Here is a 72089-nt window from a genome sequence, read left to right as displayed (position 1 = left end):
TGACCTGATTACAAAGGTGCTTACGTGGTTCTTATACTTTGCGTGATCAGTTCTTTCCTCCGCGCAGGTGTTCAAGACCGCATAACCTGCTTTCAGTGCGGCTACTCCCTCTACAATTGGAGCGATGAGGACGACCCATTATCTGAACACGCCAGGTGGTACAGAGACTGTCCTTACGTCATTCTGCAGCTTGGTGATGAGGCTATCGAGAATATTAGACGCGAACACAGCAATACACTGGCAGAGGTAAGTTACCCTCCGCCGGCGATAAAGCTGCCCAACCTAGAGGAATCTAGTGAAGCAAGCGCTTGTACAACCGCAGCGTGTAGCGTGCTAATAGCATGAGGCGCAAATTGTACGTAGTAGCTGATTTAGGACAAGTGGCTTTGGGGTGTTTGTTCACATCCCTCTGTTCCAGTATTTGGTGGACATTTCCCCCTGCAAGCGCTCCCCCTTTACTGTGTATACTGAACATACTAAGTTATTTTGTTCTAAATTTGCTGAATATTTTTCGATTTTTTTTTTACTTTGTTATACACTGCACCTTCCCGTTGCTGTTTTGTCGTACGCATTTACTGCACGCTTTCCTGCTGTGCATAGTGTCCGTTCCTCGTGGTTTTGTTATAAAGATCTCGCTGAGTGCTTTGCTGTTGAATTTCGTCGGCGAAGTTGTTACATGCCCAGAACTGCACATAGTCTGATTCGTACTGGATGTCCCTGTTGTCGCTCTTGTTTGTATGGTAAAAGAACATCATGTTAAATTTGCCTCTAACAATGATAAGTCCGGCTACGTGTGACGCACATGTACAGGTACAGGGAGGACAGTAGTAACGAGTAAGACAAAGAGAAGTTGGTATATGGAATTGAGGAGGAACCGTGTGGGGCATCGATCTGCGGAATCTGAGCTCATATTCTCAATTATCATGTGTCAATAGGCACAAACACCATTCTAGTAGACGTCCTCCTTTGGAAAACCCTTAATGCTACCCGTGTATCAAGGGTGTAAATGGGTTCTAACAATGTCACCATTCTGCCTTCCAGAGAAGTCATGCAGAAAGGAACAGGTCTGACAAAGCAACGGAGTTCTTGCTACAAAACCTAAAACCGTCCTATCTTGTCCGCCGCCTGATTTTACAAGACATAAACCCGGACATCGTGGAGTTAGCGATACGAGCAAGGCTTAACAGCACTGGGTTGGTAGATGTGCTCGACGAGCAAGACCTACGCAGGGCGGTAGGTGAAGTCCTAGCTTCACCACAAAACGTCAGAACAAGGGAAGTTCCAAGTGAGTACTGCGTCTATTTGCAATACATAAAATACAGCATGATAACTTGCGAATGCGACTCTGCTGCACAAAACGTGCAGACACATAAGAAGAAGGAAAGAAGGAAGTCACTGAAAAAGGTTAGCCAGCTGCAGGACTCGAATCCACATGTTCTGGATTGCCTGTCCAATGATCTACCAATTGTGCTAATCCTACACACCTCCCCAACGACACTCAACAGTGCGTCACCCGAAGAGACAACAACATCCATTCACTCATACATTCCACTTTCATTCTTACTTACGCACACTTTCGTACGACGGGGCGACGCAACCGGCATCTGTTGAACACGGTGGAAATTGGTGTTCTGAGTGTTGTGTTGTCCTTTTTTCTCTGTTCCAGCCTCGGAATATGAATTTCCGTCGTGTGCATAGGAGGGATATGACTGTCGATATCTTCAGCATGTAAGTTCGCGAGGCGGACTTACATGATGACACTATTTTACTACTACATTACTTCCTGCTGGACACAATGAAGCATGACAGTGTTTTAGCAACCGCCGGCTGGTGCCATGCAGATTATGTACCCGCTAGGTGGCTAGCATGACGTCGGTGGTACATGAGGGACAAACTCATGAACCGCTTCAAGTGACTTCATTTGGCACTGAATTAAGCGTTGTAAAGTTGTCAAGGTTGTCTCAGTTTAACTAATCATTAGTTACCGGTAACTGGAGAACTAGCATGTTAAACGGTGGTAGCACTAACTATCACGCGCGATAAACAAAGAAAAACGATTCAATATTCTTTATAGATTGATGAAGTGTTTCATTTGCATGCGAATCCAACATATCTAATGAATTCATTTCATCAATTCGTATGTTTGACATATATTTGTCACATTTCTGAAACGGTGTTTACGTACGATAGATTGGATTACAGGTCGGATTTCTCTTGAAACATGAAAGCTTTTCCGGAAGTATCGGTGAATTATTCTTCCATATCCCTCAGTGCAGAAAAAATCTGCGAGTCACACAATTGAGCCTGTGCATGCAATAAGATGATAAGTTAACATATATCTTGTTGATAATTTTTGTTGCATACCAGTGTGTACCTGCCAAAAGAAATTTAGCACCGTATTACAATTATTTAACACGCTACAGGAGAACAAGGAACGGAAAATGCACGTGGGTCAATGGGATGAACAGTTGGACACGGTCGGTTTGCTACACATACATGTAAATGGTGTACCTTAAATTTTGCTACGATGCGGAAATGACCTTTGACTTCCACTCCGAACAACACGGTCATCCTACCCCACGTCTCTCCCAAGCAGCACAATGTACTGAAAGTCGAGTGCAATAGGGGTGGACGGTATGTGTCTTTATCAATGTTCTTTAGTTTCATCAGTCTGTTCAAGGCCTTCCACCTACCCGTCCACCCCTATTGCACTCGACTTTCAGTACATTTTGCTGCTTGGGCTGTGTCAGCAGTGCTACCGAGCGTTGTAATCGAGCAATAAAAAACAAAGAAGAAAAAAACGTGTGCAGTACAGGTGACTCCATGTGTCTTCACGTCCGACTCGTGAATTGTTTTTCAGCGCGATAACTATGTGCACGCGGTGTTACATTTGATAAAGAGGGCGCAATTTTTTCGTACAAAAAAAAAGTAAAGGAAAGATAAAGCCATGCAGCACGCCGGCTTGTTGTTCCGACTCGAAAAACGGGGTACTCATCACATGCTCCTGGGTTTGTTTAAATTTCTGCCAAGTCACACACCCAAAAAACGATGCTACGTGGACATTCATGTAGAGTAGGCACATGCCAATATATTTCATTTGCGTTATTCGAGCGAACCTAGCTGCAATTACTTTACCAAAGACAGAGTCGAAGTTTTCTCGGTTCGTGATTTTTCGACTTATCCTCTTATTGCATAGAGAGGCTCAGTTATGGCAGGTGGACGCTACCAGCTTGTTTGTCTAGTGCGCTAACACTGTGGGCTACCTTGCTTACCTCTCCTGGTCGCCAAGTTCCCCGATGAATTTGTTATCGAGCAGAGGTGACCTTCGTCAAGACTACAAGCTTCCTCAGTATGTCTTGTATTTGCTTTCTTGGCATTATTCTAGTATAAAGTTCGCATGTCGTCTTATTTTCTACTTCTTACGGCACAATAGCATCACATTAATACTGATTGGTAGAAGGCATTGGGGCAGCGTTGGGTGACGTGAGGAAGAAATAACATTACGTTGAAATGTATCATTTCAAGTTAGTGAAGGTTGTGGTAGGGACGGCAGATTCCGCATTGTCGAGACAAATCAGCGTTTATGTTCCCATGGAGTGGCTGGTCGCGCGATCTATTGTTCCTTACCCGACGCTCACTCCCAAGCGGAGTACAATGCCAGCACGTAGGGTCCCTCTTCCACACCTCTACCGCCTGATTGGATGAAGATTGATGGGAGAAGCATCATTACTTTCTGTGCCATGAAACTTCCGGTATAGACCAAGGAGTACGGCCTCAGACGGTATCTCAGCGTTGCTCGCTCGAGTGGAAGGAATATCTCATGTTGCCGACGCTCGAGGCAGTTGCCACTTTTATTGTAAATAAATTATGTTGCCACAACTTAATGTCTGGGCTTGTACCGGTGCTCCGGACACGAAGACGTGCACCGTAGGTTTCAATTTGTATTTGCCCCGTAACCGCTCTACGCAACGCTTGTTGGACATTCGTCTCTAATGTCATTGCACTGATCACACCACACTGATACACGCACTCAAGAGGCCACATTTTAAATAAAAATAATTGTATCTTCCCAAACAATCGTTGCATATCTGCTGTGAAGGTATCATTTTCATTTAAATCAAAGACAAAACGTGACGGTGCACCAAGCAACGTGTCGTGCTTGAGCAATCGTCCCGTCTTCGTGACTTTGTAACGACGACTTCGTGGTGTTGATGGTTTGCGGTTTGCAGGAAAGACTGCAAGGGAGGAGCCAACGCGGTATCCTGACGACCACAAAGTTTCAGAAAGTGCTCTCCTCTCTCTCCGAGTCGCACTCCTTCTGAAATCACTGACAGTTTGAAAAATACCCTTTCATTTGAAATGTAGATGAGTAGTATGTTCGTACAATATTCTGCGGGCTGAATGAGGATTCTCAACCGCGGTTAGTAGTGTCGTCGTAGGCTCAGAGCCGTACAGTTTAACTTTTAATATTCGAACTTCTCTTACAGAAGCTGATAGAGGTGACTTGAGCAAGTGTATCATCTGCAAGACTGGAGACAGACGCATCATCTTCCTTCCATGCAATCATCTTGTCTCCTGTACTGGATGCGCCGCATTCAGCACCGTCTGTCCCTCATGCGAGCGCAAGATCGCAACCACGAGGGAGGTTTTCTTGGCCTGAAAACATGGGAAAGTGATGGATACGCAACAGACCAGCACTGGCTGTCACATGGCATTACACCACTGAACAACACGACGCACGCCGGGGATGTCCCGAAATTGCAGGAACACATCGAGAAAGCTGACAGAGCTATAAGACAGATTTAAACTCCGACGTGCGATTGTCAACGCGAACAGTGGATGAAGAACGTTATCCGTTGTACTGCCACTAAATATCAGAAAAAAAGGTGCGACTACTACGTCAGGGCGCACCCACCCATGCTGTCTTTGGTTTATTCCGTACTGAGATAGGGTTTAACAATCTTTTTCAATTGTTGATTTACTTGGAAGAACAGGATTAACTATGTCTTAGGATTTGCCTTAAAAAGTGTGTCCTTTGGCCCACAGACGCGTTCAGACTGTTTATTTAAACAAAATAACCTTGCTCCAGTGAGTCGGAAATATTACTGGACCGAAAATTTTAAGACTGTACGGATTCTTTCAATAGAAACCAGACTCCCTGAAATATACATAGTCCATAGAATGTTCACTTCTTATGGAAAATGGCAACGCTCTCACTATGTTCCCTCCGTTTTTAACTCCCTGCCAGCTGATGCTTTGAATTTATCATCGATTGCCTCCCTAAAAACATTGTTTCGTTCTTTATTCTGTAGTTGAATGCGCTTAACGCGTTATTTTATTGTGAATCTATAGTAACTTTTTCTGTTTCATTGTAACTTGTTCGTTGATGCTGTATTTCGAGTTTTTACGTACAGTTTTTAAGCGCGGTTTCCACTGTCAGGCAGGACTGCTCACAATCTCTTGTTGAGTCCTCGCATTGTAATCATTTGAATGAATTGAGTAAAATACTAATAATAATATTACTTGTTATTATTACTATTATTATTCAATAGCACGTTTTCCGGACAACCTATACATGAGGTGCTACTGTCAGGGTACAGCAGCTCTCGCAGTTCACTGGAAAAATCCTGCTAGAAAGGAGCATATCGGGACTCGCATTGTCTGTTTGAGCTACCGACGGCTGATATCGACCATTTTCAAATCACACCTTAAAATAATACTTAAAAAAGCTTACTCCCAGCAGAGTGCACCGTCAGATTGACATCATGTGCATCTTTCAAAAGTGATACTGCAGGTACATTAAAGAACCTTCATAACATCAAAGTACATGACTAATATAACGATACATTTCTGAAGTACTGGTTCCCTGCAATAAAACTAAATAATGTGTTAATACAGCAGAAAATGTAGTAACTGAAGTGGTGGTTTTCCCTCCCACCTCCACCACCACCGCCACCACCGCCACCACCAATTTGTATGTGAAAATCACACACAAATAATTGGTCCCGGGGGTAAGACATGCGACCACGCATCGTGCAAACACATCTTACATAAGATGAGCAATACCGCAGAGAGTGACAGTAGTGACATACTGCGCTCAAGCGGAACCCACTTATACACAACCCTATGCCGGGGCCATGATGGGCCTTCTCGCACCCCGAAAGATTTGCAGTTAGAGGCTCCTATCATGCACACCAAAAGCATAATGATAAGTACTTTCGGGGTCATTATGCTGGTACCAAAACGGTTGTGTGGCGATCGCAAGATACCACAAAAGCGTCGTTCTTTATCATCGTCTATGGTGAAACGACAGTTCACTAAATCACGGAACGCTGGCGCCTCGTTAATTTTTCAATTTTTTTTCTCGATTCGCACGATATGTTTCTCTCACTAGAGGCGCTCTTTGCCCTACAGAGGTTATTGTCTGCAATTGAGCTCATTGTAGTGATATGACATGTAGAGGGAGCCAAAGTAACCTCTGTCTAATCAGAACATGAGTAACTAAACTAATGCACTGATTGATTGATTGATTGATTGGGGCTTTTGGCGAAAAAGTGACAAAAGCCATAGAGCGCCAAAAACAGTGGGCATATCGAGAAATCAATATGAGAGTAAAATTTAATTTAATGCTATGAATTTTGAGGTCACGCAAACATTATCGACTCAACATCACAAAATCCCTCTCCCTCTCCAGAAGTCCTTTAAACGGTACCACACGACTTAAAAAAAAAACCCGGGCCTGGCGGGCCTGGTGTTAACCCGATCCATATCGACTAATGCCAGGTTCGCGTTCGGTGGGCGAACTTAACCTTACTATAGCTTGTACTAGCCTGATCAAAACCTAGGTGTTCTGGGATCCAGGAAATTCCGGTTTTGTTCAGGCAGGATAATGGCTGATCCATCCCGGAACCTACTGGAAGAGGCCGACCTCGTATTTGTCTTGATCAGGCCTGATTAAAACCAGATCCGGGCTGATCAAGTTTGGTCATACGGGAAAGTAAAAGTAACATAATGACATTAAGAACAAAACATTGTGAATCCTGTAAAATGAAATACTAAGAAGTACAAATTTTACAACTTACCAGTGAAGCCAATGTCCTGGAGGAAGTTAAAAACAGTCTCGAACTGAACGACTGGCTCATCACCCAGCAAGAGGGCTTGGTGAGGGGGTATGAAGTACTTCTAAATCCTGCTAAAATAACACTGTCGTTGGCTTTAAAAAAGAGGACATGAGATGAGGACATGGACAACAGAGGGCTGCTCACCACAGTGTGTGCACTTAAGAGGCTCACCTCCTCCGAGTAAAAACCTGTAGGGCAGACCTGGCATAGGTCTGCCCTATTCTCAGTCTGCATCGCAGGATCTCCTGCATTCCGTTTTTTTTAAGAGGATATCCGTGCCATTCAATGTTCCTTTCGAAAAGGTGGAGCTTATTATTTTCCTGTGTATTGCAAAACTCCTGCCGCTCGGAGTTTATACAGTTTGGCAGGAGCCGAATCAGTTCCTGGGCAGGAATATAAAACGGTGTGATGTCGTTGTCCATTGCTTTGGCTGCTGCGCTGTCAGCGCACTTGTTTCCCGGTATCCCGTCGTGGCTGGTTATCCAGCAGAATATCAACCTGTATTTTTGTTGGTGATTTGTGATGCAAATCACTATTCAAATGCAAATCATTAGTGTGAGCAAGGGAGTTTTGTGTTTTATGTGGCCTGCATATTGCTGCATAGCCCAAAAGAGTCTGTGTAGATGACTGATGAGACGATGTTGTGCTGCAAAATGTAATTCAGTGTGACAATAATTTCGTACATGTACCAGTTCAAACGGATTGCCCTGGTGCATCTCAAAGTCACAATGGCACTCGATACACCTGTGTTGGTTTTGGATCCATCTGCATAGAAGCCTGTGTACTCTCCCAAACTTTATCTCAGATGTTTGTACTGCTGTTGCAATACGGCTATGTTGGTATCATTTTTCTCGTATCTTGCTAAGGAACTGTTAGACCTTGGGGGTGGTGTCCATGGAGGTAAAAGTCTAGTGGATTCTGATACCTGACAGTTGAAACCACAAAAATGGTACTCTTGAACCTGTTGTGAGATACGCATAGAAAGAGGAGGAACAACTGAAGTATTGTTCAGTAGTATATAGTCAGCTCAACTGGCCCACAACTCACACAGTGGCCTGGACGCCATTATTGAGCAATTAGAGCAATTTGGGACCCCCCTCAGTAATTACGATCATTCAGTGAGTCATTACACTAATTGGGGAGCACCTAAGACGTGTCCAGACCACTGTGTGAGTTGTGGGCTAGTTGAGCTAATAAAAACTAAAAAATAGGTAGTAAATAAAATAAAAAGATGAAGACAGATGTCGCCATCTTGAAGAAAGTGGTCCCGAGCGGCCGCTGACCATCGCGGGGCAACGGAGCACAGAGGCAGGCTGCAAAGCATCACAGCTGTGGCCACCAGTTCCGGACATCCTGTGACGTCAGCTGTGACGTCATCATAGCATGTCTGGGCAGGTTAGGACAGCTCTGGACATGCAAAGAGAAAAACACTCATAATACGAAGGCAGTGAAAGCAAGAGTAAATATGCTAACCATCAATAGCTATCAACAAAAAGAATCAGGCACAGAAGCAAAGCAGCCCACTACAACAGCAGCCACGAGGAGCGCAGACCAATGCGACTGCTCCATCCAACAGCCAGGCACAGAACTGAATCGTAATGCTTTTTTCTCACCCATAAAGTCACGCATCAGCAGCACCCCTAGCGGTTACTTTCTCAACTAATTTCATGGCAAAATTATTCAGAATCATGCCAGCGCTACTCTCGTTCCCAAGGCATAAGAAGGTAGAAAATAGTGGGGATTCCCGGACAACAGCAACTAGCGCTCAACGTGCACAGGCATGAAACTCATAAAAAAGGAGGGACAACGTTATAACGTGTGAAAGAGTTAGTTACACAACAAATCAACCCACCACAACAGGAGCGCAGACCGATGCGACTGCTCCATCCGAGAGGCAGGCAGAAACTGAGCGGACGCGGGGACTGCGCAGCAACCGAGCGCATGTCTGCTCTCCGCGACAGCCAGCGAGCAACTGACTGGGGCGCCGCGGCCGCTACGCATGCGCGCGCTCTTAGCGCCCTCTGCGGCGACCACCTGCGAGAGGCTAAGAGAGAAGAGCATTCCTGCGCCCACTTCTTGCGTTGCTCATTGGTCATGACGTCATCCCATTGTCCCAAGGCTACACCGCTTTCTTTTTCACATGGTTGACACAACTGGTCAATGTCCACCTGAAACAGTAGTGTCGCGGTATGACGTCATCATGCAGCTGCGTGGCTCAAGGACGCGTACGCTGTAGGCAGGAGACCTATTATTTATTGAATCACTATCCCAAGATTATTTCTTTTATTCTTCTATAATGATTGCATAGGAAACTATTGCAGATAAGCACCATGCATGAAAGCTGATCGTGGGAATTCCAAAGTCTTACAAAATGAGGCTTGCAAAAGAACAAAATATCCTAACACGTAACTCCATCAATGACTAATACGAAGACTAGGTACTCAACAAATCAACACAGAGTATGGGTAACAAGGAGCGCAGAACGATGTGTCTACTCCATCCGACAGCCAGGCACGGAACTGAATCGTAGTGCTTTTTTCACCTCTATAAAGGCATGCATCCGTCCCTGTTGCGGTTACTTTCTGAACTAATTTAATCGCAAAATTACTAAGAATCGTTCTGCCATTATTCCAGTCAGGGCAGCACTAGCGTCATCGTCAAGACAAGAATGTTCCTTGTCAAAAAAGAAAAAAAATACAAAGGGTCAACAAAGAAAGCATGCATGTCGGGGCATGTCAGGACAAATCGCACGGCTGCTGGGCAACAGAGAAAAACAAACACTTGAACAGAGTGAAAAGACACTCATTTGAACATGCCATTTATATCATTTGAACATGCCACCGATGTCATTTCGATATGCTACCGACATGCTACCGATTTGTGACTGATGTTGCGCCAACATAATTTTGTATTTGCATTCGCGTGTTCGCGATCGTAACTACAAAAACAACTTTAGACTGGTTATTTGCGAGGACACAACGTTTTATTTCTGCCATTGTTTCTTACTTGTTTCATTTTCTGATGGTTTCCTTTGTTCCTCGTATTTCCCATGGCGGGCAATGCGTGAGCGCGGCGTTACAAAAAGCAAGACGAAAAGAAGTTTAAATGCTCCTAGGACCACGAAGTGCAAAAAGCTTTCAAAAGGTACCGGCATTCCTTTCGAAGCGAAAACAGATACTATATATTTAATGTCTTACGAGCTTCCGCAAATTCGAGAGCCCTGCTCGTCTCGGAATGAAAATGGTGGAGGTGACGTGTCTCAGTTTAATTCCCTCAAGCATACAAACCCAGGCAGCACCTGACATCGGGCCAATATCGGCAGCAAGTTGGGCACATCTGCCAGACAAAGGCCCGACCCTGCCAACTTTTACCCGATATCGCCAGATAAGTTGGCATTATCGGTGGCATGTCGGCAAATATAATTTTGCAAAAAATACCTGCTTTTCATCACTACATCTTTCTTGATCATTGCTATGTCCATTTGTCAGCACAAAACACTGTGGAAGCCCAAGCAAGCTAAATGGAAGCACATATTAGTTTGTCGGCTCATCGTCTCGTTCAAGTTGGCATTCCGACATAATACATTGCCAACATCTGACCGACATACACCCAGTGTCCCATTATTTTTCGAGGTCTAATGCTTTTTGATGCCTACATATTTATAATTCTAGCTGAACATCTGTTGCATGTTTTCTTCGATGTTAAAATGAACATTTTACACTCCTAGCAGAGGCCATGCGATGTAATGTGCCACTGAACACAGGAAATATATGTAGCAACAGCAGCAGTCAGCTTGTTTCTCATGACCGAGACAGTGCAACTCACAAAGAAGCAGACAGAAGTTCTCACAGTACGCCATTTTTCTGAGATTTGCTGCTTTGCAGCATGAGACGTAATTATAATTATAGCCTGAGGAGCATTGCAGGCTACCTTGGATGCAAAATGAACATTTTACACTCTCCTAGCAGTGGCCATGATGTAATCTGGCTCTAAACACAGGAAATGTACGTAGCAACAACAGCAGTCAGCTTATTTGTCATGACCAAGACAGTGCATCTCAGAAAGACACAGACACAAGTTGTCACAGTACGCAGTCTCTCTGAGATTTGTTGCTTTGCATCATGAGACGTAATCCTAATCCTATCCTAATCCTAATCCTAATTATAGCCTGAGGTGTATTGCAGGCTTACTTGGATGCAAAATGAACATTTTACACTCTCCTAGCAGTGGCCGTGATGTAATCTGGCTCTAAACACAGGAAATATACGTAGCAACAACAGCAGTCAGCTTATTTGTCATGACCGAGACAGTGCAACTCAGAAAGACACAGACACAAGTTGTCACAGTACGCAGTCTCTCTGAGATTTGTTGCTTTGCATCATGAGACGTAATCCTAATTATAGCCTGAGGTGTATTGCAGGCTTCCTTGGATGCAAAATGAACATTTTACAGTCTCCTAGCAGTGGCCGTGATGTAATCTGGCTCTAAACACAGGAAATATAAGTAGCAGCAACAGCAGTCAGCTTATTTGTCATGACCGAGACAGTGCAACTCAGAAAGACACAGACACAAGTTGTCACAGTACGCAGTCTTTCTGAGATTTGCCGCTTTGTATCATGAGACGTAATCCTAATTATAGCCTGAGGTGTATTGCAGGCTTCCTTGGATGCAAAATTAACATTTTGCGCTCTCCTAGCAGAGGCCGTGATGTAATCTGGCTCTAAACACAGGAAATATAAGTAGCTACAAGAGCAGTCAGCTTATTTGTCATGACCGAGACAGTGCAACTCAGAAAGACACAGACACAAGTTGTCACAGGACGCAGTCTTTCTGAGATTTGCCGCTTTGTATCATGAGACGTAATCCTAATTATAGCCTGAGGTGTATTGCAGGCTTCCTTGGATGCAAAATTAACATTTTGCGCTCTCCTAGCAGAGGCCGTGATGTAATCTGGCTCTAAACACAGGAAATATAAGTAGCTACAAGAGCAGTCAGCTTATTTGTCATGACCGAGACAGTGCAACTCAGAAAGACACAGACACAAGTTGTCACAGTACGCAGTCTTTCTGAGATTTGCCGCTTTGTATCATGAGACGTAATCCTAATTATAGCCTGAGGTGTATTGCAGGCTTCCTTGGATGCAAAATTAACATTTTGCGCTCTCCTAGCAGAGGCCGTGATGTAATCTGGCTCTAAACACAGGAAATATAAGTAGCTACAAGAGCAGTCAGCTTATTTGTCATGACCGAGACAGTGCAACTCAGAAAGACACAGACACAAGTTGTCACAGGACGCAGTCTTTCTGAGATTTGCCGCTTTGTATCATGAGACGTAATCCTAATTATAGCCTGAGGTGTATTGCAGGCTTCCTTGGATGCAAAATTAACATTTTGCGCTCTCCTAGCAGAGGCCGTGATGTAATCTGGCTCTAAACACAGGAAATATAAGTAGCTACAAGAGCAGTCAGCTTATTTGTCATGACCGAGACAGTGCAACTCAGAAAGACACAGACACAAGTTGTCACAGGACGCAGTCTTTCTGAGATTTGCCGCTTTGCATCATGAGACGTAATCCTAATTATAGCCTGAGGTGTATTGCAGGCTTCCTTGGATGCAAAATTAACATTTTGCGCTCTCCTAGCAGAGGCCGTGATGTAATCTGGCTCTAAACACAGGAAATATAAGTAGCTACAAGAGCAGTCAGCTTATTTGTCATGACCGAGGCCGTGATGTAATCTGGAACACAGGAAATAGAAGTAGCTACAAGAGCAGTCAGCTTATTTGTCATGACCAAGGCTGTGATGTAATCTTGACGTGACGTGATTTCTTTCCAAACGCAGCAACTAGCAAAATCATCGGCTACGACACAATTTAAATTGTTCCGTGGGTGAATTTAATATCCACACAAACGACAAAGTTTCCGCAGCCAACCCCGAGAACATGCAGGAATTTTAGCCATCAGCTTGTTCTGTACGCCGTTATTGCTCTCAGGATTTGCCTTCCATTGGGCATGCCAACCACCTAGCATTTTCATACGTGTTACAATGGTGGCCACAACGATGCAGCTTTTGATGCAAATCACGTCTGAATGTAGCAAAATGCTCCCTTACAACACAATCTAAACTGCACAAACTGCAATAACCGCAGTACGTTAACCACTGTTTCTTATGTGGCAGGAAATACGTGCTCATCACGAACAATCATGTCAAATAAGAATAAGGTAGTCTTTCCTGGCATGTACACATATAAACACACATTTATTCCTTCAATGGTTACTTTGCACACGCTAGCCCTGCAAGAATAATCTAGCATTGTTGGGAGAGGGCACATCGTTTCGAATGGTCACGTATGGTGAAGTAGAGGCATCGCGACATACTGATGTTTGTATGGCAGCAGAAGGCATTGTCTGTCCTCAGTAAGTGTCGCTAATGGAAGTGTCTTCTGAGAGCAGTTGGTATCCACACGGGAAATTCCAAGCAGTGATGACTGTAAAGGCATGACATAAAAGTCCCTTGCATTTGAGAAGGTGGACACTCGAACATGAGAAGCATGCACCTCATTTACACGTGCAAAAGTTCCATTCTCGAGATTGTAACAAAATCCAGGTTTCACGTTGTGCTCTGCATTTCCTTGACGAGCGGTCGGTGCGGCTTGTCTCAGTTCTGACATTCTTCGACTTACTTGCGCGAGAGGTCGATTTATTGTTCGGAGTACTCGTTTTAGCGTCCCCAGGTACGACTCGAAAGGAAATGCGCTGAATGAGTCAAGTGGGCCATGCTGCAAACAGTCTGTTGCTAGATGCACAAGCGAATGCACATTGTAGATCAGCTGAGCTGTTCCATACAGTTCTCCCATTTCTTGAACAAAGTACCTGAGGAGTTTGTCTGCATAACCGTTCTGTGTCCGGTAGGTGCTCTGTGCAGCAAGTATTCTAATAGCTACGTGCAACACTAGAAAGTGGTCGTAGAGTTTGTCTGGCAACAACTGCTTCAGTGCTACGAGCCCAGTATAAACCAAGAAAGTACGAAGCTCTGTGGCCTTCCATCTTTCTACTTCGTCAATCCCTCTCGGTTTCCTTTGGAACGCAGAGGGAAAGTTTTTTCGGTAGGAATTCAGTCTGTCACTGAGGGTACGTTGCTGTTCTGGTGTCAGTTTACCCCTACCATATTTCCCTCCTAACAATAGACTAAGAAGTCTTCGCATTACTCCTAGGCAGACCAAGTGCATGTAGTCAAGGGGGAAAAGGTAAATCACATCCACATTCAGACACAAAAAAGGTGATGATCCAGTATGGTGGCCTGCACAAATCTGCAGGCGGAAGCCATCATTGGTGTGAAGTGTAGCATCCATGTCTGGGAAGGTCATTCTGTTATCTTGGTGCACACCTTTCTGTGTACATCTTTCACATCCATAATAACCACTGTGGCCTTTGATAGATTTCAAGAAGCTACGTGCTACTGCATCACATATTACAGCTTGAAGCTTTACAGTCAAGTGCCTTCCTTTGATTTCAATGCCATTGGTTGCCAAATTCTGCATTTCGTCCAGAAATGGCCTCAAGAAGGTTTCCAAACTCGGTGGCTTGCCGGCACCACAGTAGATGCTCACGAGAAAGGGCTGACCAGTGCCATAGTTTGTCACTGCGCATACTATTGGCCAAAAGCAGGTGGAGGAGCTCTTATAAAGTGGGAGGCCATCAATGTTTACTTGGAGCTTGATGCCAGTTGAAGCCACACAAGTTTTCATGGCTTCCATGATGCCGGTCCTCAAACCAAAATGTACAAAAGTTCCACCCTGTTCCAAAGGAGCCCTCCGTTGCGTGCCCAGAATGGTTCGGGCGTCCTTTGGAATCTGATGGCCAAACGATATCAGCAGTGAAGCAATGTCGTTGAGGCAAGCATGGGACATGTTATGTTTCATAGAAATCTTGGCTAATCTGGTCACTAAACTATCGTCCGCATGTTCAGCGGTCGATTCAACTTCTTCATCCAGAGAATCACCATGGTAGCTGTGAAGAAGCTGCTCATCTCCTTCTAGGTCGTCGCATAACTCGTCCCAGGATATTTCAGAGTCTGTATCCCCTTCGATAGAGTCCGACGTGTTGTCGTCTCCAGTAACGAAATGCTCAGAAGCTTCGTCTTCGGACTGACGGCTTGGCTGCAGTGGAGGTGGTGGAGATGATGCTTCACTGTTCTGAATTTCATTAACAGCGTCTTGGAATGCCTTCCGTAGCGCGCGATAGCGAGTCGACCTTGACATCACAGGAAGACGGGCACTTCCTGGGTGAAAATGGATGAATGAAGTGCTATGCGCTCCACGATAGGGAGCGGGAGTCGGTCATTGTACACACAATGAGTACGAAGTACGAACACGTTATCTGAACGAATAAATAAATATCCAAGAATGCAGAGATGGATGGAGAGCGGGCGAAAGCACGGAGTACACTAGCTCGCCATATTGAAAGGTTGTGTCAAAAGCAGAGCTGTCCACCTTCGGATTTAAAATTAAGCCCCACCAGAAAAGAAAACAAAAAAACACGTAGAAACGAAACCTTCGTTACTTCACATTTTATTGTGTTTTAGTTCCGTGCTATTTCAATCCGTTTCCGAGCTATCGCTCGCATTCTCCGTTTCCGTTTTTTTCCGTTTCTGCTCTTCCCACCACCACTTTCAGCGCCGTGTTTGATTGCTTGTGGCCGGTGTTGTGTAGTCCCACGTGTATTTCACCGCGTTGGGAGTTGTCTCTTTACATTTCGTGTTGTTCTGCCAGCTGTCCGTGGTCCCGTGTCCGTGCCGTGCTTATTCTCGCAGTATAACTGCTTGTTGGTGCTTATTTGTCAACCGAGTCGCCGCTGTCATGGCCCCTGCGGCGCGGAATGGGAAAGCCGAACGAAAAATCAGGTTTGTACAAATGATTATTTCACAAGAATTGCTTGGTGTGGAACATTAGATGTCCCTGATCACTTTTATCTATTCGCAAGCACTGTACAGAGTGCAAATCACGTGTCTGACTTCTTCACTTTATGTGCAGCAAGCTGTACGGCATCATCAAGTTCGGAAATGATACCGTAGAGCTGGTGCCGACGAACTGGATAATTGATGGAAGGGTCTGCCTTTGGCCCCCGAACCGGACAAACTCGCAGATTATGACCATGGTCAAGGCGCGGACAGAACCGGAGGAAGATTGGGTGCCGTACACCTGTGTTGTCATGGCAACTTTTAGTGAGTGTATAATCTCAGCGTATTTATTCATGTGCCGTTTCAGTACCAACTGTTCGGCACAAAGAAAGCCAATTAGATAGTATTGCATTAGCCTTTGTATTAAGTAAATGAGATGTACTTGGTTCTTTACTGGCCATATAAGTAAACGGCCGAGATGTTATTTGGTACTGACGTATGTTTCTCGTGTGCAACAGACAGCTACAGAAAAGCAAAAAAAAACCTTCGTGACGCGGAGTACACCTCCCACTTGGACACAGAGACAAGTGAGGATGAGGAGGAAGAAGGTACCCACGGAAACTTGCATTGGTACGGTGCTACACAAAATTTTCTTCTTCCAGCTGAAGTGTACCAGCCAGCAAAAAAGAGAATGCAGCTGCCACCGCCACGTGAGCCTCACATTTATTAACACCAAGTTCTTACTCACAACGTTGTCTGTTTGGTTTCGATCTTTTCAGCAAAAAGTGTCATTGAAGTTCCAACACCTCCTTCAGGTGAGGGCTTGAGGAATTACTGCTCAGAGTTGCGAATTTTGGGGCAAATTTGGTACCGTTTTCTTTTCTTTTTTGCTAAGACCGTGAACTGAGATTCCGATGTAATGACTTGTTGCACATCCTGACATGGTCATGTTTCAAGGAGACTTGCGTGATGAAATCCAAATAATTCCCGGAAAGCACTGGATCTGCTAGGCCTGATACTGGAATCCTAACTGTGCAGGTTTATGTTCATTAATATTAGTCGCATCACATTGGCAGCTGGGCTTTCAGTGCAGGCACACTTAGCTTTTCAGTAATTCATAACATTTTTTTGTCTCTTGTGTTTCACCTGAACATTTGTAGTCCACTCCAGTCATTCCTTACAGACAGTGGCGTCACTAGGGCCAGCTGCACACGGTGCGGCGGCCCGGTCCGTCACCCCCCCCCCCTCTTTCTGCTGCCATCCTCCTCCTTTCGCGGCACAATCCCTCAGGCCCACGCCGTGCCCCGTGTAACCATGTGCCACTTGTGCAGTTCAGATGGTGATGGCAAAAGAAATCAATAAAATAAAATAACCAGAATACATGCAGCCGCATTTTACTTAGAACGATATTATATACATGACGTCGTGCTCTTCCACCATTTTACTCGTTTGATCATAAACAGGTGCAACATGTGGCGTATCCTTATGCCACCAGTAGCACTGCCACGATAAAATGCATTTTTTCGGACGCTATGACGTGGCCTCGACCATTATGGGTATTTAGGTAAACGATGCGGTATTTGGTGACAAAGCCTTTGCGAGCTAACGGAGACGCCACTTGTTGCCCTTCGCACTCACGAAATCCGCTAATGAGAATCGGCGAGAAGTCACCATGAAGAAGACTTCATGGTGGACTGAACTTGCAAAGTGTGACATCATTTTTATTTCTGACAGCAGAAGGATCTCAAGGTTCCTCATGCAGTAGCCAGGATACACCATCTCCAGTGCACCGTATGTTTTTTGTTTCTACTATTTCTGCTCCATAGGAAAGAAAGCAGTTTCATATGGTTGCTTGTGGGAACACGCATGAGGAATTTTTCATTGATGTGAGTTTATGACCTGCAAGGTTATTTTGTTTCTGTCCTGATAAGGATCCCAAGGTCGCTCATGCAGCAGTAAGGATGTGCCATCCATAGATCACTGTAAGTTCCCTGGTTTAAAAAATACATGGAAAATCTGTTCGCGCAGCTCGTGGCATGTACAAACATGATTGATGGATTTTATTGCCCAAAATTATAAATTGTACTTCCATTTCCAACAGTGCAAAGCCCTCGCGCCCGGTCACCATACACGAGTCATGGAAGCAGCCAGGAAGCTCAGTCTCCAGTGCAATGTAAGTTTTCCCAGTACTTGTGCACGAATGTACTTGTACCTGTGTGTGTTCCATCAACAACTAATGTTTTGTAACACATGCATGTGTCCCCCTCTAAGATGGGCTGCCAAGGGCAACCATTGCCAACAGTCAAGTGGGAGAAGGCGCAGACGTAGACCTGAGTGGTGAGTCAGTCTAGATTTTCAGTGCACTCTTCCACGTTTACATTGCATTCCACCATAGGAAAATCATCCTTGGCATCCAACGAAATAACGTGTTTATGCCCAGTTAACTAGCAAAGCAAATGGCATTCCCCTGCAATAATTTCCTTGTCTTGGGTGTAGGGGCTAGTGGGACCCCTCATTTGTGGCACCCCTAGTGCTGAGAAAAAATGCCTTACTGCCTTCCGATCACCGGGCTGGATGAACTATCTTATATTTTTCTGATGGCATGGTCAAGCAGTGTTCTGGGTAGTGGGGAAGAGGAAGAGGCATTAATTGAGAAATGGATTTTACTAGCACCCGTTAGGTTGTCACATCTTGTATCTGTTCTTATGTGCTACACACATAAGCTGTGCATCTATATCCTTCCTCTCTCTCACAGCGTTTATGAAAAAGTCGCTCAGGCTGCTGCTTGAAATCAAGGGAGACATAAGGGACCTCACCCGGAGGGTGGCTGCGTTGGAGCAAGGCAGCGCCCCACCGTCATCAGGAGACTCGACAGCGGACGTCGATGACGTTCTGGAGGAGCCACTATCCACTGTTGAACAGTGGGACATCCTCGAGGACAAGCTACAGGACAGCGTTTTGCGAAAGAACCTGGTACGTTATTGGAATAATAGACATCGATCAGACAAATGTCCCTCGGATGTAGCCATGATGTCTGGCAGACAACATTCTAGTTCTGTGCAGCTAGTGCCGGTCTACCACACTTGCATCGCTGTTGTAGCATTTGACATCATTTGCTTACAAACAAGTAGAAGTCTATTGGACAAAACTGGAGCACACATTTTAAGAATTGGAACTGTCACACTTAGTGAGCACTTTCATTTGTTCCAGGTGGATCGCCTTGCTGTACATGGGGGCAGCACACTGAATGATGTCGTGCGCATCATCATGGAGGCGTGCACAAGGAAGTCGCTTCAGCAGCTAATGACTGTTGAGGGCCGTAACGGAAAAAAGGCGTTTAAAGGCTCGCGCCTTTTTACTTGTGTCATGAGTAAGTAGCCTAGTCAAGTGACAGATACTTCAGCTGCAAAAGAGGCTTTGGTAATGGAGACCAGATATTCAGGTAGTCAAAATGCTGTTTTAGCACCTAAAATAAGCACTAAGAAGCCTGAAATAGGCACATATTGGCACCATAAAACCTCCTACTCCAGGGAATCAGGTTCGGATAAATTTTCCCTAGGTCCTATAAGTGGCGACATTGCTAACAATGACTAATTGCAATCACGATATCTTGGTACTTCCTAATTTTAACTAATATGCTCATGCTAGCTTTATCACTGTACCGGGAACACGTCGATTTCAATTTACCTATGTAGGTGTCCACGGAATCATTACCGATGTTACACGTCATCCGGGGAACTCACGTTAATGCTGTGCACCCCGTACCCTGTTGTGAATAAATCTAGTCACCAGATTTGCGTCACAAAATGTACCATTAGATTCCTGTGACTGATACGAACCAGGCAAGGGTTATGGCAAACAATGCCACACACAAAAGCCCAGAAATTGACGCTACAAGACACGGAGGAATGCTTAACAAAAAAAGGGTACAGGTGCGAAAATCAAAATTCTCAGTCACAACTTAACACAAGGAGTGACAGCATTCCCTCGCCCACATGCAGCATGACACCCAATGCTCCTTTACCATTTAGCTAAAGATGTCCATTGTTTGTTCAACAGTGTCCTGTTTGCAGATAGTGGCAGTGGTAGGCTTATACATTGGAGATTATGCTAATAATACACAGAAATACCTGTAAAAAGCATATGCTACTATTAGGCAAAAGTACACGCAAAAAAGGCATTTGTACTCAAAAAGCCCAATATAGGCACTAACATACAGGCAATACGCATTTTGTCTGAAGATCTGGTCTCTAGTAATAATGCGTTTTTGTACCCTTCCAATTTGTATACTGCTTGGGACACGCTTGTCTGTAATCTAGGTTTTGCAGCGTTCTGTGGCCTACGTGGAGGACTGTTGCAGGTAATGAGTAATAAACAGGTACTGTAGATCTCTCTGAACCTGTCTATTACTACCTGCAACAATCCTTCACAGAGGCCGCAGAAAATTGCAAAACCGAAAAATCCAGATTTCAGGCAAGCATATCCGAAGCAGTACATAATTGTGACCTGTTGACGATTCAGATAAATGTTAATCTGCCCAGTTACGTGAATTATGTGACATGTATACTTAACACCATGTCTACCAACTTCGAAATCTGGGGAATTTTAACGTCTAGGGGAATTATCTGTATAAGGGAAGATTGTCTATTTGAAGTTGCCATGGTGGCCCGGACTGTGGGCCGTTGTCGGATTCTCTTTTCCCATTGGTATTTCCTGCCGTCTCCGGTGTAAAACAATGTTACATTATGGCGTGAAAGTCAGGAAACTTCATTGAAACCGCCGGAGAACCTGAAGAGTTTGGGGAATTCTAACAGTAAAGTTTGGTATGCACCCGAGATGGATGATTAAAAAAATTGTTTTGTTTTGTTTTGTTTGTAGGCGCTATCCACAAGAGGATGGATACCCTGAAGCAGCCTGTGACTGATAAGGAGATCACCTCCAAGATTGGACGCTATCTCACGTGTGCTGGCGATCGTGAGGGAGGTCGGAAAGAAAGATTAAACAAGTAGAGAAATATAAGTGTTTTCTGAACATCTTTGTCGTTGTGTTATTCTTGTGGCTTGTGCAACAGTAATTAAGCAAGTTGTATTGGAAAAATTCATCGGGTGCAAGTCTGAGAGGCCAGTTGGCATGACATCGGGAACAAATCAAGTTCGATCGGCCCAATGTCAGGGCCCGACATCGGCCCAACGTCTCTGCCCGACATCGGCCCAACTCCGGGCAATGTGTCACTGCGGACATTGGCCCGACATTGGGAATGTTGGCAAGAAGACATCGGGCCGATGTTGGGCCAAGATCGGTGTGCTGCTTGGGGTGTCGCCAACGACCACGCCGAGCCAGTGGAAGATGTTCCTATAGTGATATAACTTCGCAGGGCCTTGAGCAAGAGGAAGCGTCAGGGATCGAACGTGCATCAAAAGAAGTCGCCTCTGCGACCTCTGAAAGAAGGAAGGAAGGAAGAGATTGGCCATTGCCCAAGGAAGAGGAAGCCATTGGCAGCGATGCCTCTTCTGAAGCACTAGGGAACTCCCAACGGTGGCTCTGGGAGACCAGGTCGGTAATGACAGTGATGACTTTCACACTTGTCTGGCAATTGATGATGACGGAATAGTTGACGAGGTGCCAGATATGTCGGCGGCGTCTGATGAAGACGATGTTGTCCTAACCAAACGCGCCTACTCGTCGAGTGGGTCACAGGAGTCAGCTGCGCTTTCGCAGAAAAATGGATGGAAAACCGTCGTCTCCAAGAAGTCCCATCACAAACGGAAGCTCAGACAGGTCACCAAGCGTCCTGAAGAACCCCGCCTCCCCTTGACTCTTGGTCACAAAAATAGTGACGTTTAATGTAAGAGGCTTGCACCAACACAGGAAGCAGTACTGGTTCTACTTCAAGAAACGCATTTTAGCAGCCGCCCAGAGGCTGGAGATTTTTGAGAATAGGATTGCCGTCACGTCAATTTTGTTTTCACCGCGGTTTCGACGATTTGTTCGCGGGCACTCTTTGGACTATGAGGGAAGAATTGTCTCAGTGGATGTGTGTGTGCGGGGACGGGATCAACGTATATCGTATCAGTGTATGCACCGACGGACTACCGTGAGAGGAATGATTTCTTTTTTTCAGATGCGCTGACCCCTACATTTGAAGAAAAATGTTTGTTCTACTGACCGATCTTTTTTGTTTGTTTATTTATTTTTTGTGCGGTGCCAGATGCGAGATAAAGTTTGTGACTGTAGCGCCAGTGCTTTACCGCAGCAAAAGAGGGCGCTTTCACATATTACATACAAACATTCCACCACTTCGGTTTTCGTTTTCAGCGGACGACCACGAGAGTACAATACAGCAAAATATCAGGTAAATATTAAATGTGTTTATTACTTGTCTTGCGTTTTCACCTGCTTTCCTGAAAGGTTTTTCACCTGAAACGGTTATCTCACACCTTTCTCTTACAACCGTGTACAGTGAGCGCAAGCTCGCTTTAATGTAGCAAAATTACTGCCCATGAACCGGTTAAACCGGGACCGAAAAAAGTAACGGCTCCAATCCCTGTAAATGTTCCAACCGCTGACCGATTCTTTCTGTCTGTGTGTGTGCGGGGTGGAGGGTGTTCCCCCTTAGACGAACCCGAACCGAACCGATATGCCTGAACCGGTACAAGCTGATAATTTCGGTACAGCGGAGCTAAACCCGAGCCAAACCACTATGCCTGAACCCGAACCGGACCGAAAAAAATACCGGTTCCGATCCCTGATTCCTGCACGACCAGATGACATTCTGAAACAGCAATTAGAAGTTCGTTCCGTTATTTCGAGTACTTGAGAGTGCATTTGGGATTACGGAATGCCGCTCAGACATTCCAATGCTTCGTAGACTAAGTCGCACAGGATGTTCCATATTGCTTCTAATACATCGATCAACTGCTGATGGCCAATTTGGATGAGGAGCAACACACACAAACAAACGCTTCCCCCACTACGGTATCGTTGTCAAGCATGCGTTAGATCACGCGTTCAACACCTGATCACCAGACGGTGCTGCTGGCCAAGCATGAAATCTGACTCTCGTCCCAGGCAGCAGACAATATTGGGCACATAATCACTGGGTGTTGGCAGTACCCGCTTTCCCACGAGTTTCACCGTATTGGTTCAAACCTGGCAACATGGGACCCACATTACCAAGTTTAAACCAGCAATGAGGAAAATGCCGCCAGTATGGGCCCCATGTTGCCGAGTTTGAACCAATATGGGAAAATGCCCCCATATTGCCCATGTGCACCCCATATGGAATAAAAATTCAGAAAATGGGATGTACCTCTATTGGTACTTGTACCAAATGCGCAGGCAGCACGGCAAGATCGGAAGTTCAAGCGTGTGAAATGCTCAAGTCAATTCGTTGTTACATCCATGAAGTTCCCGCAGATGATACACATTGTTCCAGTCAACATACCTGGCAATCCCACTGTAACATGCACTGTACCTTAACTGGCACACTTGCAATCCCAATGAATGTTTCTGACGGATGCTTGCCATTGGTGGTTCCTCGGACTGCCTGGATCATCGAGCAAGACGGCCACGGCACCTATTCTTTGTTTTTAGGACGAGGCAGTCTTTTTTAAAGCGATGCAAGGTGGATCACTCAAAATATCTGCAGAAAAAGAAAAGAAAAGATGAGAAAAATTTTATTACAGTTAGTGGTGGATATTACATCGGATAATGCGTTCTTATTACTACTCATCTTTGGCATTATCACGGAAAACTCACGCAATATCGGCTTGGCCAATGTAGGCAGCCAATATTGGTCCAATAGGGGGCCTGGTTGCACTTTTCATGTTGCACCAATATTGGCAGCTCATATGGGACCGGTATTGGCCAACCTGGCAGACCACATTGGTCCAATATTAGGCCAATATTGGAGTGCTGCCTGAGGTCTGTCCTTGGTGCTCTGACGTCATTGAACAGCTTCAGTCATATCTTCTTCTCTACGCATGTCTGAAAGAGGGCAGTTCTTTCGGCGGGTTGAATCTCCTTGTGCTCATATCGGATGTGACTTTTTTCCAAGTTCAAAAAGATTGTTCCCAACACATTCTTCAAACTTCGAGTGGCATGATTCGCGAACTCCCCCTCGGAAGCCCCCCCCCTTTTTTGTGCCTGGAATCGGCCACACAAAGAATCATCCAATCAAAAATAAATAATACGATATTGTTGGATAAAGACTCCTGGACAGCAAAAAGAAAAGAATGCACTGACTGGTAATCCAGAAAATGTGTGTTCTAATCCTACAGCTTGCCATCTTTTTCAGTGACTTCCTTCTTTCGCCATGAATTTCTTAGGCACTTGAGGCATTGTGTGTATTTGCCCCTTCTATGTGTTCAGAACATCAATTGCCATCATACACAGTCCAACTGAAGATGGCTTGGGATGACAAAATTTGACAAAAATTGAATATTAGATATGATTTCGCATCGAAAAATGGCACGGCCCGACCCGGGCCCGGACCTTCATATTTTTATGCGGCCCGACCCGGCCCGGCCCGGCCCGGTGACCCAGTGACTAGAGCCCGGCCCGACCCAGAATCTAAGCAAATAGAGCCGGCAAGCAGATCGCGGCATAGTATTTCCAGCCGCGACGTACGCGCTTCTGGCGATTATCAAACAAATTTATCCGTAAATTTATAAGGAGAGAAGACAAACATGCAAGTGATGGCGGTTTAACACCATAACCGCACCAGACGAAATTAAATCCAGAACGTACGCGGGCATGTGCATTATCGTTACATTGTCAAGATTTTGCGTAGGTAGAGGATTGTGTCGACAAACTCCTTCTCCCAGTCCATACCCCTCTCACCAAGCTTTGCCAAGTGATTGTGAAATACGTGAGGAGTGAGGAGCAATGTAAAGTGGCTTTCAGAACGTTCTAGAGGGGCGAATCATATGCCTAATGCAGTATCCCTTGCTTGTCTTTGCAAAATATGCACAGGAATGACGCAAGCGCATGATGATATGAACAAATGCATCTCCATTGTGTGGAATTAGCTGCGTGGCCCGGCCGCGCCTCAGTCTCGGAAACATATTTGTCGGCCCGGGCCCGGCCCGGCCCGCGGTGATGGCGTATTTTGTCGGCCCGGAGCACACCGCCAATAACAAGGCCGGGTCGGGCCCGAGCCGGGTCGGGGGCCCGGGCCCGTGCAGGGCTCTACTCACCCCTCTGAAATCGTCTCCGTCTCTGCCATCACTCCTCCTTTAGAGCCAGTCCTTGCTTGCAATAACTTTGCCTTTAACAACCAACACTTCATCCAGGTTCATGGCACAGCCATGGGTTCTCGCGTTTCCCCTAACTACGCCAATTTGTTTATGGGCCAATTTGAAACTTTAGCGATGGATTCATTCCCCTTTAAACCGCTGCTTTTCCTCCGATTCATTGATGACATCTTTATTCTCTGGTCTGGTGGTGAATCAACTTTGCAATCGGTTTTTGATCATTTCAATTCTATCCGTGACACGATCAAATTCACATGAATTATTCTGCAACATCCATCAACTTTCTTGATGCGACAGTCTCTTTCAAGTCTGGTCAGACTACCACTAACCTCTACAAGAAACCTACTGATAAGCGGCAATATCTTCACTATGACAGCTACCATCCCAACAACCAAAAAAGAAATATAGCTTATGGCCAGTTTCTACGCCTTAAGCGAATCTGTTCAGAAAATGATGATTTTATTAAACACGCTCAAGAAATGTCCTCCGACTTTCTAAAAAAGAAGTGATCCTGCTCAATTCGTCCATGACTCAGAACAAGCCTGGTTGTTATCCATGCGGTCTCAGACGCTCTCAGACATATGTCGGCACAGTTCCCTTGGAAGTCGGCCCAGGACGCACATTCCCCCAGGGCGTCAGTCGTGACGTTGCCCACATACGTGAGGCCGACAACGGCAAGCCCTTTCACCATCACCACCACCACCTTATCCATGCGGTGGCACGCGCTGCCAAACTTGTAAATTTATCCTACGATGTGCTATAGCACGAAGCGCGTGTTTCCGATTTTATTTCAAAGTACACCAATCCCTCCATTGTAATTCATCCAGTGAATGTTATTTAATATTCTGCCACAAATACAATGTCCAATACGTTGGGGAGACCTCTAAATCCATGAGAGAGAGATTCTACGGCCGTAAATTCGATATTCGTAACAACCGCCAATCTCCACTATCCATCCATTTCAACCTTCCTGACCACAACTTTGAAAATGACCCAAAAATTAATATTTTAGAATCTCGATTTAGCACCGATATTAAACGTACAAATAAGGAATCCTATCTAATATACAAATTCAGATCCCTTCAACCCCATGATCTAAATCTGAGCCCTGGATCCTTGTATCAATTATTTTAATTATTGATGCGTACATACACATTCATAACATTCATATTGATACATTCATTCAACACATTCATAACATAACATATACATACAATACAGACATGGAGATATACAGTACATAGTACTAAAAAGGGGAAAAACTGTACAACTTCATGTGTCAGTGAGTGAATGCAAGAGGAAAGTTTTAAAAACGTTTGAATGGGAGGTAAAGATATCAACAGAGGGGTGAATTACGTTTGTCAGTTGTTAAATACGTACGATCGGATTTGCAGGCATATGGTGGGATAAGTACAATATATTCGGGTTACATTGACAGGTACGGCGATATGAAGCTGATGTAATAGAGATGGTGTATCGAGAAAACTGTGTAAGATCTTATAACAGAGCATAATATCATGAAAACGACGTCGCGTTGAGAGTGGTTGGAGGTTAAGAAATGACATTATCTCAGTATACACATACATTCTAAAGTGAGGGCTTTTTCTTAAGAATACGCTATGTACAATGTGTAGAAATTTCTTCTGGACAGATTCAATCCGTGACGATTCAGTGCAGGAAAGAGAGTTCCACACTGGAGACGCGTATTCCAGTCGCGGTAAAATTAAGGAACGATACAGGTGAAGAAATACAGAGTGTGTGGAGAAGATTTTGCATGTATATGTGAGCAAGCCAAGAATTTTGAGAGCTGAAGACCGAACGTAAGAGACATGATCATGAAAACGCAGCTGGGAGTCGAAAATGACCCCCAAATCCTTCAGTACATCGACACGCTTGATGGCATCGGAACACATGTATGTATTGCATATTATGTTAGTTTTTCTTGAGTAAGTCACATGTTTCGTATCAATGGATTAATAGTCATCCCACTTTTAGAGCACCATTCAATTACAGAAGAAACGTCAGTTTGTAGCTTATGAACGTCATTTGGGTCGTGGATAACTTTAAATATCTCCACGTCATCGGCGTACTGAAGAACATGAGAATGACGAATATGCCCAGCTAAGTCATTAATAAAGGCATTGAAAAGGAGCGTCACCAGAATTGAGCCTTGAGGAACACCTGAAGGGGGAAAGTAAGGAGAAGAAAAGGCACCGTGCACCTTTACGACACAGCATCTGTTACTCAGAGACCAAAAGAAGAAAGCAATGAGGGCGTTTCCGAGACCAGTCATATGAAGTTTGTGAAGTGAAATAGTATGGTCCATCATGTCAAATGCCTTTGAAATGTCGAAATAAATTTAATCTACTTGTCCTCGTTCTGAGACACAAGGAGCCACGACGGACATAAACGATACAAGATTGGTGACAGTGGATCTGCCTGGCATAAAACCATGTTGTTGTTCACATATCTGCGACTTGAGAAAAGAAAACGTGCGATCATAGATTGCTTGCCCAAATACCTTTGAAAACGCGCACAGTAGACTGACAGGACGATAGTTTGACACATTTAAAGGATCGCCAGACTTGTGGACTGGTACGACAACCGAAGTTTTCCAGCAGGTAGGGAACACACAGCCTCGTAGAGACAGGTTGAATACATGAAGGAGGACGGGTGCAAGGAGGTCACCGTAGGCTTTAACGAATACTGCAGGAATTTTGTCGGCCCCTGGGGTCAAAGTAGGTTTTAGCTTCCGAATAGCTGCGATGACCTCCTCGTGGGACACTGCTATACAAGGAAGCTCGGAGCTCGAATTCGCAATTGGCTGTGCGTTACCGCGTTTATATATTAAAGAAAAATGTGTAGCGAAGAGCTGAGGCATCAGGGTTAGGTTAGAAGATACCCCACCGTTACTGTTCAAAGCGCATAGACTGTTTTCGTTTTTAGAGAGACGCACTTGTTTCCAAAATTGTTTAGGATTACTCTTGAGATCCATTTCAATGGATTTGATGCGATTGGCATAGTCACGTGATTGTGCCTGCTTAAAGAGTGTCCGGTAGTGATCAAATAGTATGTAGTGTGTTGTGGAGTTATGCTTTTTGAATTGCCGGTGGTGGAATTTTTTCTTCTTTAGGTGAGATCTGGTCTCCTTCGAGAACCAAGTAGGGTATCTATGAACATTCTGTATGGTCCGAGTGGGGACAAAGGAACTTATACCTGAATGAACAATATCTGTAAATAAAACAGCAGCACTGTTAGCATCAGTGGCATTGAATACGGGTTCAAAATTAGCTGCTGCGAGATGATGATATAGACCAACGTAATCACCTCGACGAAGATCGAAAATATCAGATGCTACATGATGATTACGGAAAGAAGTAGGCACGGACACTGCAAAAGGGGGGTGATATTTGTCTGGTGGAATCAACGGGGAAGCAGGCCTAACAGACGTAAAATTGGCCGAGCGGACGAAACAAAGATCAAGGAATTGTCCCCTATGGTGGGGGCAGTGTTAACTTGGGAGAGTGACAAGAAATCGGCAAAGTCACGAAGACAGTTTACACCGTTTAAACCGTAAGACGGTTGAGGAAAGTTGTTGAGCTTCGAAATGAGGTAGATTGAAATCACCTAACATCAAGATGTCACAGTGTCTATCAAGTGATGGCTCCAGGGACACAAGGTACTGGGAGAGTTCTGACGGATTAAACAATGGTGGGAAGTAGTGGATACCCACAAGTAAGTTGGGGTCATTGGGGCGATGAATTTCTGTCCATACCGACTCAGGGTATTGCTTCAAGTCGCGGCGACGTATAACTTTCAAGGCATTGGGCACTGCAATTAGGCACCCACCGCCACGTGCAGTAGCTTTCCCAGGAACAACGCGATCTAAACGGTACAGACTATAGCAATCGGGAAAATAGGCGCTGTTCGGGATAGAGTCATTTAGCCAGGTTTCAGAAAGACAGATGATGTCGTATTCGCACTCACACACAGCTGAGAAAAAGCTCGAACTCTTCGTACGCAAACCACGCACGTTTTCGTAGTACAGACTTGTCCACTCATTCTTGACTGCCATCCGTGGGAGCATGTTGGTCGGAACTGTAGATCATGCTGCTGTGGTGCCGACCCCTGAACTGCTTGACTAAGCAGCCAGAGGGCCACACCGCAGGATCGTGAAGGAGGTCAAAGGCAGCGTCGTCAGTTGAGATGTGGAACGAGGCATAGGTTTCGTAACGTGATTTTAACTTTGTGCACTTGATAGACGAGGAGTCAGTTTTCTTTCCGACGAATGCAGTGATGTCATCTACAGTTGTCGCAGGAAGGAGCTTGGTGACGAATAGTGCCTTGTTGGCGCGGCGCGGTTCCACGGCACTTAGGCCTTCGGAAATCGACGTGCCGAAGAAAGCTCTGGGCTGAGATGCACGTACGTTGGGCATTTCAATCGGCGGCATCTCACCGTTAGAAAGACTTGGTGAAGATGTGTTACCTACAGGTAGTTTAGCGGCCTGTGCCGCGAACGTGACTCCCGGTATTCGAGTCAAATCCTTAGATGGGGCCGAAGTAGGGAGGGAGGCCGGTTGCGACGACACCACATTTGCACGAAAATTCGGAGTGACGGCTGCACCCCTACGAAGAGAAGCTTTACGCAGTTCAGCTCGCAGAGAGTTGATCTGGATCACCATACCGAAGAAGATTCGTGAAACTCATTTTTGAGTTGGGCGTTATCACGGCGGAGCGCGGCAACCTCGTCGGTCAGGAAGGAAATCCCCTGAAGGGCAGCTTGGAGTAGGGAAACGAGGTCAAGGCCATCCGGTTGGGGCAGGGAGAATCCCCGTGGGGAAGCCGGAGACGATGGCAGGTTGGTCTCGCTAGGCTTAGTGGTCCCCGGAGGCGATGGCACAGAGTCACAGAGCGGGCATAAAAAACGACTTACGACGTCCGGAATTTTGGCATCCTCGGAGGTAAGGTTCATGCATTCAACATGCACCCGTTTGTCGCACTTTGTACACTTCAGAGTAGATTGTTTACCGTAAAACGGCAGAGCGCAGATGACACACGTGTCGGCACTGGGCGCCATCTTGAATAATAATAATAATAATAATAATAATAATAATAATAATAATAATAATAATAATAATAATAATAATAATATTTAATTGGTGCCCAAGAACGAAATATCCCAACCAATTTGTCTGCCAGGAGGTAACTCGTGTTTAAAAAGTACGCGTAAAAGTGATGTCCTAGTAAAAGGGTTGAAAGTTGCTGCTGTCTGCGGTGTGTTCTTTGTTTCCGTCGCCTTCATTACGAGATTCCTGTCATAATTCCTGCCGTTATTGAGGCCCTATACCACCACAGCTAAAACGTCTACTGACTTTCCAAAGAAGACGTCCATGAAGATATCTTGTGGATGCGGCATGAAAACATCAAGACATTCCCTACGACAACACGTGGATCATAATGGACGTCCAAAGGATGCCATCAATGTCCCAGCAACGATGTCTTTAAAACACCCTGAAGAGATCTATGGTTTACGTGGTTGTAGCTCCCGAACCTCACTCAGAATGCACTGACAACGCGGTACGGTGCCATATGTACGAAATACCAAAAGTAATTATGTTCGCAATATGTGTTATTACAGTTCCCAATATTTTTTTACAAAGATTGTTAGTATGTTCTGATTTGGTAGTACGTATACAGCTTTCGCCTGAATATTGCGTGCAATGTGTATCTTCTGGGAACCGCGGCCCACAAACCCTGGGTGGTTCCGTATTCAACACGCCGTAACACCGAAGAACACGAACAGAGCAATTGAACAGAAGATGAGTTGTTTATTTCCTTACATTTTCCAAAGCAGTGCAGCAACGTTCCGCCTCTCGACCCAGAGAAGGAAAAAAGGCCCGCAACTGCCTTATGCCGTTGCTTAAGTAACGTATCGGAAATAGGAGCGTCTCCTCCTATCACACAAACCTTATCAATCCCTCCAGGAAACATGCACATGCGCCCGCTAATCGGAGACGGATGGCCACAACCTAAACAGGTAGCGTAACTCCCATGGGCCCCTGCGTCTCCAGTATGATGCTTCGATAGAGACCGTCAGCGCCATCCATCTGTTGCGCGGACTACTAGGATTGTAGATAAATGACGTCAGAGGTAAGGTCCCTCATCTTTGGTGGGGGACTTCCATAACGGAATATTTGGCTGTCTTAGATGTTATCATTTCGTCGGCATTTGTGAGGGTCTGGTATTCCAAGAAAAGAGGAAATAAGGGGGCGAAATCATTCCCGTGCTCGTTATTTGCACAGAACACCACCCCCACATTAGTTCGAGCATTAGTCGATCAGGAAGGATCTTGCAAGACAATGTAAATCATAGTTCTTTGTATTTCAGCATCATTGCATATGTCCCCTCCAGTACGTCGTCCTTGAGAGGATCTTCAAATTCAGAATTTATTCCTCTCACGCTCTCGAGGCTAACGCGTAGACGCATCAACAGGCCTTTGAGGGTCGTCCGGTCACACGAGCGCTGCGCAGTGGGGTCCCAGCGTCTCCTGCTTGCTTGCGATGCTTGTATCTCGTTCACAGAGTTGTTCATTGTTCACGCTTACAGGGTGCCCACCGCAAGTTCTGTATGTCCAGTCATAAGTATATCACTGTATGCAAAGAATCCTTCAATCTATTACCTTTCCCGCCCTGCCTTTGCAGCAGCGATGTGTATTTTCGGTAACAATGATCGCTAGACATTGCATATCCCCCTCCCCTCGAAAAAAGAATGAGAAGTTCCCAACACCCCATGAGTGAGAGGGAAGACATTGCCGCATACCATCTGTTGTAGAATGAGACACAACATTTATTGCTTGTCGCTGTGCCTCGATGTTGAATATGACGATACCATCTTTATTGTGATCAAGAGTGCTCAACGAGTTAAAATATCAAGAAAGTACAACTGACAATGATCATTTATAATGGTAAGTTAACCCTGCAGATACCATAACCGGCCGTAAAAGCCGCTTGTTCCCACCGACATCACAAAGATGAATGTTGACAAAGTCCGTATGGGATGTATGGGATGTCCAGTGCTCTTGCTCTTGTAGAAATCACAGTGCCCCATCGACGTTCCACACATTACCACTATCAGCTTCTTCCTCTGTGCAATGAAAGACGCAGCAATCTCATCACTGCATCCTTTCCTTTTTAGCACTTCGGGAACACAGTGCTTGCTGTATTCCATGGAACTGGAAAAGATGACATTCAAATGCATGCAAACTCTGACATAGCCTTTGATCCGGTGTAACGGGAAAATCAGCGTCAGTTGTGCGTTGGCGAAAAGAGGCCGGATTAAGGTGTGTAGAAATATGTGGGACCACGTTGCATTTGCCACATTGGCCCAATATTTGCAAGATTGGTTTCCGATATTGGAACAATATCGGTCCACTTTTGGTGTGATGTTTGAGAGCATAGATTGAGAAGTTACGCGTAAAAAAAAAAAGAAAACAAACTCGTTGCAAGTTAAGTTACCGTGTGAAAAATGTAATTATGTTAATAATGAGGTTCTTCAGCCGGAAACGTAACTCGCAGCTACTGAGCTACGTAAAAAGTTAATTCCAAGTTACTTCGCATTACGCACGTGCAGCGCGCATGAGCAGCTGAGTTAGACCTCGAGTTGCTTGCGGAGGAGCGCAAAGCGTGGAACCCAGCCCTCTCCTTCCGATTGGTTTCGGTTCCAGTCTGTCCACCAATGTCATGATGACGTTTCTCAGGACGTTTTGCATCTTACTCCCTGTAACCGCAGAATGGTTCAGCTTCATTTCAATGGCAGCGGTTATTACTTCCTGAACAGAATACCGTCATTGATTGAATGTCACGTTTCATGGCGAACAATGCCATGAAGTAACCTGGGAGGAAGCAACAAAAAAGTATCTGGACGTGAGTGAAAAGCAAGTTAAAAGTAACTTGGAACTTAACTTAGCCTGCTGTGGCAAGGTTACCTGAAAAAGGAACGAGTTCCTCTGAAAGGAACTTAGTACCAGTAAATGTATGCCAAGATGCCATTAGATGCATTCCATGCCTCAAACCAAACGAGTTACTTGTAACTCGTTACCTCGAACTCTGTTTGAGAGTACTGGTCCACTTCCTTTATCACGACTGCGGGACCGCACAAGTAGAAAACCACATACCAGCACTGTTGCTTGCGCATCTCGTTGCTCTTGTCTGCATTGTCTGGTTGTTCATTGGGTTTTAGAGTACTAACGCCGTGCTCCTGCGTGTATTTTGTGCCGCACTCAGTGTCGGCGTCGGTCACTGTTTCCTTGTTGCACTTCGGTGCAGTCCCACCTGAAACAGAACATACGAATATATGTATAATTCAGATATCAGTAAATTAATAAGACATAAGCAGCTGATTACAGGAAATCTAACCAAGACTAGGTAGTGGAGAATTTAGCATGAAAACGACAAGATGCTATGGGGCATTAACGACATGTGTGCTAAGTGTCTCATACGATGTTGTGCTTTTCGTGTTAAATTCTGATCAGGGGTGGCAGCACTAATCGCGGCGCCCATTCCTTAAATCGCGTTTTTGTGAATATATGGTGGGAATGTGGGGAAGGAAGTGTGTCCAGCTGCAGTACCAGTCAAAGCTGCGATCGTTGAACGATTTCAAAGAAAGTTTCAGACACGAAGGGCGCACTTTGTTTGCTTTGTTTTCCAGCGACGAATATGAGAAGAGCCGCGTCATGTTGCACTACTTTGTGAGCAGCCCGAAACCTGCTTATCGCCTCACGTGAGCCAGTGGCACTCTTTGTGACACAGATACGTACATACGATAAGATAAAAAGGGCTATAAGACACGATCGCATTCTCGTTATAAATTATCATGAGTGTATTGCTTTATCCTTTGTTTGCACCTTTGTTTCATGCTTTAAACCAACAGAACACAATGAATAGCTGTCGAAGAGGAGCATCCCTCGAATTTTCCGTTACGAATGAGAGCACTTTTATCGTTTGACGTCACAGTCAATGGGAAGTGGCTCGTGAGAGGATCGCGCTAAGCCTCCGCCACGGAAGCGATTCTATAAATTGAATTCTGCTGTAACAATATATTGTTCGGTATGAATATTTTACGAGAATGATTTTTACATGTGTGCTTGACAAACTAAAACCAACTTTTTTCATATAGTGAAATTTCTTTTCCATGCTCCTTTAACACTGGTGTTACCAACGGGGCTGTGGCCAATGAAGCAATGAAGTGCGCATTATGCCACGATATTCTTCTCGCTGTTGTACTTACAGTTCCACTTGGAAGTTCCACATTCATCGCGTACTTGCTCGAGGAACATCTCAATAAAATCTGGATCAGTGCAACCGTAATGTTTCAGAAATCGTGGAACACAATCCTTGCTGTATTCCATTAGACTGGAAAAAAGGTTGAAAATGAGGTGGGAAACGAAAATAGACTGGCAAATAGGAGGTAAATTAGAAATGCTTGACATACTGAGGTTTATTAAATTGTCACGTGGTCGTTGATGGGTTCTCTTAGAACAGGGCCCGTGACAATTCAGGGAGAGTGTGCGTGTCGTGGCAGTATTCTACTCGAGGGATTTCAGTGGAATAATGTTCCGTGTGTATGACACTGGAATGGGCATCTCTCAACGATTATGGTGCCGGAAAGGAGTCGAAGGGCGGTGTCTAGCTGGTGCATGATTGCGAGAGGGCAATACCCGAGACAGGTAGTGGACATAGTCTTTTCGTAAGCACAGCAAAGTGTAATAGACGGCGAACTCATATCTATTCAAATACCTCCGAAGCGGCTGAAGATGAATAAGAGAAGGATTGCATTACCGCGTGAACAGTTTACATGAGGGGGTCCCAGCAAGCCGCCCTTTCTTTGCACGAAATAAGAGTTCACGAATATGTGCGTATAATGCCTCACTATCTGTGTTCATTGCTTTGGTTCACGTCAGTCACATAATAATGGATGTGATGTCGTAAACACCGTCGCAAAGCTGCCCGTTAATCTCGGTCTAAACCCAAGAACACACTCTCATCCCAAGGATGTTCTAAGAGAACCATGTATGAACAGGGGTGGCACCCGCAAGAAAGTCAAATCTGATCCGCAATTCATGCGTCCTCATCGTCACTGTGGGGCACTATATGGTGCACTCAGGATGTCCTCAGAACTCGATTAATGACAACTTTAGGACAGTGTGATGATACATTAGAGACGTAATCTAGTTTCGTTTAATTGTACTTTATTTGCTTCTTCCTTTTCTTTACCAAAAATGGTAAATGATACGAAACGAATTGTCCCGATGTGTTCTATTTTACTGATTCCACTCACTTTGGTAAACAGCCGCAATTTACCTGTACCGTTCCTGTACATCCTATGACGGGCAACGAGCTCGGCGGTTTCGAAAGAAAGCATAGAGAAATATCAGTTATCAAATACGGAGAAAAATCATGAGGAGCACTAAGTTCGAGAACCCCACTTCCGAAGGTATATTAGAATTCCGTTCTGAAGATAAAGCACATATACTCTACAGGTACTGTTACTCAATAGTTTGTGCTTGTTAGCCTTCCGTAAATTCGAGAGTCCTGCTCGCCTCCGACACAAAGCGAAGTGTGCGCTGTCGAAGTCAATTACGCAAACGATCGAACAATACACAAGCGAGGAATTGCTTGAAGCATTAACTACCCTTCGATGAAAAGTCTGTTTCTTAATGACACTGGCTTGATACAGTCGGGTAAGACATTTGAAAGTCAGCAGAACAGTCAGCAGTGTGACAGTATCGTTTCTCTCATGTTTCTATATTTTTCCATGATAAATTCCCAATGTCTCATAGAACGTTTTTAGGCAGATAAATTCTACAGAGGACACTCGCCCCCAGGATTGCCCTAGAAAACGAAATAAATGAGGTGTGAGAACAGCTTTGATCCCCATATTCATTATCACAACGCGGCTGCGCAACCTTAACGTCCGCTTGCACGTAGAACAGCGCTTACCAGCATCGTAGTCTGTGCACCTCAGCGGGGCTCATATCCCTAGGTTGTAGGTCTGCACGATGTTTTGGAGCTATGGTTCCGTGCTCATCCGCATATTTGTAATCGCAAATTTTCCTCGCGTTGGATAATTGCTCGTCATCGCACTGTGGTGCAGGGACGCCTGAAAACGAAATATGTGGTATAAGCAGAGTCCCCAAACAAACACGCGTCACGAATGTAAGAACAGACTGTTCTTCCTAGACCGTTTTCTGTCCCAAACATCAGTGGCCCTCTTCCTCGCAGTATTTTCTAAAATTCTTTGTGGACCTTACGTCAACTGGGGGCTGGTCAAAGGGAAGCTTCCGTAGATCTGGGACCAATAGGAGGATATATCGTCCCCCCGTTCACTTCCCTGTTCTCTCGAGTATATTGGCATTCGTTCTCAACCTTGGAACGTCAGGCGTCGATTGGAATTGGCGAAGAGCGTGTATCTTATGCTAGTGGGGCATCGCCATGTAAGAGTGCTAACACCGAAGATAACAATACAAGCAGCAGAGACAGCTAGCGAACCTAACAACTTTTTTTTTTACACGGGAGCGACACGCTAACAAGACCTCGGAAACTACATCCCTCTGTTCCAAACTCCAAAGGCCGAAACGCGTGGGCCTTTTCTTCCCGCACCAAAACGCCGCACAGTCGTGGGCCCTTGACGACGTCATGGTGATGACTGTGGCGTTTGCGACCGCCCGAAACGCACGGGACGTCTATAGAGCAAGAGATCCGGCGTGCAACGGGTACCAGTTCTTTTTTTTAACACTGTCTACGTTTAAAATTTTTATAATACGTGCTCCAGCAACAACGGATGTCGCCTAGACAACTCGAGAATTAATATTTCTTTGCCTCCAGCGGCCGTCGTGAGCAATCACTGGTCGGAATGGGGCAAAAGTCTCGCGTGTGTGTGCCTGGTCCAGCAGCCTAAGATGCCTTCTGTGACCTAACTGTCCTACATTCGCTTGTCCTGGTTCCTTCCTGTCTTAGGGTGGTCCGTTTAATTCCTTTTCCTCCTCTTTTTCCTACCAGTCACCCTGTTAGGCACGTGAGTTGTCTCGTGGAAATTAAACTTCTGCTGGTTTGAGTCGTTCGTCCCCCTAGTTGTGTTCAGTTTCGCACTTTTTTATATTACGCACAGAAGATGTTCTGTGATCTCTTTGCGGACTCCTGACTGGTTGCTGCAGAACAAGAGATGCAAAATTTTCGGACATTTTGAAGCACTCGAAGAAAAAAGAAAGGATTTTGATTTTTCTGTTTTTTTTTTTCAAAATACTTTTTAAATATGGAAAGAAACGCGGCTACTGCTGAGTCGAAGCATTGCCGTCCAAAGCACATCATACAATGAGCTACTGCTCATCCTCTTGGCATAAATGCTGAGCAGATCATCCCATGGGACAGCGATAGGTAATTAGAACATCGTGTGCACTCCGACTAGAACTCTGACATTATGCGATCGCGATGGCGATCGCTTGAAGCGGCCAGACGGAGCACTCAGTTGGTGGTTGTTGGCGGATTAGAGGTGCCTAAGGCATTGTTGGCGGGCAGGAACCCATCAGAGGGACGAACATTCACATTTTTCAATTTTGTCGCCGGGCAATTCTGGGCTATTTTTCCCAAGACCAGGAAAATACAAAAAAAAACGGTTTATTCCTCAAAATTTTCGTTTTCCCCGGGGCTTCGCATCTCTATCCAGAACGTCACTTTCAATAACACCCACCTGTACAGTCCCACTTGGATGTTCCACACTCAGTTCGTATTTGCTCGAAGAACACCTCAAGAAAATCTGGATCACTACATACGAACTCTTCTTGGAGTATTTTCGGAACACAATCCTTGTTGTATTGCATTAGACTGGAAAGAGTTGCATGCAAAGACGAGATAAATTGCAGATATTCGTAACGTAGTGAGGGCTAAGAAATTGTCACATGGCCATTGATTGGGCCTCTTAGAATAAGCAAGAAGGCGCGCTGCGCGGAAGATGTGAAAAAAAATCGTCTCTCTCTTTCTCTCTCTCTGCATTGACTACGTTAAACGTAAAATGTGATAATTCACGGTAATGTCTGTGTGTGGTGCCAGGTTTCCACCCCGACTCATGGGATTTTCGGTTAGCGATATTACGTTAGTACCACATAAGAGTGGCTTTCTTATAAATTATTGCCCCGGAAAGAAGTAGAAGGGCGGTGACTATCTGGTGCACGACAGTGACAGGACTCTGAGATATAGAGTAGACATAGACACACAGTTTTCTCTCACACAGCAAAAAGGTTAATTGACGACGAAACCCGTATATATTGAAAAACCTCCGAAGTGGGGGAAGACGAATAAGAGGGGTACTGCTTGCGCAATTGTCACGTGTTTTTTTTTTTTCTTTTGGGGGGTCCCCTCGAGCGGCCCTGTGTTTGCACAAAAGATATGTTCATGAATATCTGTCCATAACGCATCAGTATCCTCGTGTTGTATTACGTTGGTTGTAGTCTGTCAAACCAGTGTATGAGAAGTGTGCTCAGCCCCCTGCTCTTCAATGTCATCATGGCCTCTCTTCCTGCCCTGCTGCCCCACCACACGCGCCTCACGCTATATGCCGACGACATCTGCTTATGGACATCTGCCGCTCGCCGCGACACCATTCAGCATCGACTGCAGGGAGGCTTAAATATTATCGTCGCGTTTCTCGCCGACCGCGGTCTCTCCGTTTCACCCAGCAAGACTGTGGCCATGGTGTTCACTCGTCGATCATTCACGAGGTTCCCGCTCGACATTGAAGGTTCACCACTGCCATTTGTCCCGTACTGCAAGTACCTGGGCGTGGTACTCGACCGTGACCTTTCCTGGTCTCGCCACATTAAGGCTCTTACCACCAAGATCAACAGTTACGTGGCGGTTCTTCGTTGCCTCGCTGGTTTGCGATGGGGCCCATCCTTCTCTGACCTCCGCCGTGTCCACCAATCCCTCGTGCTGGGTTCTCTCCGGTATAGCCTTCCCATCCTGCACGGTATCAGCCGAAGCAGAAATCGAGATCTGCTCTTTAGCCAAGCCAGGAGCCTCCGCGTCTGCTTGGGAGTCCCTTCGACCACCGAGACATACTCTGTCCTAGCCGAGGCACGTGAACCGTCGATCGATGTTCTGCGGGACGGGGCAACCCTCAGTGTTCTCGCACGGTACCTTACGCGGCACCCTCTCCACTACCTTCGCCACGTCGACGAAGACTGCCCAGCCTCTGACTTCGGTCGTGCTCTCGGTCGCCTCAAAGGGTCCGTCCCTGCACAGTTCTCCCTGCCCTTGCACGCCCCTGCGATGTGGACGCTTGCAAGACCCGAGACCTGTGCCACTATTCCCGGCCTCCAGAGGAAGAACGATGTGCCTGTGACAGTAGCCCGCCAGCTCGCGCTCGAGCATCTCAGTTCGGCCTATCCTCTGAGCCGCGCCATCTATACTGATGGATCGGTAGCGAATGCGTCATCTGCAGCGGCCTACTACGTCTCGCAGGAAAACCGTGACCTCGCCCTCCGACTTCCCTACACAGTGTCCTCCACGGATGCGGAGCTGCTCGGACTGCTGGCCGCTCTGCGGTATATCGCTGAATCTGTGCCTGATGCGTGGGTCGTCCTCACAGACAGCAAGGCGTCTTTGGCGCTCCTGTCCACATACCACCCGAGTGTCGTGAGCGATCTGCGTACCATGGTACTTCAGGAGTACGCCCAACTCTCCTCGGTCGGCCACCGTATCTGCCTTCAGTGGGCACCCGGGCATACAGGGCTACACGGCAACACATGTGCTGACGCGGCTGCGAGACGCGCCGCGCTTGATGCGGCCACGCCGGTGCCCCTACTACCGCTCCCGGTGTCTGCGTGCCGCCTGCTGAAACGGCGTCTCTGCGGCGACGGCACCCGCCAGTTTCTTGTAGACGCTATCCGACCTAATGCGTTCCTGCAGTCCATCGACCCCTCACTGGAGTTTGTCATCGGCTGCCGCTGTACCCGCGAGGAGGAGACCCTTCTACATCGTCTCCGGCTGAACGTTGCCCTCACCCGTTCATTCCTGTTCAAAATGGGCCGCGTCTCATCTCCCACTTGCCCCTGCTGCGGTGTAGAAGACGATATTTCTCATCAGCTCCTCCACTGTCAGCGTCACCACCATCATCGGGCCGTGCTCTGGCAACATCTCTCAGAGCTTGGGTGCACGGACGGACGGACAGACGTTTCCCTCGCAACACTCCTTGGCCCTGTGCAGCGAGCTAACCAGTGGAGAGTCACAAAAGCGGTGCTCCGCTTTCTGCGTAACACGGGTCTCCTGGGCTCCCTGTGAGCCCTGTGTTTCTCTCTCGGCCCAGTGGGCAGTCACCACAGCGCTCCTCCTTCGAACCTTGTTAACGCCTTGTGATTGTGTGACTGTGTGTGTGACTTTTCAGTTTTAGTTTTGTGTTTTAGTTTGGTTTTTCTTTTCCTTTTCTTTTCTTCTTTTTCTTTCTTCTTTTCCTTTTCTTTTCTTCTTTTTCTTTCTTCTTTTCATTTCTTCTCCTTTCCTTTTCCCTTTGCTTTCTTTTCTTACTTTTCCTTTCTTCCCCTTTTCTCCTTCTTTCTTCCCCTTTTCTTTTCTTATTTTTCCTTTCGTCCCCTTTTCTTTCCTTCCCCTTCCCTTGCCTTTTTGTTTGGAATAGCAAGCCGACCTTCGTCTGGCTGACCTTTCCTTTCTTTTTCTTAATAAACATATTCCCCCCCCCCCAGTGTATGAGCTTTTGTTTCAGTACGCTAGAGCGAGGATCTTACGATCTAAATATGGGGACGTCACAGTGGAGGTAATCCCCCCTCGTCCCACGCTGGCCCATTGACCTCGCACGTAGAAGACTGAATGGATATTTTCTTCCCCCGTGCCCTCAATTCGCATGAACCTTTAACGCGTCAACCATAACCCTTTGAATATCATGCCAATGATCAGTACGGTTCCCAGAAAAACAGTCTCTGAACTCTTCCTGAGGAACTTTCTTTACTTCCTTGCCGGTAGATTGAATTTTCAGTCATTCTATATTTGGACTTCAAGATTGTGTTCTCGAGTGTTTTTTAAAGTTGAGCAAACTGTTTCCTTCAGTTTTACATGTCTTTACTGTAAATTAGCGCAAACCGCTTGTCTTATGTAACCATTTTCGTTGATTATGGTATCCCGTTTGTGCGTGGTTTGTGTTATTTAGGCTAGAAGGGACGGTGTCCGAATGACCATCTCCGTAAACACCAGCACTGAAAGAAGCCATGTTCCCACCGAGCTTGTCCTGCATGAAAGGTGAAAGATGAAAGTCACTGAAAGGGTTAGACAGCTGTAGGACTCGAACCCACACCTTCTGCATCTCTGTGACTGAAACAACCGTAGATCCCTTTTCTGTGAAACCCGTATTTTGTGCAAACAAAGGGCGCTTGTCGACCAATCTTCAAGAAAACTATTGAAACAACCATACGTCGTAAACGCGCAGAACACCTCGATTATTCCCCCGCTTCAGAAGTTTATGAATATACAGGGTGTTTCTTTTTAGCTCCAACGCATTTTCTTAACAGGGGGAGTTGGCTTAGGAAGCATTTAGTTTTTTCATTGGACTACTCGGCAGGGGTGCTACTAGGAAACCGTATTTTTTCCCAAATTAGGGGAATAATTAACATTGGCTCGAACATTGACAGTAACTTTGAGTACATTGCAATTGCTATATTAAAGCCTGATATCCTCGTGATCCGCAAGCACAAAAGCATCGTGAAGCACAAAAGTAATTTCAGCGTGTGCCACAGACCTAACTATTTCAGCTCTGCCGTCTGCTGAGGGCTTCGCTCTGTTTGAGAAAACTTTTGTTGCTGCGTGTTTATGTCTTCTCCGTTTCTCCGGTGTCGTATGTCTTGTTACAGTGCCTCCGGAAACGCTGAGGCCGGAAACTCTCACAGACATGCCCCCTCCCCCCCTCATTGCCGCTCGTGCTTCTCAGTTACTCGTTCATTCAAACATCAGCTATAGCGCAACGCACAGGAAATACTTTAGGAAGACGTACTCTAGCAGTGAGTGGAACGGGATGAGAGCAGCTTTCATCCACATATTCAATGTCATAATGCGGCAGCGCAACTTCAACGGGAAAGCGCTTACCAGCAACGTTTTTTGTGCAGCTTGTCTCGGCCCTGATCTCTCGGTTGCAGGTCTGCACGACGCTTTGGAGCTATGGTTCCATGTTCCTTTTTATATCTGTACTCGCAAATGAATTTGGCGTCGGGTAAGCTTTGCTTGCACTGTCGTGGAGGGACGCCTGAAAACGAAGTATGTGGTATAAGCAGAGTGCCCCAACAAACATTCGTCAGGAATTTAAGAAGGGACTTCTCCCTGGACTGTTCTCTGCCCCAAATACCAGTGGCCCTCTTAGACTTCCAATTGCTTCGGTTTCTAAATTTGTTTGAGGATTCTACAAAATTGGCTTAGTAGTATATAGAACGAAGTACTCAGAACAGGTGGGAGCTGGTGAATCAGGGGCCAACGCGAGGATATTTCGTGTCTGAAAATACCACTGCGTGGAGTCGCTCGTCCAGTGCCTCCCTGCCCATATAGTCCCTTTCTGGTCCCTGATCTCTCAAGCACATGCACATTCCTTCTCAGTCTTGGTACGTCAGACGTCAAGTATATTGGTCCGCGACGAGTATATATATCATCTCTTGGTGGTACATCGCAAACCAAAAGTGCTAAAACAGAAGACAATACAAACAGCATAGACAAGACGCGAGTGCTGCACACGAATGACACGCTTAGAATACCTGAAAAACTACATCTGTCTGCTCCAAGGCCCAAAGGGCGAAACTCGTGGGAACTTTTCTTCCCGCATGAAAACGCTACGTGCACATGGCGTCTATGTCAACCCCATAGCGCGCACAAAACGCATTGGACATCTCTAGGGCGAGCGACCTGGAGTGGGACGCGCTGCTGGTTCTTATATTCTTTACAACGCAAGTCCCACTCATGACGGATGTCTCACGGGCACGTCAAGAATTAGTATTTCCTCCTTGCCTTGTGTGACTGATGCAGTCATAACAGAAATCAATGATCGGAATGGGGAAACAACACTCTCGTTTCGGTGCCCCTATTCTCCCAGCCTAAGATACCTTTTGAGATCTAACTGCATTACTTTCGCTTGACCTGGTTGCGTTCGTCTCAGGTTGGCCAGTGTTTTTCTTCCCAGTTAGGGTAATGTGGGGCAAGATAATACACCGGACAATGTGCAACATTTTTTGCTCCACGCCGCCTCTCTCAGAGACGCGTTGCCCCATGCGCTTCAAACTTCCCTCATACGTGGCTCTGCATGTCCGCTTTATTGCACGCGAGAATTGTCCGGATTGGTATTTGCGTTGAAGAGAAAACGAACTCGTTTACTTTTGCCTGGAATGTAAAGACCGAGAAAAAAGGTGCGATTTTCTGTAGTACCTTTGCTTGTCGTCTGCGCATCAGCGTGTCGCAAGTTTATTCTGTCAATGTAAGTCCAAATCCTATTACTTTATTCATTCAACTAGATATATGCAAAATATGGGTACTCTCGGTTATCTGCTGTTTAACTGAAATATTAAAGCATCCGGTGGTGTCCACGGGGTAAGACATGACAACTCAACGTAATTTAGACGTAACGCAATTTTAATTTACTATTAGGTGGCCTTATGCTGGTTACTCAGACATTCCTCTCTTGCATACTGACTATAATTTTCCTGTGCCCTAGAATGTTTGCAGCAAAGGTGAAGTGCACTCAAAAGCGAGCCGCCAGCAACACATCAGACTGGCGGTGCCTCGTTTGCAAAGGACGGTGGAGGGAAATGGCACCAGGTTCTGTCTGGTTTTATCGCTCGTCATGTACGGGGTGTGTGTTCAAGTGGGCCGTGTAGGTGCTTGAATTAGATCTAATTTGTATAGTTCATTACAACGGCGTGTCTTATCTTGCCCCACGCTTTGTGTTTTTAAATTTCTTATTCTGTGTTTACTTTAGAACCTATTACGTCCGTTCTGATTTCTAGATCACAAGCTCAGTACATGTCAGAACGTGCCTATGGGTGTTTTTAGAGAAAATACACGAAACAAAAAATCTATATTCAGTTCCTAATTTCTGACTCATCTTGCAACACTACCTTAGTCCAATTTTTCTTGCCAGTCATGTTTAATTGTATGTGCAAGTTTGAGTCACGTGGTCGTCTCTCTAGTTATGCCTAGGCCAGGGTTTCTTTTCTTTATTTTTTTACATTATTCAGAGAAGACTTCCTGTGATCCCTGCACTAGATTCACTCTTTCGTCCATTATTGGACCCGTATGGAAAACCAGGATTACCAATACATGTCCAGTATGGGAGTGCAACCAGGCTTGATATTGGACCAATATGGTCTCCCCATATTGGCAAGCCCATTTTGCCCCAATATTTCCAATAATGTCAAAGGGAAGCCCGTGTAATAAGAAAGCATTCTCCGGTACAATGCCCACCACTGCTATTACTTCTCTCTTGTTTATGTTTTTTTTTTTTTATTTCTTCGGATCTTATTGATCCACGTTGTATAGCATTACAAAAAGAACACTGCATCGCCATAAAAACGAAGAACATGTGCTATGCCCAACTTGCTGAAGGACCCAGGCAGTCCCATGGAACTGCCAATGCCAAACACCCCTCAGCAGTCTTCTTTGGGATCCCAACAGTGTATGGACCAACAATTTCTAACTCCCTTCTAGAGTACAAAGGAGCGGAACACTTTCGTGATGGTGACAGGCATACACATCAGCGACACACACCGCCTGCAGTAACTTGAAAGCACCTAGCGTTAATGAAGAGACACCCCTTCCTATCAAACATTGTGTTTTCTACTTGACCTGCCGCAATTCCGTATCATTACAGGAACCAGCGACATTTTAGCCCGAATCAAACGTCCGAACAGAGTCTGTGTTGCGCATGCGCATTAGTTGTAGGACGCGTGATTTCGCTCAAACGCCCACGCTGTCAGTCGGTTCGACGGATTGGCATTGGTATCACGAAGAAAAATGGTGGCTGTTTGCAGCAAGTGGAAAATTTGGTTGTTGAGTTTCAGTGCATCTTACAGTGGCATTGCCACATATATGGACTCTCACGAAAGATCTGTATGCTCTGCGGGAAGCTGTTAGAATTGGGCATTTCACGTTTCACAGCGTACTGAATTGGGCATTTCACGTGCTTCAACGTCCAATCTTGCCGTGCTGCTTGGGCATTTGGTACAACACAGGTACGTACCATTTCCTGCATTTTCAGTCAAATGAGTTGCACATGGGCAATGCGGGGTCCATATTGTCAGGATTTTCCCTATATTGTCTCAAACTTTACAAAATTGGCCCATATTGACAGGGCTAAGGCAGTATGAGGAAAATCATGGTGAAACTGGTCCCATATTGTACCTGCATTGCCAATGACTAGCCAATATGCTGGTCCAATATTGTGTCGTGCGTGGACATAATCGCTAAAACACTCCATGCAAGACCCCGTAAAGGACATAACTGCAACAAATAAGACTGAGAAGTTCCCCTGTATCGAAAGTTGTAGCTGTCGTAAGAAATGAGCATCGCTGTAGCCGACTTTCTTACATTATTCAATATGGCAGCTCCCATTGTCCTGACAGGCCGATAGACCACTGACAGTCAAGCTACTAATGTTTTATGCCATCTGACTCGCTGCACTCGAAATATTGTAATATTGCTTCAGGATTCACTTAAATATGGTTCGGGACGATACGCCAAACCCATAAAACTTCACTAAAACTGATCAGCGCCCAGAGGCTTAAGGTGTGAACGCCCTAGCGTGTAAAGATTCAGCATTGCGTGAAGCTCGCGTCCTATAGAAGGCCACGTGCTATTCGCCAGTACCTAGGCATCCATAAACGACTGGGAGCGTCACAGGTGGACGCCCCTTTCTGTATATCTGCCCGATATCGCGTGTCGGCAGTTTAAAAACTTTTCCTAGTCCTGACGGAATTCTCTAATGGCATGGAGTGTTGCGATAGAGAAAAGAACTCGGGATTGCAATGCGGAAGTTCGATTTTCGATGGACCTACAGGATGTCTCAACCAAAAGCAGTAACAAACACATATGTTGTGTTAGTCTTGAGTTAATACCCCAAGCCATTCCTCACTTCAATGTTGCTTGTGTGAGAAAATAAAGTAAACTTAGACATCTCACCCCTTAAACCTTTTTAATCGCGACAGCGAACAACACTCGCATTCTCCAAATCACGGAATACAAGTTATACGTATAGTTTTTGTGCTACCTGCATTCACTTCCACTTTGATGCCAATGCATCAAAGGAGATGGACACTGCCACCCTAAGTAAGCTTTTGCGCCTTCAGTTCTGGAGAGCGCTTTTCTTTCTTTACATTTCTCTTTACTTCTTGGAATGGTGCGCGCATTGTATATTTTCGAAATTCTGGAAACAAAAAGGAAAAAGACAGAAATTAACACATTTTCATTGTGTACTATTTTTTTTAATTGTTGTGGTGCTCCCATCAAGCCATCTGTCCTAATGGTTCCATCAGACCGCTAGACCATTGGTCCTATTGGAGATGTCCAATGTTACAATAGGCCTATTGGTCTAATGGTTCCATTAGGACTGGCCCTGATGGATTTTCGATCGGGAATGGACTCGATGGCGTGAGGATTTCTTTCAACTGGACGAGGCACATTTTAGTAGTTTCGCCCGCCAAAAAGCGCTGTTTACAATGTTTGTGAGGACTTGTGACAGTAATTCACACCGTCTTGGCAGCTACGGGCGTTCTAATGAACATCTAAGGCTATGCCTATATTATTAGATTCCTATAGTAGTTTTTGAATTCTTTCTTCTTAGAGTATGTTGTGGCATAGTGTTGATGTTGTTTTGAATGTGAAGAGCAAAGCACTCGGCACATTTCTTGAGGTAGATTCTCTTGAATAGTTAACATTCGTCTGCAATATTGTTCAAGCTGACTACAAAAACGTTTTACCACACTGCAAATTTATTTCAAGTGCGCAGTTTGTGAAGCCTGACAGTAACGGCTGCGTGTTGTACTTCGATGCTTGAAACAGAAACGTACGTAGAAGTAATCAAATAAGTGTTAATGCTGAGGAGAAAGGGCAGCCTACTCCTCCGTCTAATACTACTGATGCCACTACATCTTCCCCTTCCGGCCTCGGACCCCCATATGCGCTACAACTGAGCAAACACTACTTCGTGTCATACTTAAAGGGAGAGTCGCATCGACCTCAGATCGATTCCGAAACCACAGTGAAATGGGATTCCCCGTGCTTCACTGACCATGACTCCGAAAGTCTCATTCCGATCGACGGAATACTTTTTGCATAATTCGTGTGTAAGCGACGCTACAGCAGACGACGGATGCGGTCGTCAAGCGGAACTCTCTGCTGATAATCTTTAGCAACGTCACAAGGAATCTGACCAATAAGAACGCGGCGAGCCAGAGGAGTCCCCGCGGCTTGCAGCTTGCATGAGCAAGGTCAGGGAGACGAAGGCGAAGGCACATACGGAGATGGCGGACTCGGAACGCGGTAGTGGCGAATCGTGCTGTTCAAATGCCTTTAGTAATAGCTCCCGTGACGAATATACATGCTTGATGACGGCCCATATTCGACGGACCCGCTTCTTCTGCAAGTCGCTGGTGATGTACGTGCCGCAGCTGCGTTAGCGCAACAGAACGAGCCTCAGGACCACTGCTTTAGGTACGTTCCTGATCGGAGTGCTCAATACTTAACCCCGTGGCATTCACACTACGATGCAGGAAACAATCCAAGTGTTTGTGCGGCGTCTGTGCTCCCCAGGAACCGGATGAGTGCCTAATGCAGCAGTGCTGGTGAAGTGGCAGAGTTGTGCAATGACGGCACGCACCACACGCACGCATCACACTTTGTTCCCAGCTCTCTGTCATCGGCCAGAACTTCTGGTGGTGTATCCACCGCAGTATTGCAGCGGCGATCACAGACTTCGCCTACTGTGCCCACGATAGATAGGCACGTCGAGCAATCCTTATTTTCGTAGTTGTCGTCGTTGTTTGCACACACGACGAATGCCCCATGAAAGTTACGAAGGCTCTAACCAACTGTGCAACTCAAGGGCCGTGTTAGAATTAGAATGATTGTCAGGAAATTACTGTGCTACGTGTTTAGGAAAGTGTCCTTTCTTTTTACAGCTACGTCAGGTTCACTGCTTATTGTGTGTTTACAAGCTGAGTTTGGAGATTCCTTGGACCGAGAAACAGACGACAGATACCTGGGTGCGTCGTCCACATGATTCGCCAACGTTTTTCCATCCTGGTCCCATCAGGACTATCATCTTTAGTGTGCCTCATTTCCTGTTCACATCTACACCATAATAGACTTGCGTAGTTTCCAATTGAGAAGTGTGAAACAGAATCAGTGTTACCACAGTAATCCCGAGAAGTGCAAAGGAATAGGCAGGAGCAATAAGTGACAGTTATACTTTTAATGGTAGTGTAATGCTTCTTATCGTTGGCTGTATTAGAGCATGTGAGGGATATAACAGTCAAATAATTTCAGGTAACGTTTCATAACTCACTAATGGCACACTTATACCTCATTATCATAGTAAGTGATACATCTGTCTGGGAATGTCCACAATTTGTCATTCCCACGGAAGATTGTTCTGCCTTGATACAGCAAAACAAATTTTGATACCTGCCATTGATCCATTTTTTTTAGCACCACTGTTTTGAAAACAGCTTTCAAGACTAACTTCAGAGATCCTTGGCAGAGCATTACCTATTGTCTATGTATTATAATAATTATTATAATGACGGGCAATAAGTTACGCAAATGTGAATAAATCTTTGTGTTGACTGAGTGTTGTCCATTCAAGAGCCATTGCAGAAGTCCACATCCAACTCTTCACGCACAGATATTTATTATTTGCTATGGACAGACAGTTATCAGCGTGCACCACACTGGCAATGTCCCTTGGGATCTGAAGCGGGGACTCACAAAAATAAAAAATAAAATAAACAGTTTCGTAAATACTTCAATTGCAATGAAAACGGGACGGTTGAACAGTAAATTGGACGGTTTCATTATAACAGTGATACACAGCAAAAAACTCGATGTGTTGGGGGAGATCTGGATCGATCTCTGGGCACAACAAAGTGTAAAATTTTGGAAGGGTTAGTGCATCCTGAAATGACCTTCATGCCTCAGACCCCACTACTCGAATAATGCACCTCCCTTTTACAGTAAGAGGCCTCTTACTATCTACGGCATATCCTGTCAAAGCTCACAGGACAGCAAATTTGGCCAATGCTTATGTGACAGTGCCTCGTAGAACATGCAGCTTTTCTGTTGAATTCACACTACATCTCTGGTAGCCCCTTTAATGTCTGGAGGTAGGTGCATCATTTCACATTTAACCAGCAATAATGTATAGCATTGCAAAAAAGGAAACAAGGGCTTAATCTCAACGCTGCATCAGCATCATTCATCATCTCACAATAACGTTGTTGTTGTCAGCCTCTGCATAAAGATTTGGGTGGACCTGAAACTGACTTTTTTTTCTTTTCATTTCCTGTTTTCAAGTTATTTTGTCTTGGCATGTAGCTGTGAGATGTCAGTAGAAGCCATGAGGTCATTCTCTCTACTTCTTGAACTTGGATGAAGCAAGCACTGTTCTGGAAGATCCTAATTTGTCAGAGGCGTCGTAAAGGCATTAGTGTAAAAACCAGGTCTCTCAGCAAAATTGCCGTGCACACACGTACATTGTTTGATGCCGTTTCATGGATGGATGGGACTTGGATCACCAGCACCTGGTCCTTCTATAACACAGAACGTCAAAAGTGCACCTCAAGTTGGCTACGACAACCGCAAAAACCGCCGCCCTACAGCACACAAACAGTTCACAAACAGAGAGATAAAAGGAAACTGGGAAGTGGTTTATGGCGCTTATGTTACGAACAGAGGTACTGTTTGTATATAGTGCCTGTTTCTAACACCAGCACACGAACAGCGTCAGTTCTTCCTTTTAGTGATCGGGGTTCATAGTTTGCGAATTGTTCTGTGTCCAAAAATTGTAAACACATTATATATATAGTATTTAAGTAATATACGTACCACTTGCGCTTGACCCTGTAGAGCTGCCTGCAGCTGTAATACACATGAAAACCAATCATGTCTACCACATTCCACAAAAGTCACAGGTTCAGTAATAGGGAAAGTTTCATGATAACGCGTCCGACAACCAGAAAAGCCAACACGTTCATATGAATGACATCATGTTCTTTTACTTGTTTATTGTATTTTATTTATCTAGTTATTAATCATAGGGTAGGGGATACCTTACGTTGTACCGATTTCGTCTTTTGCTGCTAAGTTACTCACGCGCAAGAGTGACAGATCCGATTGGGAAACTACATAGACATTGTGACTTACTGTCGAAGTTGCTGGCTCGCTTTGTTCGTGGAACACTGTCGGAACGGCGTCAAGTTTCAATTCGTCCCTGTTTTGTGTCAATCCAAGTTGCAGTTGCACGATGATCTCATCCAGGTACACATTATCGGCGAAATGCGAGGAGCATACACGGACACCATGAACACTCCTTGCTTCATCTGGATACCCGCTAGTGATGTAGCTGCTTCCAACTTTCGCTTCGTCTGGGGTCTGGCTGTAGCTGTATCCTTGGCGTGCGAAATCAAACATCGAGGTTTTCGAAGGAAGTTTTCCTGGAGTCAGGAACGCTGCGTCCGTTTCCAAACGACATCTCACGCGAAAGATGGAAGCGTAGAGATAGTGTCCGCGTCACTAGAAAGTGTCACATGTGAATACGGGCGACGTGCCGGAAAAAAACAAAGCAGCCCCAGACTTGGTGGCAGACGACAGCGTCCTTCACAGCGGATTAGCTAGATTCCACCTTGCGTCACGCGATGTTCTTGGCGCTGGCGCTGGCGCTTTCGAGGATCAAAACGAAACCGGATCTTTAAAATTCGATTCCTCAGCGCCCGGTCCGTTTTGGAAGGAGAAAATTTGGCAAATAGCTCGTGGTAGTGTACCGAACACATTGGTATTGGATTCGTAACCACGGTTCCGGATGCGACAGTCCCTTTAAGGCCATTCTCACCCGACACAATCGCCGGGGCACGAATATGATTTAGAAGTTTTGCTTATATTGCTCGACGTTTGTACGTTCACTGATATACGTTCTCGTTCATTATTTTTACACGACTAGCGAGCTATACAGCGGTATACAGCGGTATGAGCGAGCATGAGAACGGGCATTGGAATGGAATGGGCACATATGAGAGTACGGGAATGCGAGCTATCGAAACAAATAGAACAATCCTATCGGTCGGAGAAAATGCGGCCTTCTCGGCAGCCTGCTCAAGGCGATGTCGTCTCAACACATGAGTTTCCCGAGGAGTACAGATTGTGACCACAGAAAACCATGCATAAAGCTCGTTTCGTTAGCCTGAACTACTCGTTCACGAGCCTCGCGCAAGAGCTGGTGTCGAGTCACGGGCAGAAGTGATGCATATAACGCGCGTTATGACATAACGACAAGTTGAAGATCGGACCCCAGCTTTCACTCTCGTTACGCTGAATGTGCGCAACCAGGACTGAATACCGGAGAAGGAACTTTATCAGATTTCACGTTTATTTAACAAAAACAATGTGGTGCAAGAGGCTACAAAGTATATACAGGGTGTTCAAAATTAAGCTTTCACTAGCACTTTATAAATTGGCGAACAAAAGAAGACTGGTGCTATTTTTTCTGTTCCTTGAGTAAGAAACAGGTGCTACATAATCAGCAGCACCCTACACAAGTCGCGTAAAGTTCTCATCCAGTTTCCCGTCATCGCTGTGTTTGCGTAGCGCTCGTGAATGCTTAATTTTGAACACCCTGGATAGGGGTCCAGTAGATCCCTATCGCACGTTTCAAATATTTCGTGTAATGGGCCTACTTGGATGCTCTGAAGGTACATTTTTTCGAATTTAATCCGTAGTGAGTCCATGTTCAAAATGAAAATTGAGGCCCGGGAGTTCATGCAAAGTGCATATTACAAGAATGTTGACAAAGCGATATCGTTGCCTTCCAGAGGGCGGTGCCCACATTATTTTTTTCTAAAGCAGAACTTCAAGTCGCCGAGTCTTTGTCGCACGTTCCGCTTTCAGAAGTTGTGCTGGGTGCTAGCGGTGCTTTGCCAATTCACTGATTGCGTACCTCGAAATAGGTCAGAAGCACGCGCTTATGTAATTCGACCGCAAGTTTTACCACCTTGACCTCCGTTTCGAAATTACGCGAGCGGAGGCGAATATACTGGGATCGGTAAATGTTAAAAATGGTTCAAATGGTGCCGAAATATGACGTGAGACACGACCAAAAATCGCCGATATAAGGCACAGCATACAAAAGTCTTTTATACAGAGTGTTCAGAATTAAGCTTTCACGAGCGCTACGCAAACACAGCGATGCCAGGAAACAGGATGATAACTTCACGCTACTTGTGTAAGAAACAGGTAGTGCTAATTATGTAGCACCTGTTTCTTACTCAAGGAACAGAAAAAATATCACCAGTTTTCTTTTGTTCGCCTATTTATAAAGTGCTAGTGAAAGCTCAATTTTGAACACCCTGTATAACGATCAATGTGAAACATGCCGAAAGATAAAATATGTATCAGACACGAAACATTGGAGAATTGCGTGGTTTTGGTCCAACTGTCTTTGCGTCACGAGTCTACTATGATCATGAGCGAACGCCTCAGTGGTCGGTGTGCGGAATAAGTTTGCCCACCTGAGAGTTCTGTAACGTGCGTTCGTCGCACTTTAAGATATGAGAGCACAACGCAGTGTGTTTAACGTGCTTCGCTTAATGCAGCCTCTCGGAACAAATTGTAAACTGTCACGAAATTGCTGCCGGCGTTCTGTGTCGGATTTGTAGCCGAAACCTTGGTATGAGGTAACTACGGACCACGTTACCACTTTAGTCAATGAGGGCGGTAAAATGGTAACGTTTTCAGGTTGCATTATGCCGTCAGAGGATGCCATTAGGATGCATTATGCGGTCAGAACTCTTTCCGCTGTTATACTCACATAACGGGTTGGGTGTTGGACAATTTTTCAATCTGGTCTCTATCTCCGTCGCAGACTGTAGAGCAGCAGCGGGGTGGCATCCTTTGTCTTCTAGGAGTTTCGGAACGCAATACTTGTTGTATTTTAACATACTGGAAAACATGGCATGGAAAAACTTGTTAAATGACAGGGAACATCTGATGGAAATTGCAGCCTGACATGGCATTCAGTCGGGTGTACTTAAATTGATGAACGCTGGACAGATGAAGCACGGTACAGAATATGGTTCCCGTCTTGGGGTGCTACATTTGCATTAGCGCGACTTTTCCCTTATTGTGACTCAACATTAGCACGGCATTCATTCATTTATTCTGACGCTGCACTAGCGTTGCCTCTTCTTCAGTTACGCAGTTCAGTACTTGTGACGCAAGGTCGTAGAAATATCAGATTTCCATTACTAAGGCCCTTTCTACAGATGTGGATTGGGGTGTGGGTGTGCGCTTTTTTTCTGGTGGCACCGCCGTGCAACCACGTCGTGCACACGAAATACCACTCACCAACAGAGTAATCTTATATTCCCAGTTGGCTCAATTGGATCATTTGGTTTTCGGGGAATGCCGCCGTGTTCCTTTTCAAATCTTTTGTAGCAGTCAATGTTGGCCTCGGATATTGTTGTGGTGTCGCACGTTGCTGCAAAAGGGCCTGCAAACGAATGATATGATATGCGGACACATGTAATGCAGATCACACGCTATTTGGATTCTACATGCACTTCTTAAATATGAGCTTCACCGCATAGCACGCTCCTAGCTAACCATCATCGCGAACGACGGCCTTTTTGCCCCTGATTGTAAACAAGAGGGGGAGCGTATTTTGATCCCATTGATGCGTACTATAAGCTCAGAATAGGGTCCGCCTTCCGTTTTCAACATATCACGATTAAGAACGTTGTCATCCGGGATGATGGTTAGCTAGGACTGTGCTGTCCCATGCAACACACCAAAAGTGGCCGAGTAAGGGATCAATGTGGGCTGCCAGGTTGCCAATACTGGTCCCAGGTGGGCATGAAAAGTGCAACCAGGTACCCTATTGAACCAATATTGGCTGCCTATATCGGCAAACCTTTATTTTCCATATTGCGCCATCTGTGATAACGTCAACGATGAGCCCGGGTAACGGTAGTAATATTGATGTGATTTTTTTTAAATTTTTTTCTGTAGATTGTCCAGCCAATATGGGTTCGGTTTATGTGCTGCCTGGGGGTGGTGTAGTTCATTCTAATAGCGTAGAGTTACCAGTGGTAATTCAATAATACTCCATAAAACTAGGACTTAAGACTCCTACAATAGTCCCCTTCCGGGGAGGAAAAGAGCGAAAGGTTATCAAGACCAGGCGCTGTGGCCATCGTGCTCGTCTGTGTGGGCCGATCATGTATGAACGTTGCATCACCAACTGTAGGATGGGCATCTGTGCTGTATTTGTCGGCTGTGTAGGAGAGCCGTTAAGAACAGCATATGCTTTTATAACTTGAAAGCCGAAGGTCTCGGTGACGCCCGCGCGTTTAGTGTCAACACTCAACTTCCTGTCGCCCGGTGACGGTTGTCGTGAAGCGCTTAGCGCCACGCGTTAGAATGCGTTGCAGGCCATCGTTGAGGGAATGCAGTGCTCTCCTTCCCGCGTCCAGGTGGAGGTACACATGTGAGCAAACTTTTTGGCGCCAAGATATGCGGGGGTGATAATAGCCGAATAGGGGCGGGTCCCGCGCTATGTCATAGCTTCGCAAGTAAGCTTTTCCTCCGCCTTCTCTTGCTAAAAGTGGGCGGCCATTAAATGGTCACAACCACTTTGCAGATTCAAAAAATTGTGTTGCCTGCTCTCATCTCCACTACAAGCGAGTCACATAGTCTGTGCTAAGCAAAACCGCTAAAGAGTCATTCTCTGCAAGATCCTCCGCGTATAGCCGTTACCCTTGGGGGAGAAGTGTGAACGGCGAAAACGAGTTCGTGTGCTAGTTCGCTTCTTGTTGGAAATTGTGTTCTGCTTTTGTCTTTGTGGACCATTCCAGGATACGTATTTTGCGTGTGTCTGTGTTTGTTACACAAATGAATTTGCCTTCATAATAAGCGTAGCACAGCAATGGCGGGCATTGGGGCTGTTTAATTTTAATGCGATTCCATACTGGTACACGCAATCTCATTAAAATTAAACAGCTCACCTTTTACTTTGGCTCACAGGCAAACGGTACCCTAGAATTGGTGGAAGTTCGCGAGACAAGCAGTATACAGTGTATGTTTTTATTTTGGAAAGGTATGCCACTGCCTTTCTAAGTTCATGGTTCTGAGACCTGTTTTTTTTTTTTTTTTGCTTTTAAAGTTTCACGCGCAATGTCTCTAACAGAAATACAAGGTAGAAACAAAGTAGCTAATGCGCCACAAAAACCCAAATCAAATCAGGTAGAAACAAGGAGGACCAGGTGAGAAAGAAAGATGCAGCTGAACCAAAATGGCATAAAAACGCCAGTAGGAGTCTGTCCACTTACAAGGCAGCTCATTAAATAGTATCAATACTAATGAGAAAATACAGGGCCCTGAGCACGTACGCAAGCGATCCCGACTTCTCCGGCATCTCCGTGTAACTGCCTGTGAGGGCAAAGCGCGTACGCGGTGGAGGGCCCAAAAAGGGAGCCTGCGTCTTATATGGTGAAAGGCGAAAGCGCATTTATTAACACGCGGTCTGCATTCGTCTCGGATTAGGGCCGAAAGGCCTCTGGGCTGCCATTTACCACACTACAATACGCTTATGGTGCCAAAAACCTAGCCATAATGTAGCATATTGTTGCATATCTTATGAGAATGTGTGGCACCCCGCTGCATAGCATATAGCACATTTCTGAAAGAACACATTTATAGCAATATGTGCAGATTTGAGAACATCATGTGAATATCCAAATATCCCGAAGTTGACGTCCGTGGAATGTGGAAAAAGTGGGACAAGCCATAGTCGCCAGGACGTACATGCGACGTCTACGGGCTCTCTGCAATGATCCATGGGATATCCAAACATCCAATTTGGGATATCAGGTGGACACCTCCTCTATGGTGGACGTCTATGGTTTACAGGGGACACTGCGGCTGGCTGTGTCGCTTGTTGATGTCAGTTGCGCTGGCGCTGACAAGGTCAGTGCGAATTTCCGTCATACGACCCATTTCGAATACTTGGATTAACCGCGAAGGGGTCACGTGATGCTCACATTCCGCGGACGATCGAGAGATCTCTGGTGTGCCTGCTATCAACAGTTGGCGCTGTAAAAGTCTCAAAGGCGAACAGGTACATGATAGGCTCGATCCTCGAAGCGTTCGCAAAATGCAATGACAAATGTCCGGATAAGAGCCTCAGCCACAGCAAATAGGAGAGGATCAGATTGTTCATAGAAGAGCGTACGTGTTCGTATTGTGAAAGTTTCGAGTTGACGACAGTTATTGCAACAAACAAAAGCGAAGGCGAGCGGTCAGAGCACGGCATCGTAAAGCATGTGTGTCTGTGATGGAAGACCAGAGGCGTGTCTTACTGGATTGTGTAACTGTCCCGGTACCGAGGGCCTTAGAAGGGAAACTCTAGGATTACCAAACGACGAAGAGATCCAGGTTGCCAGATGGGAGTCTGGTGGGGCAGTGAAGCTCGTGGCGCTGTGAAGCGGCCTCGTCTACGTCTCTTAGGAATTAGATTGGATGAGTATGACTCTCTCGACTATGGCAGAAAGCTTCAGGGGGAAGTTATGCTAGTAATAAAGGTGCAGTGAAACCCAGCAACCTGTGTCTTCTTTTCTGAAAACTAGACAGTCATAGTACCGACGAAGGTGCACAGGTACCACTGGCACAATACCCACGTTTCAGTATTTACGTGCGTCGTGGCTACATCGATGGGAACAAAGACTTACGCCGTTCTATGGGATGGTATGCTACACCGCAGCGACTAACGAAGAGCAAGGAACCGTCAAACTGGGTAATTTTTTTACCGTTCATTACAGGAGCTATGAACTCTACCAAGCTGACCCGCTGGCATGTTGGCTGTGACACGTTCTGTATAGATGATTCCGATAGGTCTGTATACAACCAATGCGATCGCGGATACCTCGGCCCGGTTCCAAGATCGTTCTGTCCACCACTGTTTTTCAACTTGAACATTTCTTATCTTCATATTTGAGGGTTTATCCCAAAAAAAGAAAGAAAGGTGACCGCGTGCTTTGAGGACGAAATGCCTACGCTGCGTGGTGTCCACGTCGTCGTCAGAGGCAGAAAGAAAGTGGATTGCACCACATCATAGAAAACAAGGCGCGTCAAACGAATGACGTGCAGAAGTATATTGCACGGTCCCAGGTTTTCTGTCCAGCATTTTAGGCCATATTACCAACCCGCGTAAGTTTGTCACTCTTTCTTGCTGCTTCTACACTGCTCTCCCACAGACTAGAGCAGACGACGTTGTGTGTACCTCCGCGCTTGCGTCTGATTGGGTGCTACAATTCTTCAAATACGTAGCAAGGGATAGAGGTATCGTGATGGCGGTACGTCTAGTCGCCTCTGTCAGAAAAAAATAACGTTTTTGTATTAACGCTGCACCCGTTATGAAGGAGAAGTATTGAACAAGAACTTGTATATAGAATTACGATGTGTAGAAGAACACTATTACACTTAGTACACCCGTAACTAAATAGCTGCAGATAGGAATTCGTACCTCCTTTAAGGCTTATCGATTTTTTTTCTATCCAATCGCAGATCCTAAGGTCCCTTGTTCAAAATTCAGTTGAATATCTTTTTTCTTTTTTCTCATGAAGTAGAGTGCTGGTGTTAAGTGACACTGATTCTAAAATGTGGATATCTTCATCGCCGACATCATGAAGGCGGTATATGAAGGTCACATTATGCGCCCAGCAATCTGGCTACCGATGTACTCACAGTTGAAGTTCAATGATGCACATTCCGCCACTATTTGCTTGCTCCTCATGTCCTTAAAATGTGTGAAGATCAGTTGATCGCATCGTTTTTCTCTGAGTCGTAAGGGAACGCAGTCCTTGCCGTACTCCAACATGCTGGAAAAGATAGTATAAAAACGAATTCAGTTATTTGCTGACGGTTGTAGTGCCGCGGAGCCATAAATCTTGCGGGTAAGAAATACACAGTACGCATACAACACAACTGCAACGTGTTTCATCAATGCACCTAAATGCAAACATATGTAAAACCCCAGTACTTAGTCACACTGCACATCGGTACGATGAAAAGTAATGAAGATATACCAACCAAATACATTATGCCGACCTCATTTAACATCAGTATTTTAACACTGTTAAATGGACAAGAGGCCTAACAAGGGGCATCGCGCTGTACAGCTTCTTGTGGTATATTTCAAAAAAAAAAAAGGGGGGGGGGATAAAGAACAAAGATCAGAAGACGACGATTGTTCTAGAAACGCCACTGATGTCGATTGTAAAAGGCTGGATCGCGAGCGTGAAGAAACCGGCCGCCATCTTACTGTACCCACAACAGCCGCCGCAGCGATCATGGCAACTTGTTGCAATTACGGTCGTACCAACCGTACTGGCAAGGATACAGGGCCTAAATTTATACAAGTGAGGCATTATTATCAAGGAATAAATAGGTGTCCATTCTGTATATTTAGTTGACAATTATGATTTTTTTTTTGCCCAAAACGAGGACTGGACGCAGGTTGTTTGATCGCTCTTCCGGGGTTTTATGGAACACACTTGTATTTTACCCGGGGGCAAATACATTTTGAGTTCATAATACGCTTGAGAGAACGAGTGACACTACACTGGTAGTGTTGCCATCAATATATGTGCGAACACTCGTGCGCTCTTCTGCATGCATTGCTAGCATGGTACACGGTGCTCTCTACGGAAGCAAGTGCACATTTTTCTTTGAATTACCTTCGAGCAAAGATTCGGTATTACGTTATAATGAGACCAAGATTGACACCCTTTTTCATGTATTGGTATTGTTTTGTGCCTTGGTTTGATTTGTGGCAAAGAATCCTACGTAACGGTGGAGTGGCACGACTTGAATACCGCCTTTGTGTCTGAGCTATATCGTCTGGTTGTTGCGATAATAATAATTTGTAGCGTGTCGTGCTATTTGCAGCAGTTTTTAAGGCAAAAGTGGTCTCTCAATACAGATTTCCTCATGGGGCTACCCAGAGAATCGTCTATGAAGTGTTATGCGACTGAGTGTACAGGTAAGTATTATGTTCCTCATCCACGGGTTTCTAGTTTACAGGAAGGAACCACCTCCTGATGGATGTTGTATAAACTTGATATAAAATGTTGAATAATATAATGAACGATATCAAATGTTGAATAAACTTGAACTTGTATACTCTTTACTCATCATCAGTGACCTTTACAAAACCATATCGTGGACTATTTTGTTTACGTTTCACAAACGGGGTACACGAGGGCCAAAATGACAAAATCACTACTCTTTCAAGCTCCACATCGTCCTGTTGCAATTTGCAAACCATAGGTGTGTAGTGCAAGAGGGTCCTTGCACATCAAAATGTAAGATGGGAGTCACAGTTAATGCAAAGTGGTTCCTATGAGAGGCTTCGATGCTGAACAAAATTGTGCAAACTGCGGAAGGTGCCATAGAAGATGTTCAGAAAGTGTGTCTGATCTCACAACGGTGCTACGACGCTCCCTTTTAGATGACGATGATACTGATTGGAGTTTCAGATGTGCAGCTGCATTTTTTGGAACGTGCTCCACATAACAAGCATGACATAGTCAGCACTGGATAACAGGCCCCCGTCCCTAAGCAGCTTTGCTCAATCTGCAGTTGTGTTCAACAAAAGCATGTGAGTACTCGAGAAGGACATTCAGTTTGGCACAACCGCGCCTGCAAATAATCAGAACAAATGAACGAAGAAATAAACATAGAAGGGCTGTACTTCAAAAAGAGATAAGTCCTGTGTCTCATGGATGTGTTACCACTTTTAAGTAACTTAATTGATTAAGCTTACATCACTACCTGATTAACTGTCCTAACGAGCGTGATCTAATTGCGTGAAGTAATTATTTGGGCTACTTCGGTGTGCTCATATTTGCGAGGCACAGCACCGCTGTCGTTCACTAAAAGACACTTTCTGCGGCGATGCTTGATATAAACCATACTAAACCCATGCACGGCTAAAACAACGGCTGTGATTCTACAGAGCGATCTCTTTCTGCCATGCGAGTATATTTTTTCCAGGACTGTTCTTTGTGGTGCAATTTTTGTCCAGAATGCAGCACTTGATATTACATGGTTGTTAACCTCACATCGTTTCTTGTTGAAATATTGACTGGGAAACGAGCTGTAGTACAATCCCCAGCGCTGCACTGCAGTGACGGTCTAGATTCAGAATGCAAAACATAACGTAATTAAGAATCGAACGGCAGGACACCCGTGAAACACTGGTAGGATAAATCAGTATACTGGCACCTTACAAAATTGTGCGATGACAGACAACGATCAACGCCTGCAGCGCAATAAATATTCACAATCTCCGTTGCCTCCCGTTGTTCTCATGGGCACACACTGCGCTTTAGGGCTTCCCAACATGGCGGCCCGAATGCACGCCTCCCCCCCCCCCCCCCTCACGGAGCACCTCTCCCATGCGCGATCCAGCCTTTATACAAAGAGATCACTGAGGAAAGCATTATTTTAGAGACGCGGGACAGCTGCTTGATGTGCTAATTCAATTCAAATTATTCTAACTGATCCACTTTGCATTACGTTACAAAAATAATGATGCATGAAATTGGGAGAGGGAAAACCTGATCCCAGGAAGCAGGACGCGATAAGCCATGTATTTGTCATCTTTCTGCGATGCCCGAGTGGGTTGGATTTGGAACCTCCTTTCGTCGGACTGACAGCGATTGCGCTCAAGAAATCGTAGGCGTTATGGTCAGGCGCTTCGTTTTTTCTTCTTCTTTTTTTCGAAGGGATAGTTCGTGAATATCGCTGTCAATTATCACAAATTTGAGTGAATTCGGCACGTTCTTCATATTGGTGGGGTAAGACTGACATTTACTGAGCAATATTCCGAGTTCTGTTCGCAAATGTTTACATAGTTAGACTTACGATGCATGACATTCACATTAGGAAGGTGGCAAAACCAAGTAAGAACAAGTGCCGTTGACCGCATGATTCTAATGATTCTAGGTGGCGTAGTATTTTCATTACACCGTAAAACGCACGAGGCTGCTTCGGAGCCCTTGTTTCAATGGGAGATAACACTTACCAGCATCTTGTCGTATCGGGAACCAAATCTGTAGTGAGTCCGTATTGCTGTCTGTATCTTGCATTACATTCAGCGTCAGCTTCAGAAAATATCTGCGCCATGTTTTCTTTCTCGCACTGTGGCGCAATGAAGTCTGGAAATATTGTAACCGGGTATATTCGTACGCTTCGAAATAGAAAGTAGCACTCTGCATTTGCCTACATTTTTTTTTGCTCCTCGGGTTGCGCACACTCATCAGCAGTAGAGATGCAGTGCCATGCCCAGAATGCTTTAATTGTCTAAGGTTCGTTTACCTTTCATATTGTGGAAAAGTAGCAAGTCCACTGCATTACCCTCTAGTACATTTTGAACAATCACGATTCAATGGTATTGACTTCTTAAATCAGATTGGGTTAGTTTAACGCATTTTTGGAACCGTTGCGTTCATGTTACGGAAAGAGTGATATGTGAATGGGCTGTAAATCTAAACGACCTGCAATCTATAAACGACCTTCGCGCTAGACCTATAAATAATTACAAAGAACGATAAGAGAAGGAAGTCACTGAAAAGGTTAGCCAGCTGTAGGACTCGAACCCGAATTCCTTTTCAGTGATTTCCTTCTTTCATCATTGATTTCTTAGGCACTTGATGCTTTGCGCGTATTTGTCCTTTCTATGTGTTCCAGCCTCATAACATCAATTCCCATCATGTTCATTAAAAATAACATTGCGTTTTTTTGTTGTGTGGTTGTGCTTCCATGCCGAATTTTGTGCTGAATTTTGTGACACGGACCGTGCGCATATATCCCAGACATACAGAATGCAGATTGTGGCTCTGACTCAGACTCTGAATGAGACGCATTACAGCCTCATGTAGTTGCTTATGAGGCGATTCATGTACAATGAAAACGCAGAAGCTGCCCGTCTGTTGTCGCATTCCGCACGGGCTTGGCCTACCCGCCGGCCAATCAGGCTGTCGGTGGACTCCGGAGGCGCGAAATTTAACAAACAAACAAACAAACGCTGTTTGCGGATTCAAAAGACTCGATTCGCAGTTTAGGCCACTCGGATTCGGATTCCCGAATCAAAAATCACTCCGTAGGACTGGATGATTCGGTTGTCCCATCTCTAGAAATTACTATTAAAACCCTAAGACGCACATTCACACAACATGTGCGGGTGTAATCCGGAAGCGCAAAGCAGCTTTGCAATCACGTGGGTGAGAAACCCCGTTCTCCTGGGCTGCATCGTCAGCAACGTTATGTGCCTCGCCAATGCTGAGGGGGCGCCTTCTTTTTTCTGTCTTTTTTTAGCTCGCCCCACCCGTTCACGGTCTCTAATAGTCGATCTCCGAAGCAGATGCTACATGGCTGCACGGGAGGTACGTGTTTACAACTCAAGCTGGAATGGTAGCACACTTGATTTGTAAACATAAACGCATAAAGGTTTCCTAAGATTTTGGTTTGAGACATTCAGGAGGTCTGCAAGCACAGCCTGAAATTATTCAGTAACTTAGTTCTAAATTTTGTCAAACGTTGAGAATGTGTTGAATATAGATTGCACAATCAACGTAAATATTTGCTACTTATTCTTTGACTAGAAACAGTTGAAACAACGTTGATCCAGTGTTATAATTATACATTCAACTTTGCTCAACATTAGGCAACGTAGATTCTACCTTCAGCCAACTTGTTGGGCAAGGAAACGTATACTTGGAAGTGAAAGAAGACGAAATAACAATGGAGATGAGGACTCAATGAACGTCCACTGTGGGCTTATTGGGGCTTTCTTCAAGACGATCTGCCAATCTTACTCAGGAGGTAACGACGATCGGGCGCACGAACTGATGCCAAAACCGCCTAGCGCCCCCGCCCGATGAAGTTCACGAACCTAGCCTAGTTCTACCCACTAACGCTTTTATACCTTTAACATGGTGGTAGCTTCAACATCCATTAGGCTTAGCAAGGCTGTCTCAAGTGAATCATATGGTACTATACAGACGTACGTGAAACGGTTCTATACTAACGATCTACTAGGATTCACTTTGCCCGGATGCACTTCTTACACGCTAAGAATTCACACAACACAGGGTTTCTGCACAATAGCGCCAGTTGGTACATGGAATGCAGACTTAATCATCAGGAAGTAAACGCGTTATTTTCATCTCATGAGGGGACAAACCCACACGGGAGGAACCCTTCTATGTAAGAGGAACATTTCGCGACTGCAGATGTAGGTGAAGATCCAACACCAGTACATTAAAAAATTATGGACATTGAAAAGCTTTCATAGAACTCACCGACGAAGCAGAGCGATACGAGAGCGAGGATGACTTGCTTCATTTGAAAAGAACTGCCTTTGTCGAGCGCCCACGTAACAGGTGTACTGTACTATTCAGTCAGCGTATGCAATGTTCCACACACGCGCGTGCCGACAACCATAATAATAATGATAATTATGATTGGATTTCTATGGCACATGAGCAACTAAGCCTATAGTGTGCCAACTATTTAGTGTTATTCATGGGCATTTTATTCACAATGCAGCACAATCATAATATCTGCTACGGAATTTTGCAGAGGAAAAGTTGCACGATCTGAAACAACGCCTTCGGAAAACACCGTACAGTGTGGTGGTGGTGGTGGTGGTGGTGGTGGTGATAGGGCTTCACCGTACAGTGTCCTATCCCTTCAAACAGTATCCTAACCTCCCATATCCTATGCGATACGTGGTTTTGTGAGGTGCACCTGTCGTTTCATACCTCGCTTCAACTACATGGCTTCGTTGTTTGTGGAGGACACTTCCCTCAACACGACGTCTCCATCCGAGCTCGCAGCTGTAAAAGTGTAACACGGCAAAGACACACTGAAAGTCGTGCGCGCTTACGACAGGACTGAGAGATCACGTAGGATTTTCCTTCCAAGTTTTTCGAAGAAGGCCACAGAAATACTTCTGGGTCCTCTTCTCATCTGATGTGAGCTCATGGCCCATCTCCACCTGTGCCGATGGGGCAAGAAGGACAATAACTCGCTTGTGACTTTCGTATGCCGGTGACCTTCTCGTTGCAAACATGGGCGAACATACATAATAGCAGCCGTCACAGAGAAGTCTTAATTTCAGACACATTTGAATAGGGTGACTAGACGTCTCTTTTCTTGTAAAAATTATTTTTGTTCTATTTCTTCCTGATCCCGACTGTGTTCTTCCTGGCATGGCGACGAGGAAAAATGGGCTGGCGTATGCCTTAAGGGAAAAAAAATTGTCGTTCAATACACTTTCTATGAAAAAGGCCCATGCAGGATATAGACGAGGAGTGGAGCTCGTATTGACTCCATTTAGACGACAATTTTTCGTTTCTTTTTCTTCCGTTTAGCTATTTGGTGCAGGTTGGCTATAGACGAAGAAAGTAGGAAGTCACTAAAAGGTTACACAGCTGCGGGGCCAGCTGGCAGCTTCGGTGTTCCGGCCTCAGAAAACCAATTTCCATCGTGATTGTCTGTAGACGTCCATATGTTCAATAGAAGGGCTATACACCATTTGTCTTTTGGGAGTTTATATGCAAAGGATGAAGCATCAAAATGTAATGTTAAAACTTTTAATTTTTAACTTTAAAAAGCATTAAAAGCATTAAGCTTTAAAAGCTTGTAATATTCAATTTTTGGCAAATTCTGTCATCCCAAGCCATCTTCAGTTGGACTGTGTATGAAGTCAATTCATATCCTGAGGCTGGAACACATAGAAGGGGCAAATATATACAAAGCCTCAAGTGCCTAAGAAATCCATGATGAAAGAAGGAAGTCACTGAAAAGGATGGCAAGCTGTAGTATTCGAACACACATTTTCTGGATTACCAGTCAGTGCATTCTTTTCTTTTTGCTGCGCAGGAGTCTTTATGCAGCAATCCCGTATTATTTATCTTTGATTGGATGATTCTCTATGTGGCTGATTCTAGGCACAAAAGGGGGGGGGGGCTTCCGAGGGGGAGTTCGCGAATCATGCCACTCGAAGTTTGAACAATGTGTTGGGAGCAATCTTCTTGTACTTGGAAAACAGTCACATTCGATATGAGCACAAGGAGATTCAGCGTTTACCCGCCGAAAGAACTGCCCTCTTTCAGGCATGCATACAGAAAAAGAAACGACTGGAGCTGTTCAATGACGTCAGAGCACCAAGGACAGACCTCAGGCAGCACTCCAATATTGGCCTAATATTGGACCAATGTGGTCTGCCAGGTTGGCCAATACAGGTCCCATATGGGCTGCCACTATTGGTGCAACCTGAAAAGTGCAACCAGGCCCCCTATTGGACCAATATTGGCTGCCTATATTGGCCAAGCCCATATTGCGTGAGTTTTCCGTGATAATGCCAAAGATGAGTAGTAATAAGAACGCATTATCCGATGTAATATCCACCAATAACTGTAATAAAATTTTTCTCATCTTTTCTTTTCTTTCTCTGTAGATATTTTGATTGATCCACCTTGCATCGTTTAAAAAAAAGACTGCCTCGTCCTAAAAACAAACAATAGGTGCCGTGGCCGTCTTGCTCGATGATCCAGGCAGTCCGAGGAACTACCAATGGCAAGCATCCGTCAGAGACATTCGTTGGGATTGCAAGTGTGCCAGTTAAGTTACAGTGCATGTTACAGTGGGATTGCCAGGTATGTTGACTGGAACAATGTGTATCATGTGCGGGAACTTCATGGATGTAACAACGAATTGACTTGCGCATTTCACACGCTTGAACTTCCGATCTTGCCGTGCTGCCTGCGCATTTGGTACAAGTACCATTAGGGGTACATCCCATTTTCTGAATTTTTATTCCATATGGGGTGCACATGGGCAATATGGGGGCATTTTCCCATATTGGTTCAAACTCGGCGGCATTTTCCTCATTGCTGGTTTAAACTTGGTAATGTGGGTCCCATGTTGCCAGGTTTGAACCAATATGGTGAAACTCGTGGGAAAACGGGTACTGCCAACACCCAGTGATTATGTGCCCAATATTGTCTGCTGCCTGGGACGAGAGTCAGATTTCATGCTTGGCCAGCAGCACCGTCTGGTGATCAGGTGTTGAACGCGTGATCTAACGCATGCTTGACAACGATATCGTAGTGGGGGAAGCGTTTGCTTGTGTGTTGCTCCTCATCCAAATTGGCCATCAGCAGTTGATCGATGTATTAGAAGCAATATGGAACATCCCGTGCGACTTAGTCTACGAAGCATTGGGATGTCTGAGCGGCATTCCGTAGTCCCAAATGCACTCTCAAGTACTCGAAATAACGGAACGAACTTCTAATTGCTGTTTCAGAATGGCATCTGGTCGTGCAGGAATCAGGGATCGGAACCGGTATTTTTTTCGGTCAGGTTCGGGTTCAGGCATAGTGGTTTGGCTCGGGTTTAGCTCCGCTGTACCGAAATTATCGGCTTGTACCGGTTCAGGCATATCGGTTCGGTTCGGGTTCGTCTAAGGGGGCACACCCTCCACCCCGCACACACACAGACAGAAAGTCGGTCAGCGGTTGGAACATTTACAGGGATTGGAGCTGTTACTTTTTTCGGTCCCGGTTTAACCGGTTCATGGGCAGTAATTTTGCTACATTAAAGCGAGCTTGCGCTAACCATACACGGTTGTAAGAGAAAGGTGTGAGATAACCGTGTCAGGTGAAAAACCTTTCAGGAAAGCAGGTGAAAACGCAAGGCAAGTAATAAACACATTTAATATTTACCTGATATTTTGCTGTATGGTACTCTCGTGGTCGTCTGCTGAAAACGAAAACCGCAGTGGTGGAATGTTTGTATGTAATATGTGAAAGCGCCCTCTTTTGCTGCTGTAAAGCACTGGCGCTACAGTCACAAACTTTAACTCGCATCTGGCACCGCACAACAAATAAATAAACAAACAAAAAAGGTCAAGGTCAAATGTAGGGGTCACCGCATCTGAAAAAAAATATCATTGGTCTCATGGTAGTGCTTCGGTGCATACACTGATACGATATACGTTGATCCCGTCCCCGCACACACACGTCCACTGAGACAATTCTTCCCTCATAGTCCAAAGAGTGCCCGCGAACAGATCGGCGAAACCGCGGTGAAAACAAAATTGACGTGACGCCAATCCTATTCTCCAAAATCTCCAGCCTCTGGGCGGCTGCTAAAATGCGTTTCTTGAAGTAGAACCAGTAGTGCTTCCTGTGTTGGTGCAAGCCTCTTACATTAAACGTCACTATTTTCATGACCAACAGTCAAGGGGAGGCGGGGTTCCGCAGGACGCTTGGTGATCTGTCTGAGCTTCCGTTTGTGATGGGACTTCTTGGAGACGACGGTTTTCCATCCATTTTTCTGCGAAAGCGCAGCTGACTCCTGTGACCCGCTCGACGAGTAGGGGCGTTTGGGCAGGACAACATCGTCTTCATCAGACGCCGCCGACATATCTGGCACCTCGTCAACTATTCCGTCATCATCAATTGTCAGACAAGTGTGAAAGTCATCACTGTCATGACCGACCTGGTCTCCCAGAGGCACCGTTGGGAGTCCCCCAGGTGGTGGTGGTGGTGGTGGTGATAGGGCTTGCCGTTGTCGGCCTCACGTATGTGGGCAACGTCACGAGTCCCTCAGTGCTTCAGAAGAGGCGTCGCTGCCAATGGCTTCCTCTTCCTTGGGCAATGGCCAATCTCTTCCTTCCTTCCTTCAGAGGTCGCAGAGGCGACTTCTTTTGATGTACCTTCGATCCCTGACGCTTCGTCTTGCTCAAGGCCCTGCGAAGTTATATCACTATAGGAACATCTTCCACTGGCTCGACGTGGTCGTTGGCGGCACTGGCACATGTTGTCACACGACAGCGGGTAGTCCAGTGATCAGCTCCGCATTTCCGGCAGCGTTCCTCGCAAGAGCTCGGTAGCCATAACCACCGCATCGGTTACACCTCGGTGTCGCGTATTTGGAAGCAAAGTGTTCTTCTTGGCTGCAAGGACGGCAAAGCTTCTGCATGCATGAGTACAGGCGCATCGCGTGGAACCCACGAGCGGGGATGAAATTTGGGACCTCCTTGCTGACCTCCAGCAGCGCCTTGCGAGTGCCCGTTTCTACGGAGGGACATTCTCTGTAATTCTTCCTATGCGACTATATAACTGTTCCATACTTGGAAAGAGTAAATGTGTGTTTATATGCGTCAACAAACAAAACAATCACTCAAGCCATTCAACAAACGCTGTGAGAATGCAAACCAAAGAACCTATGAACTCAGTGGACGCACTCGCCTAAAATGTGCACAACTACACAGAGTTACATAAGTACATGGAACACAACTACACAACTACATGGAAAGATAATCCATATACAAAGGCAGTAATATAGACAAAAGAAGTGCACAGAAAATTAATTACCCCCGTTTGGGTCCTACTCAACGAAAACATGACCACGGCGCTGTGTCGTGGCGGGATCACAGCTTACCCTCAATGTTACCGTTGGCAAGAACAAACAGGTCGCAGTGGCTCCTCCAGGGGCGGCGAAAGGAGTCTCTGCTGAGCGTCCGAAGGTCTACCTGTTGTCGAGACTTCAGGGTAAGGCGGGCAGTCATCACCAAGCTCACAAGGCACGCGGGCTGGGCACCGTACACGCACTGTGTTCGCGCACACCACAGATGGTAGCACAGCTCGGTTACCAAGACGATGAATGCGGCCTGCTTCCGCTTCGGCAGCGGAAGCGGATCAAGAAATCGAACCGTGTGGAAGCAAACGCCGGGGAGCCCACATAGTGCAGCCATTCTTCGCCACGCTGCCACGCTTCGGCATGCTGCGTTGACGGAATCGTAAAACACATAGCGATGGGTTTCTACGGCGCCGCATATGGCACACGTATCCGTCCGGGACAATCCTAAGCGGCGAAGCCTCTTTCTCACAGGCAGCACCTCGTGCGAAAGCAGCTACAGAACGTCCACCCTTGCGGACTCGATCAGGGGTAAGGACACACAACGCCGATTCGCCTGCGCTTGGGTGCTCTGTACCAGGAAGCTGACCTCCCAATTGGTCTCGTAGAGCTGCCGCGCATACCAGGTGGTGAAGACCGTGCCCGGTAGCTGTGAGCGCAGGCGAACCGCAAATTTCTTCACAACCTTGTAGAAGGTCATGAGCCTTTCGATGTGAGGCGGAGTGTGGTCATATAAGCCTCCAAAGTCCCGGATAGACGTACGGAGGTAGAAGATGGCGAAGTCGTATGACATGTGGGTGTCATCCCGCAGGATAGCAAAAAGAGAGGCAAGAGCCAGCGCGACACAGAAGAGCCGCACATCCGGGAATCGCCAGCCACCCATCTCCGTCGGCCACACCATCAGCACAGTTTGCACACGTTCTGGAAGACCGTTCCAAAAGTATTGAAAGAGCATGCTGTTGACCCTTCGTGCAGTCGGCATTGTAGGGTTAGAATGCAGTGCCGAAATACCAGACGCGGGAGCAAAGGTGGCGCGGTACGACCTCAGCCTGCTCCTGAAGCCCTAAGACGGCTGAAGACAGTGACTGGAAATAAATGGAAAGAATTGTATTGTCATCAAGCAGTAAGAGCTACCTATGGAGGCAGGCTCCTTTACACAAACAGGAACACTAGAAGCGAACTATGCTGAAAGGCAGGATAAGAACGCTTCTAAGGGAGATTGCTCTTTGTACGGGCCATACCATGCAAACAATCAATGATTTACGGGGGAGTCACAACAGAGGACAGTACAGGTCTAGGAAACTGGCTATAGAACAGAATGTGCCACTCACTCTGGTCATTGCGGAACATCCGAGTGGAGCAAAGCCAGCGACGGGAGCACTCGACTGGGCCGAGCACTGCGTGTTCCCTGGTGACCGGCGCCCGTATTCCGCTGCGAACTGCATGAAACAGACCTAAACTCCGTCGGGGCCACCGAAGGCTAACCAGCACCGGGGTATCCGAATTTGGAAATTTATTTCCGCAATCAGACATGCCAAATGTTTCAGATCCCTTGCCGCAACCGGCAACGGTTCCATGTACCTTACAATGGCTCGTTCGACTCTTGGGAGATCAAAAACATCCGCCAAAGGAGCAGTGGAATCTGACACTGAAGGAAGCAGTGCTCCGCCGACCCCGAGGTGCCACAAGACGTAGAGTGATCCGTGCGACAGATATGGAAGAGGTGTAAACGTTCACTGAGCGGCAGAACACCATGAGCCAGCTTCTACTGGAGACTCTCCCGACGAGCGTCCGTAAGGATCACCCACGGCACCAGGTAGGGAGGAAACCAGCAGCACCTGCATGAGTGCGGCGTAGAAATCCCTGGCTTCCCAAAGAGAGACGTCAGCGTTCGGGAACATCTCGCATACACCTGTGACGGCAGCTATGCAAGCTGTAAAAAGGGGGAAGCAACTTCTGCTCTCGGACGGCTGTCAATGATATCGGTGAACGGTGACGGCATGACCGAGGAAATAGTGCACCACAGTCCACGCTGGATCAACAGAACTGTGAAGTGCCTCAAAGAAAGCATGGGTCTCCAGCGCCAGGCATCGCTCCGTAATAACCGCACACCAAAACCACCCCGATCACCCGTGAAATACAGCTGTGACCTCCTGTCCCATTCAACTGAACCAGCCCACAGGAAACGGAATGCGTTGCGAGTTACGGCGGCTCGAATGACTGCAGGTGGCAGACATACAGCGGCGAGGAACCACCGACGGCTGTAGCGCCATGAGGTCAGTAAGCGGGCACGGATAGTGAGGGGCAGGTCTACCGACTTGAGTTCACGGAGAATAGTGGAGGAACGTTTAAGCACTGTAGGCCACTTTACACGAGATACCCCACTAACATCGAAGACAACACCGAGGAACTAGAGTTTTTGAGGGTACGCAATAGGTGGCAACGCGGGAGGGTTGCGCATTAATGTAGAGGGTATCGCTCTTAGATCGGTTCAGTTGTGTGCCAGACAGTTCGTTGCAGCTTTCAGTAAACGTTTATGGAAAGAGTAAACAAAGGCCTAAAGCCAGAACACAAAGACATTACACAGATACCAAAACCCTCATGGGAAAAGTAAACAGCATATGGTTAATCGCCGCAAATCCGCACTTCCAGCCAATAATCCTGGCGGTTACCATGGTACAGGGACCTTCCCAATGAAGACTACTGAGGGATGCTCGAATGATTTCTGTGGTGGGTAGTCCTCTTGGACTACCCAAATCCCAGAGCAAGAGGGTTATGACGCCCCCTCCCTCTCCTGTGCCACCGTCCCCTCTGACATTTATCGACATTTATCTTAGAGACCCCTTCGCACGAAGGAGCTTTAGCTGATATGTTAACTGATATCTTAGCTGATATTTTAGCTGATATTTTAGCTGATATTTAGCTGCTTTTTAATTGATATCCTAGCTGATATTTAGCTGATGTTTTATCTGACATTTTAGCTAATGCATCATCAATTTTTTACCCTTAGCTGATAACGCTCCCCTATGTTTAG

At 45.8% G+C, this 72089-nt stretch overlaps 3 protein-coding genes across 3 annotated transcripts in view; 2 read left to right on the top strand and 1 right to left on the bottom strand.

Moving 5' to 3' along the window:
- The window catches only part of LOC135373808 (baculoviral IAP repeat-containing protein 2-like), a 7140-nt gene extending 2632 nt beyond the window's left edge, over nucleotides 1–4508 (top strand). The window contains exons 2-4 of the mRNA XM_064606874.1: nucleotides 68–246; nucleotides 1042–1233; nucleotides 4488–4508. Of these exons, the coding sequence (XP_064462944.1) occupies nucleotides 68–246; nucleotides 1042–1233; nucleotides 4488–4508 (392 nt within the window). The remainder of the gene's footprint in view (nucleotides 1–67; nucleotides 247–1041; nucleotides 1234–4487) is intronic.
- Nucleotides 4509–15976: 11468 nt separating this feature from the next.
- Nucleotides 15977–21026, top strand: LOC135373807 (uncharacterized). The gene is made up of 12 exons (XM_064606873.1): nucleotides 15977–16020; nucleotides 16151–16341; nucleotides 16536–16625; nucleotides 16680–16727; nucleotides 16797–16832; nucleotides 17752–17808; nucleotides 17949–17999; nucleotides 18119–18190; nucleotides 18289–18354; nucleotides 18773–18990; nucleotides 19228–19387; nucleotides 20896–21026. Exons 1-12 carry the CDS (start codon nucleotides 15977–15979, stop codon nucleotides 21024–21026), a joined length of 1164 nt encoding a protein of 387 aa, XP_064462943.1.
- Nucleotides 21027–33350: 12324 nt separating this feature from the next.
- Nucleotides 33351–64041, bottom strand: LOC135373805 (uncharacterized). The gene is made up of 10 exons (XM_064606872.1): nucleotides 63928–64041; nucleotides 61650–61782; nucleotides 58307–58440; nucleotides 53912–54056; nucleotides 53376–53506; nucleotides 42413–42569; nucleotides 38016–38149; nucleotides 36269–36428; nucleotides 34557–34681; nucleotides 33351–33601 (listed from the first exon to the last, which is right to left on the bottom strand). The coding sequence occupies exons 1-10, from the start codon at nucleotides 63968–63970 to the stop codon at nucleotides 33351–33353; spliced, it is 1413 nt and encodes a 470-aa protein (XP_064462942.1). The 5' UTR covers nucleotides 63971–64041.
- Between the last annotated feature and the right edge of the window lie 8048 nt (nucleotides 64042–72089).

Source organism: Ornithodoros turicata, unplaced genomic scaffold (assembly GCF_037126465.1).
Source record: "Ornithodoros turicata isolate Travis unplaced genomic scaffold, ASM3712646v1 Chromosome32, whole genome shotgun sequence".
NCBI lineage: Eukaryota > Metazoa > Arthropoda > Arachnida > Ixodida > Argasidae > Ornithodoros > Ornithodoros turicata.
Note: the sequence above shows the minus strand (reverse complement) of the source record. Positions and strands in the feature narration are given on the sequence as shown.

What these genes read in the sequence shown, in the direction of transcription:
- LOC135373807 (XM_064606873.1), top strand. Translation starts at nt 15,977, where the DNA reads ATGGCCCCTGCGGCGCGGAATGGGAAAGCCGAACGAAAAATCAG. An exon ending in AAAGCCGAACGAAAAATCAG is followed by an intron (nt 16,021 to 16,150) that starts GTTTGTACAAAT and finishes CTTTATGTGCAG; the next exon opens with CAAGCTGTACGGCATCATCA. An exon ending in GCGTTTTGCGAAAGAACCTG is followed by an intron (nt 18,991 to 19,227) that starts GTACGTTATTGG and finishes CATTTGTTCCAG; the next exon opens with GTGGATCGCCTTGCTGTACA.
- LOC135373805 (XM_064606872.1), bottom strand. Translation starts at nt 63,970, where the DNA reads ATGAAGCAAGTCATCCTCGCTCTCGTATCGCTCTGCTTCGTCG. An exon ending in CGTATCGCTCTGCTTCGTCG is followed by an intron (nt 61,783 to 63,927) that starts GTGAGTTCTATG and finishes CAATATTTCCAG; the next exon opens with ACTTCATTGCGCCACAGTGC. An exon ending in CCCGATACGACAAGATGCTG is followed by an intron (nt 58,441 to 61,649) that starts GTAAGTGTTATC and finishes TATCTTTTCCAG; the next exon opens with CATGTTGGAGTACGGCAAGG.